Consider the following 72,089-nt stretch of genomic DNA (forward strand, 5'->3'; position numbering starts at 1 on the left):
TGCAGGGAGTGTTTAGAACAAGATCATGGTCGTCTCATGTTTTCTTTTGACCAATACAACTGGCTCTGCAGGGAAGCCCTAGACTCGCTGATGCATCTATGGGTTTCAAAACAGTTCGGTAACAGAAGAAACCAAGTGACATTTGATTGCTGGTCTTTTCACTCTGTTGCTAGACTTCCAACCAAGTATGCCCTTTTTGTCCCTCAATGATGTGAAAGAAGTGGACATAAACAGGAAGGTGAAGGAATTTGTGACCTCCTTCTGCCTATAAAATGGCTTCACCAGCAGTTAAGCCAGCTCAGTTGCTGGCCACCAGTAGCATAACTAAGGGTGGTGAACACAGATCTGATCTCTGAGAGGCACCAGCCCTCAATAACTGATTTTAGAGGGGATGCCCATGCAGTGGCAGCAACAGCCCATGTGTGGGGAACCCTGTGACAGCAGCAGCATTATTGCTTTGTGTGCAGGAAGGTGAGTCTTTGGAGTGCTGGGCGCCTCTTTTGCCTCCTGGGCAGGGAGACAAAAAATTTAGTTACACCTCTGCTGGATACTTTATTGAGGTGTGCTGGAACAGTGTGAGGCTGGTGTGAACAGCATTATTCTCAGCCATTTCATTTTATCAATGTAATTAAGGAAATGGTAAGATCTGGAACAGTCAGGGTGATCTTCCAGTATTCTGATGAGAGGTAAGAAAGGAATTAAAAGTATAAAGGAGTAAGCAACAACAAAAATAACCTAGTTACTGGAAAGAGAGAGACCTGTACCACAGTATAGTGCCAGTATGCTAGTTGGACTCGTGATCTAGCCAGTTCCAAAGGAATCATGCTCTGCTCTACAGAGTACCTCCATAATTCTGAATGCAAACCCATGCATCATGACTGCAATGTTAACGGCTTTTAGAAACTTGTATGCAGATGGGAAGAAGGGTTTATTCATGAGGAGTTTCATGTAGGAGAGGTTTTGAGAAGAGAGGGGAGGCAGACAGAAGGGTCCTCAGAAGAACGAATAAAACAAGGGGGTGGTTTAAGGAATTGAAAGGAAAACGCAGTTAACTTTTAATTCAACTGGAAGCATTTTTGCCTGGGTATTGAACCTACACTGAAAACTTACCTGTTACATTTCTTTTTAACAGTTAATGCAATCCTGAATTAACTGCTCTGGGAGATGATAGGGACCTACCTTCTCTTGCAGATTGCCTATATATCCCAGATACAGTCGGATGGCCTCAATTAGAGAGGCAAGGATGATTATTGTGACCAGGATGAACTTGTAGTAATCTGGCAAGACTGAGTACTAGAGAGAGGGAAAAAGAATAAGAACTTTGTGAGAACAGAACTATCCCTAGTTAACACGACTCCTACAGCAGCCAGTATATTGTGTATGAGACCTGTGCAACACTGGCAATGTTTCTGGCATCTGACAGGCAGTAGCCCCTGCTGTTCAGTCGGCTCTCTATCAAACTCGCCATTAACTCTGTCAAGACCTATTCCTCCTCATACCCCAATACTTATATACTCCTCCTTGACATCATTTAATCTATTAACTTTCCACATCTGGATTAGAATTATTGACTGGAAGAGTTATTTTTTAAGATGGGACACAGAAATAAGACTGACAAAAGAAAATTGCACCCTTCAACTTTCATTCTATCTAAGGACTCACCTTCAGCTGAAGCATGACAACACTGCTCACCCACCAGAATGGGAAAAAGTAGAGGTTGAAATAGAGGGACATCTGCAATGGCAAACTTGAAACTATTTCATTATCTGGAGAGAAAAGGGAGCTTTTATCATCCTGTTTGTCATACATTCTCTTTCCAAATACAGTTGAGAAAGACACAACTACCTCAAAAAGAGTAACTTTCAAATCAATATGTTAATGACTGAATTTCAAACTTGGACAAATGAGTATCAAGTGTTAAATTGCCCAAAGTTTGCCTAAAACTGTGGGGTCAAATAAATTTAACTCCCCTATGCTAAATCTTTGCCTGTAACAGGATATCAAAGATGCCTGCAGAGCCCTATCATCCAGGTTGCAGTGCTGCCCAGAACTTGGACTGGAGCCACACACCATATGAAGCATTCCCCACACACTGGATCCAGCTTGCCCTGTGCCACTAATCCAGCCTGTGGGATAAGTTTGATACTCCTGGCCTACAGCATTCTACAAAATCTATCATAAATTGCAGCTTTTCACTAGTCAGTAGATAGTACAATTTTGATGCCTAATGAAAGAGGACTGAGAAGCATCATCTAGTAACGCTTTAGTAGTCTCTGTAAACTGAGCTGATGGACTCAGCCCAAGTCTTACTGGATAGATATATTGCAAGAACCACAAGTGATTCCTTCTGTTGACAGTTCAGCAAAACAACTCACAATTAGCTAAGCACAAAATTAGATTATGCTTATATTCATTACGGATCCCTAGAGGCCAAGATCTCTAGCCCTGCATGTTGGTAGGGAAACTTGTACTGTTTGTTCACAATGCCATTAATGTTTCTTGAATCTGACAGGCAGTAGCCCCTACTTTTTAAAAGCAGCTACCCACCAAACCAGCTATTAACTCTGTTACGACCTCAATCCACCCTCATGATGGATCACTGGCCTTTAGCCATGTCAATCAAATGTAATTTGTGCATAGTTGGTTTAAACAAGCTACCTAACTGGAATGTCCATCAAACAAAATGGAATTGCAAACCAAACACTGTAGTGAGGAAGAAGTTAGTTGATAAAACCTGAAAAACCAGAACTCTTGAGCCCTGTGATAATATACAGATAGTAGAGTTCCACAACAGTTCAAATTCATCCATAGGTTCAAAAGATTAGACTCGGTATTAAAAAAAGTTCTATATTTAAAAAAGAACACAAGAGAACAGTTTTGCCTTTAATTAGACAAGCTTATTTGCATTACCTCATATTTAGTATGATATCAATAAATACCTGAATGAATTACTAATGATCTGTTTCTCCTACGTCCCAAAGAGCAGCTCAGAAGAATTGGCACTTGCTACCATTTGCGGGCAGGTGCCAAGTTCTTATGATCTCACTTCCATTTCCTGTTAAACATCTCTTTGTTTCCACAGGTGCAACCCAAAAGTTCTGTATCTTTTTTTTTTTCTTTTAAGGCTTGTGTCCTGATAGGTCACACTATATCACTGAACCCATCTTCAAGTATTGACTAGTTTCTCTTTGACTTCCAGTCTCCTACAAGTCCTTGCTCTACCTCAGAAAGCATCATCATTGTTTCCAGTTCAGCCTCATGCAGTCATGGTACCTTCAATTCCCAGACATATCCCAGAAATCTTTTTTTCAGATGCTGAAGTATTTGTGATAATTAATTAGCTAGGTGAAAGGGCAGGAGAATATAGTAAAGTAACTGGGACAAGGCTTTAAGGTAATAGTGTAAAGAGGCAACTGTCTACACTAAAAACAGAAGGTGCAAGATGACTGACACATGTTTAATAATCCAACATTTTTATCTATCAAAACTATTCTAACTAGTAGGAATGGGAGATGACCAACAGACACTCCAAAATATTTTCATTACTTAGCTATAACTTGCTTTCTTAGTTGCAACCTGTCCTGATGAATGCAGGACAGTTCATTTCCAGATATTAGGAAAGGAACTGCTTTTAGAGGGCCGTTCAGAACTGGACCAACATATCAGTTGATATCGGCAGACTACCCTTCAATGGATAAGTAACATCTAATTACAAGGAGGCACTTTAAACTGTTGCAAGTTATTTATGGATAATGGTAATGCTTTTGATTAATGATAGAGGCCAAGATTTTTAATTTTGTGTGTGACCATCTTGTGATGCTATGCTACACTGGGTTGTTCTAAGTATTATTCCAATGGGTACATTTCTGAAATACCTGTCCTAATATTTCAATATTAGGCCAAATCCTAATACTTGGATTAGGATTTAAGATTGAGTTTCAGGTAAATAGTTGACAAAAATAGCCAAAAATGTCACCTTCTTCCCCCCACTCTTGAACTAATTTAATTGCTGCTTACTGTAGGGTGTAGTAGGACACACCGGAGTAAGATACTGGGTGTGTTTGTTTATCTTATTCCTTGTATTACAAACAGCAAAGTATTTCTTCATTTGTCATTTTTTTATGTAAAAAAAATCCTATTTGATACTAAAGGTTGTGGAGAATCAGAAGGTATCGAACTAGGCTTTATAAAGTATGCTGCTTGCTATTATAAAGAAGGGACTCAAAGAATTTAAGCACTGAAATGGGTAAATCCCATGCCCATGACAGCCTCTGTTATTTTAGCACCTGAATACCCCCAAGTTGCAGGGACAGAAGAGGTTCAGGAGGTTCAGAAATGGAACAGTGCTGTTTACTGAAGGGGATGAGCCCATACTACTAGTTCAATTACCTCTGGTGCTTTTTCTACAGTCCTGGGAGCCCTGGAGCCAGGCTGTTTTGGTATTAAAAAAAAAAAAAAAAAAAAGGCAGAAGGCAGGGTAGGTATGTACCTTACAGACTAAATAACTAAGATTCTGTATGTGTGTGTCTATATCTATACAGAGAGAGAACAAGCTTTCTTGAAGTCTACCCCACTTTAGCAGATGCTGTGAAAAGAGGAGCCTAGACCAACAGTTCCCAAACTCTGACAAATTGTGTACCACCAATTTAAAACAACACAACCTTAAGCACCACCAGCACATTTTTCAGTTCAACCTTAAGTATCACCACAAATTTGTCATATAAAATAATAATAATAAATGCATACCACTGCCAGGGTGTCTGCATACCACTGGTGGTACGTGTATTACAGATTGGGAACTGCTGGCTTAGATCTTTCACTGCCAATGATGAAGAGAGCTTGAGTTCAGGAAAATTAGGGGTGTGAATATATGCCTGTGTGTGTGTGTGCCTGTTTGCATGTGTGTAAATACGCCCACATGCCCACCCATGTGTACCTCTATCCAATTCAGAATTTGTGGAAGGGGTGATATCTTTTATTAAACCAACTAGATTTTTGGGAAAAAAAAGGCTTCATAGATTTCATAGACATTAGGTCTGAAAGGGACCTCGGGAGATAACTGAGTCCAGCCCCCTGCCCCCATGGTAGGAAGTCAGCTGGGGTCAAAGGATCCCTCACTTGCAAGTTTTCTTTAATTGCAATTAAAGACTTTTTTCTTCTTTGCAAAAATCTAGTTGGTCTAATAACAGATATCACATTTACCACGAGTTCTGATTCCTTTTGCCTCATGTTGCTACAACCTGGATATCTAATTCAGTAGTCTCCAAAGTGGGATGTGCAAGACGATCCACTGGGGTGCAGGAAGAAAATATTAGAACTTCTATTTATATTTATATAAATATACATATATTGGGGGTGCATACTCAAAAATTTTTTACTGATTGGGTTGCACGATCAAAAAAGTTTGGAGACCACTGATCTAATTCATTAAGCCAAAAGCCAGCTTTGGGCCTTGGCGGGGCCTGCTGACAGGCAAATGCGGTGCAGTTCATCCGGGATCACTACGCATGCGCCAACAGTGCCTAGCGGGGCTCTTCTGTCGGGCTAGGTCGTTCCCGCCCCTCCCCCCTTATGTGGCGGCGCCGCTGTTGGCAGCCGCGGGGACTGCTCGCTCGCAAGTTGGGAGGGAGGCTCCCCTCCGCCTGCGAGTGAGTGAATTAGTGCAGGAGGAGCTGCGCCGTTGGTTCAATGAGCGAACGAAGGAGAGGAGGCATCTGGGCCGCCATCTTGGTTCCTGGCAGCGACCCGCGAGGGTGCCGCCACCGCCGCCATCTTTGCCGCTGGCACAGAAGCCAGGCCTTACCCGGGCGGCAGCCGGCGTCAGGGTACTCCGGGACGGTGCGGTTGCTGTCGCTGAATACAGTCCGGCTGAAGTTGCTAAGCCGCCTCCGGACTGGCTCCGGCAGGGCCATGTCCGATTGGGAGCGTCTAGGCCGCCAACGTCCCGGTTGCTATGGGAACCATGAAAGCGAGGCGGAACGGGCGCCCCGCCCCCATTGTATAGCCCAGTTAGCGCCTCAGATCCTCCTGAGTGTCTAGACGGCCTGCGCATGCGCGGTCGCTTTACCTAGGTTCAGAGCCACGTCTTCTCTGCTGGCTTTTATGGAGGTGCGGCTGCAGGCGGGTTGCGTGTCGACTTGGGATGGGGCTCCGTCCTGGCCTCCATTTAGGGCTGTGTTGTCAGGTTAGCATAGTTGTGCGATAATTGCAGCCCTTGTACGATGTACAATCATTGTAAAATTGTTCAAATTGTAGGACATACAAAAAACCAGAACGCTTGGTTCCAAAATGGTACCTTTTATCAGACCAACTGGAAAATGGCAAGAATATTGTCCTTTATTTTTTGCAAGCATTCGGGATCAAAGTCCCTTTGTCAGGCTCTGGGGAAAATGTAGATGGTACAAGATGGTAAAAAGTCTCCATAGGTAGGAAGTAAACTTCCCTTTTGCACATGTAGGATGATTTTGGATGATTTTTGAGTTTTTGCATGACTTTGAGGCAGCTCATTGATGTTGCATATGCAAAACCCAAGTCACTCTCAGGGACTCTTCGCTGACTTCTGTGTTCACTGTTAGCACTTTCTTATGATATCTTGCCTCAAAATGAAGAGAGGCTTCAAAATTGACAACCCAGTTCTCACTCACTGGTGAGTTATACTGAGCAATGTAAAGTCAATAAGAAGACGACTTACTTGCATATTTCCCAGTGTAGGATATTTTTTCAGCAAATGAGATAATTTTGAGCTTTCAATATGATCATTTACTATTTAAAGGCAGTGCGGCAGCTTTCCTCATTACCAGTGCTTTACACTAGTACTAGAGTCCTTCCCCCTCGAGTCTGGGGTCAGGACCATCCTTTTAAAACGATTCCTGAACCAGGCAAGAGCCCCGTTGTGGGCAGCACAAAGGCACAAGACTGACAGGCCTGCAAGCACAGAGCCTGGGGCTCCCTGGGGGCCAACTTCCCCTGGGCTGCGGCAGGGTATATCCTGCCCCAAGGGCTGCGGAAATAACAGGTCTGTTCTCAGTGTCCTGTTCCTGTTCCCCCAGTGTCCTGAACTTAAAAACTACAAAATACATATTCAGGAGGCATGGCTGCACTGAACAGGGTTTTTCCTTTGTCCATTGGGAATGGTCCAACGGAAAAGGGAGAGAAAGAAGCCAGGTCAATAAGTGTCCACACTTTCCCAGCTTTTCTTTTGCTCAGAGGGAAATTGACACTTGTTTCATGAATAACATTGTGTTGTGAATGACTGCATTAGAAAATACTCCCTCGGTTGAGAAACTCGCCTGTGTTGGGGCAAGTTAGTCTGGTGATACCATCCCATACTATTTTTGAGTGCCCTTTTTTCTTCTATCTGAGTATTTCCTGGGCCTAAAAATTGCCTTAAAGTCTCTCTTTCTTTTATTTTAAAAATTTGGTCACCTTACTAACTGTGCATGGAGCCCCAGGAGGGATGGATCAGTTTGCTAAGGCTTATTAAAATGTTATAGGGTCTGATGTTTTCAGAGAACCAGGGTGAAGTCCTTCAGTACAACTAATTAAGTATGGAAAAAATTGGTTTCCCCCTTAGACCACAGCTGAAGATCAGTTTGCAGCCTTCAATATGAATAGCGATAATACTTGGAATTTTAGCTTAGCTAATGTAACTACAGAATGTAGTCATATAAATGTCAAATCCATTTCCTTTCTGCACCCCTCCCCCTCCTACAAAAACAACAACAAAATCTTATGAAGCTATTTCCCTTGGTAATATTGGCTGGTAGTGAGTTTCACAGATTAATTATCTGTGACTGAGAAGAATGTTTTAATCCATTTTAAGTTTAATTCCCCCTATCCCAGTAGGTCAACCACACAGAAAAACCATAAACATAACTTTTCAAAAGTTTGTTTGATTTTGAGCTGGTGAAAGCAGTTGGATTGACACCAGATTTGCCTCAAAAGGCTTCCCGTGGAGGCAGGGGTCTTACTGCTTGAATTCTTCAGACAGCATGTAAGGGGGAGATGGTTTTTGGAGAGCCACAAGGAGGATTGGGGAAACTAGAGGGTCTAATAGGTTCTGGAGGGGTTAGGTTCCCAGTTCAGGAGTAAATACTTTATTGAGTGGATGGATTTGCTAAAATGATGATGCTGGCAAATATATTACAGCTTATAAGGTTGGTCAAGTGTTGTTATCCCTATTTTACAGACAAGGAAATGCAGCAAGGGTCTAATTCTGTAGAATGCTGAAATCTCTAAGATTCAGTATAAATCCTGGGAATGAGAAGAAAGGTAAGCCAATTAACCTTAAAGCTTAAGATGAAAGACAAATAATACGGATTTATTCTAAGAAAGGTAGGTCTATCCTGGTATCAAAGGTGCAGTTCACACCACATGTAGACTAGTGTTTCCTCGATTTTTGATACTTGGGATGCCTTTTTTAATGGATTAAAACTGGTGGCACACCAAATGGGTGTGTGTGTGTACATATATTTATATATCTCTTATTCAAAACAAAAAATTCAGGAAGAAATTATACCAGTGTTAAATGTACTGTTAACAAATGACACCAAATATATTTTTCTTTAAGCAAATATAAATTTCTATACCAGTGGTTCTCAGTCTTTTTAGTCTCCAGGTACCCCTCTGTAACTTTTCTGAATTTCATGACACCCCAGTTGAAAGTCACTGAGAGATCTGAACTCTGAAAGTGTGTGTGTGGGAGGGAAGCTTGTAGCTAAAAAAGTTGAGAATCACTAATTTAGTTTGTGCCACTTAAGCAGTGGGGGCAGATGTTCACCTGGCTGAGCGCTGCGCTTTCCACTGTCTGCTCCCTCCCAACCTCTGGTCTGTACCTCAGGGCAAGGGCAGACCATCCTGCTGAGGCTGCCCCTGTAGGGTCTCGCATGCCAGTGACCAGCCTTGCAGGCCCACTTGACCCTGGGAACATGGGAGGAGTGAAAGAGATGAGCCAGGTTGCAAACTGCAGCTCTGTGTGCACTTACTCGCCTACACCCAGCAGACTTTTTTGCTGGGAGCATGGGGGGTAGGGGGACATGGCTAGAGTGATCACCTTTTCACAAGGGGAAGACAGGACGCATGCCCACCTCTCACCTGTCCTGCTACTGCCATCACCATGGCTAGCTGAAAGGAGCAGAGCGGATGCAGGCTGCTTGCTGTGAGTTCATGGCACCCTGCTTTGCTGCCTTTCCCCTGGGATCCCCAGGCTGGCTGCTTGACCCCTGCCCACCCAGCAGGAGCAGAGGGCACAACTCCATGCTACCACCCCTGCCCTTGCTGCTGCCAGGTGGGCAGGGGGGGCCTCACCATGGTGGCACGGCCAGCGCAGGGCCCCCTGCAGCAGGGTAGGGACCCCTGAGACCGCAATAGGTAGCCCACATCTGCCTCTGCCCTGTGCACAGACCTGGTGGGGCATGTGCTCCACATTCCCCCTGCTCCCTGGAGGAGTCTCCCATGTTTTTGTCCCGCTCCTTGTCCTGGGCCCATGCACCACCCTGCTTGGGCAGCATGCCCAGCCCCTGCCCTGCTTGCTGACTTACCATGGGGGCATTGATCTGTACCCCCCCACCATTGACTTACCTGCAGGGAGCTGATGTCCATGCTGCCGAGCTGCATCTCCTAGCCACATGCATTTGTGTGGGCGCACACATAAACTTAGCACCCTGCTGCCAGCCTGCAAGGGGAAAACAGCTATTTCTCAATCCCTGCAGGTGCTGCAAATCCAGGACAAATGCTGCCCTGCAGTCATGATGCCCAGGACTGGGACTTGAAGTTCTCATTGCAGAACTGTCCCACCCAGTTAGGGATGTATGGTTACCCTAGGGCTGGTACAAGGCTGCCTGGGGGCAGAGAAGGGTGGGAGAAGGCAGCAGCAGTGATGGCACTCTTCAGAAGAGTAGTTGCAGGTGCTGCTGGAGTAACTGGGATAGGCGCAGGGTGCTAGGTTGGGGAGAACAGCATTTGCTTCTGCACACAGGGATCTTGAGGCACACCCTTTGGGAATCATGGGTGTTGAGATACTCACCCTAGCTTTAACCTACATGGCTCACATACTCTTGGCAGGGTAGCTACAACAACCTAAAACTTAGTACAGGTTAAGTGCCTGAGTGTGTAACCATGCTGTTTCAGACAGGTTTTTCAGCCTGTCCTGAGTTACGTGCTTCCATAACTATTCTGCTAGCAGTATCCAAATTGAGCTGATTTAAACTGAGGGCATATATGCCTATGCAAAGTGCAGTCTAGACATATTCTTATCAATGTTTTTAGTTAGATATAGAACCCAGGGCTGTTTGTAGACATGCTCACCATTTTATAAACTGTGTTAACTGATTCACATCACACAGGTCAAATCAAATTTCAATTTAAATTAAGGGTTAAGAAACATTAAGGGGGTTATCCCCCTTCTTTACAGACCAGATGTGCTTCAGTAGGGCTGGGGGCTTAGTAAGGATACTGATACTTAGTCAGGATAAGGTGTTGTTGACACATCTGACTTTGTAAAGGTGTTGTTTTGTGCCTGATAGGCTCTTTTGTGGTGCAAAATGCTTATCTATTAAGGAATGCTTATCTGAGCTTTTCCTAAAAGCAATATGGTATATACCTGTTAACTAATACAGTTTAAATTGCCTAATGCAGGCTGCCCTAGTCTGCATTAACTTTAATCCTCATTTCATGAGGATTAGTTGATTCGAACTGGAGCCAGTTTTAATGTCCAACTGTATGTAGTGATGGCTGTAGTCTGGATTAAACCTAGAAAAATGTAACGTCTATACTCCTAATTCTGAGTATACTCCTAATCCTTTTATCTAAAGGATAAAAAAAGTTATCTAAAAATATAAAGCAGTATGGGGTGTTTTAAAGATTTTTTTTCCATTTGAGGAATCACTATAAAAAAGGCATTGGGTATTAGGTGGATCTCATAACATTAATACTTCTTTTAAATTGAATTGCCTGAAACCTCATTTTATTGTTGCTATCTTAGTCTTGGTCAATTTAATGCATTTTAAATTATGGGTGCAATGTCCCTTCTGTTTTGAGTTAACTGAACACAGAGAGGGAGCAGGTTTATGTGAATTAAAACATGTGGATGTGAATTGATTAAGCCAGCTTTTCATGAAAGTTACAGTTCTTTTCTCAGCATGAGCTAATAGGTGAGGGTCCCTGTTAATATCTTTCAGTCTTTTAGGATTTTCTTATTGATTGCTTTTTCAGAATTGAAAGAGGCATTTTTCCTTAAGTTATGCGATGTTACTCTTTTCTTTAGCTAGTCATTCTGAATGGAGGCTCTGACCTCCCTCGTACTCTTGTTCTCATGTTTTATTGGCCCAGTTCTGCAAACCGATCAAGTGTGAAGTCAACAGACAGCAGGACATTGCAAAATTAGGCTCTTTGTTCTAAGAAATAGGTGATACAGTCATTCAGGTACACCTAAGTAGAGGAAAGCATGGTGGAATTCAGGCACACTTAGAAATGCATGGATTTGCTGGGTGAACTTGATTTCCAAACTCAAGGTGCGAATCTGCAATATTTGTCAGGCATGTGTGTTCAGCAGATGGCAAGCATCCTACATGCCCCCATAAAATTTTTGCACACTTTTGTTTTTTATTTAATTTTCTATGTAGATGCCTAAAATATTCCCCAAAGATAAAATATGCTTCTATTTAAGATAATCCTTTTTAATTTTGTTCTGGCTCTTACACTCATCTTTTGTGAATTTAAGGAACAGCAGATTTCCTTTGATTTTCTGTAGTGTGTTTTTAGGGAGCAGGTATTTCAACTTCAAGCAGAAGGAGATCTTAAAATGTTAAGAAATAGAGCCCCAGGGCTGTCTGAACTGGCAATTCAGAGCTTTATATAAAAGGCATATAAAGCTGGGCCTAAGGGCCAAGGGATAGAAAAATCTTAAAGTGCACATGACTGAACCAGTTACAATATTTATACAGATGGTCATCATCAGTGTCCACCTTTTATAGAAGCACCGAATATTAGTTTTTTTCTATTTTGATGGAAAGGAATTACATTGCTGCATCTCTGTGTATGTTCATAGATGAATGGATAAGACAGAATTGCTCAGAGCCTCCAATTCTTTGAGCTTTGAAATAAGCTACAGGAATGAGGAATTATGTGGAAAAAATGCACTCTTAATTGCACAGCATATTAAATGACTAGTTTATTTCAATCCACACATGCTAGTTATAAATAAAACAAAACTGAAAATCTGCCTGAGAGCTTTAAATCAGAGGAATATTGGATCTCTGTGTATCCACAGTGGTCCAACTAAGTTGGTAGACACTGGCTGTGCTCCCAGTCTGATGCTCCTGGGGCTCTCTGGCAACAACGCTAAGCCATAAACACCAAATGCAGTATAGCTAACAAAATGAAATATCAGCAGTTTTAACATTTGGATTTTCAGACACAGAGTTCATTTTAATGGTGCCGGTTGTTTATTTCTCCACCTGAATTGCCATTACTATCTCCCTAAATTTGTTGATTTGGGTCTTACTAGAGTGTTTTCCTGCATGCGAATGTTACAATACATCTCAGTCCTGAGTGTAAGAGCCCAGACACATCTGTGTATGTTTCTATAAATCATTCCCATTTCAGCTTTTCCGTTAATACATTCCTGCTTTTTGAAGATAAAGGCTGTAAAACTTATTCAAAGAGTTGGTCTGTATAGGTCTATATAGTTAAGACTGGAGTACAGGGTTTTTTTGTTTCTTACTGTTGGGAATAAGTGACAGATTAAGAGTTTTAACAAATTACAAATGCCACAAAGACTATAATGTGCATGTTTGAAAAGATTGTGTTGTTGGCTTGGACAGTCTCTGCCAGAGCAACCTCACAGCTGTGCTCCTGGCTTTGTGTACCCTCCAACAATCTTTTCTCTGTGTCAATAACATGCTTTTCCTTAGTCCTCATTTAACACCTACGGGAATTTTTATCTGGTAAACAATTATTACTACTGATGAGAGCTAGTGGAAGCCCCCCTGGTGTTGATATTGCTTATGTGTACCACACATGCACGCACTATTTCTCTGTATTACATATGCTATGTCTATATTACCTTAATCTGAAAAGCATCAGAAGCATGGTATGTAAGGCTTTATTTTGCTCCCATTGAAGCCCATATCATTGAGCAGTATCATTGATTTTGCTACCGTATTCAGGATTTAGTTAGAATGACTTCAGGGCTTACTTAACTATTCATGGATTTTAGCTTTGTTAAGTCTGTTGAGAAATTGTTAAAACAGACACTGCGAAAACGCTGAAGGGATCTCAGAAAGAGCTATTGGAATTGAACAGATCTGAGACCAGAACCTTGTTTACACAAAGAGATGTTCAAGGCATCTTTATACAAAGCCAGGAGGGTGCAAAAGGGCATCTTTAAGAAAGGGAGGAAGGAAGATCCAGAGAATTACTAATGGATCAGTCTGACCTCCATACCTGGAAGGATCATAGAGCTTCTGTTGTAAAGCACGTAAAGTAGAACAAGACAGGAATAGCCAGCATGGATTCAGCAAGAGGAAAACCTGATTAGACAGGAATAATGGTCCACAATTGATCAGAAAAAAATTGAGAAGGACAAGTGCAAAGCCCTGCACTTGGGATGAGATAATTGCATGCACATGTACAGACTGGGGAATGACTTGCTAAGCTGCAGTACTGCAGAGGTGGACCTGGGTGTTACAGTAGACCATAAGATGAATATGAGTCAACAGTGTGCTCTTGTTGTAAAAAGGCCAACGGTATATAGAGTTGTATTAACAGGAGTGTCACTTTGCAAATCAGGGGAAGGGGTTTTTTTGCTCTGTTCAGCATTGTGAAACCTCACTTAAAGCATGGGGCCCAAAACTGGACACAATACTCCAAGAAGGATATGGACAGATTGGAAAGAGTCCAGCACAGAGCAGCACAACTGATCACGGGCCTGGAAAGTATGACTTACAAGAAGAGACTGAAGGAACTAGGGTTATTGAGTCTGGAGAAGAGAAGTCGGACATGTGATTTGATTATATAGCCTTCAAATACCTGAAGGGTAATTATAAAGAGGTTGGAGATGGGCTTTTCTCTGTGGCTGTAGGGAATAAGAGTAGGAGCAATAGCCTTACGCTACAACAGAGGAAATTTAGTTTGGAGATTAGGAGGCACTTCCTGACTTTGAGAGTGTTCAAGCATTGGAACAAGCTACCTGGAAAAGTTGTAGAATCTTCAATCCCTGGACATTTTCAAGAGCATGTAAGACAGACCTTTGTCTGGGATGGTTTAGTTGGAGGTAATTCTGCCTTGAGCAGGGGTTTGGACAAGATGACCTTGTGAGGTCCCTTCCAGTCTTACTTTCCTATGATCTTGTGATCCTAATATAAATGGCTTTAAGGCCCTGTAACAGGACTGATGCTTCAGGGGTGGCCAGTGTGCCCCCTGGTGGCCATGCACCTCCTGGTTCTCTGGTTCTAGGTTACCCTCTCTTTTCTCCTGCCTACCATGGCTTGATGTTCCTTAATTCTGGAAGGGACCTGCTCTAACTTCCTGCCAGCCAATCCTTCTCAGGCCTTGTTAGTCCCCAAACTAGTCTTTCTACAAGATGGGCCCTCCTGGCCTATACGTGCTCTCAGAGCACCTGTTGCCTTGTGGGATATTCACAACCTCTGACCTCTCTTATAGCTACACGCATGTCTCATAGATAATGCCAATTAGTTATTTTAGTTGCCACTTAGCCCCAGTCCAATATCTGGACTTCCTCAGGCCTCTGTGCTTTTGTCAGTCTCTGCTCCTCTTAGGCTGCAGGCTTGCTGGCCCTGTCTCTCTGCCCCTCTTGGGCTGTGGGCTAATTAGCCTCCTATAGTTCTTGCCCCTCTGGCACTGTCCCCCCTCCCTCCCCAGTGCCTCAGTCTACATTAAGCTTTCACTTGACTCTCTCTGTGTTTCTCAATTTTAATCAAGTCCCTGCCCTCTGGCAGGGTTCAGGACACTCATATGTCTGTCAGGCATAGACGATGCATAAGTGTGGACAGTGGTGGGGCACAACTCTGTACCACTGGCCTTGCCTCCGCTGCTGCTGGGTGCTGGCTCTGGCTAGGCTGCAGCCCTGTGCCGTGTCATCATCACAAAAATTGTGTCACTGCGCCTGCTGCTGCTGGGCCCTGGTTCCAGCCAGGTGGCAGCGCCATGCTCTGCCATTGGTGCAGAAATGGGGAGGGGCATGTGTCCTCTGTGCCTCCCCCACATGTTGCCTATGCCCTAAGCACCACTGGGACCTTAACCTCTCCTGATAGTCCCTGACCTAAACCACTGGTCATAACTGTAGCAAAAGAATAAGCTTTCTTGGCTGTAACACAAATTCCACATGGTGCCTTAACCCAAATAACAGCTCCTTGGATGACTCTTATAACTTCCCCCTACCCTTTATCACAATTCCCTTTAAATTAGCAGCATTCATCTGCCTGGCCCAGGGTAGCCCAAGTGTCCATCAGGAGCTTCTCTGCTTTTTCCTGCTCTGGAGCTCCTTCCTCCGCAGCCTCTAGAGTCAAAATGACTGCCCTGGCTCAGGCTCTGGGTCTATAAGCTGCCCTTTCTGGTCAGGTGATCTTCCCAACTACCGGCAGACATTTCTATCTGGGCCTCCCTGTGGCTCTAGCAGTATCTTTGTTGCCTATAGCAGGTCTCTGCCCTATTACACTGTTGCAGAAGTAGCTCTGCAATAGGTGCTTATAGCCTTTTACTTCTGCCTGCCTTTTTGCTTGCAGCCAACTTATTCAGAGCAGTGTTTCTTCAACTGGCTGCAGGTGTTCACCTTTCCTGATTGTACGGCTCTCTGCCTGGGCTGCAGTGTTTCCTTGCCGGTTACCCTACTGCAACCAGCCCATGTTCAGCTGCCTGAGTTCTGTCTGCTGCATTTTCTCTCTATAAAGTGTCCAGTTTAAAGTGGAGCTCTAGGCTCCCTGTTACAGGCCCCTATTTTAAAAATGTGGCTTGGGTTGAATTCTGCCACTGTGGGTCTTCAAGCCTTGCTTTTGCAGCAGTAGTATCAACAAATGTTTGCTTTTGGGAAGTTGTTTTCAAAACACGTGGGAATAAATTGTGTCCTCAGTTATATCCACACCTCCTCAGTGTCACAGGGTTCCATTGTTTGTTGTAACTAAGGCCACATGCTAAGTCAGCACATCTCTTCCAGATTAATTCTTGCAGGTTCTATGGAGTGGCTATCAGCTGCACTCTTAGCAAGCTAACTACACAACACTGTGCAGTGCTGTGTAGAGATATCCAAGCCTTCTCTGAACAAGCTGGCTTGTATGCTGGAAGAGGTTTACTTGCATTATTGTAGGATGGTAATTAGCCATGCTGAGAAGCAGAGCATATTTTTTAGCCTGGGTGGAGCACTGGGCTGTATTAGTGCAACTGTACTGTTTTCAGTACCAGAGCTAGCTCAGGTGTCTCTGTCTTGCACTTCATTCTGGTGTGTAGACATACCCTAAGAGTAAAGTCACCTTATTTTCCAGTCAGGGGAGCTACGCTTGTCTCTTAGTAGGGTGCCATGCAATGAGAATCCTTCTACCTAAGCTATGAAGCAGCTTTGTGGCCCTGAGCTGCAGTAGGCTTGTTGGAAAGTGGGGGATGTATTTAGTAAGATAACTTCTAGCTATAGCTTTGGGCTGTCCCCTTGACATAGGTAGATAGGAAGCTCCACACCACACAGAAATTTGTGCATCAATGCATCTTGCCCCTAGTACAGCAGAACCACACAGGTCATGTGAGTGTGGGGACAAGTGAAGCATTAATCCCTTGGTGTAGGAAGACTCACAAAAGTTTACTTGGGTTCTGTATAGCTTACTCAGTAGGGCTGTGCAAACTTTTTCTGCCTGTTTTGTTTCAACTCGTTTCGAGTTCCAAACAGCGAAATCGAAACGAAGGGCTTCAAAATAGCGTTGAAACAAAACAAGGGCAGTCAAAACGTTTTGAAAGTTTCAAAACATTTTGAGTTTCAAAGTTCAAGCTGGGCTTGCCTGCAGGGAAACAGAAAGTAAGGAGGGGGAGGGGGAGAAGGACTGCTCTCATAATGACTGTATAGCTGGCCAGTGACTGTGATCCTTCCCTGAGATCCCTTCCAATCCCAGTACTCTGGGGGAGGGAAGGAAAAACATTATTAAAGGCAGCATTGTTTGAATTGGCCTGTTTTCTGCCTTGGGGTCTGACAGTTACTGAGCTATCTTCTAGCAGCTCAGTAGCATTAGACGATGAAGGCTACTAGTACCATTGATTTGACTGATTTCCTACTTGCTCGCCTGGCAAGTGGAATTTCACAATACCTTTTGCTTTCTTCTAGACCCTTTTATTTTATTATTACATTCATTGATTTATTTTTTTTTCAATTTTGTAATTATTTTGGATATTGCACTATAGAATTTATATAGGAAGGGAGGTACATTTATATCTTTTTCTATACCTTTATACCTTGCGGCCTGTTACATACTTTATGGAATTTATATAGGAAGGGAAATGCATTTATATTTTATTTTCAGGAAGAGCACACACCAAGTGCAGAAGCTTCCTCAGCCTGATGAAGGGTTTTTAAACATCTTCCCTGAACTATTTAAGTTCATTTAATAGAAGATATCAGATTCTTGTCTGCCTATTTTATTTCTATATCTTTATACCTTGCGGCACATTACATACCTTATAGAATTTATATAGGAAGGGAGATACATTTGTATTTTATTTCTATACATTTATTCCTTGCAGTATACCTTATCTTCAAGGACAAAATTATGTAGAATGTGGAGACTTGTCGGAACTTCACATACCTGATGCTCGGGAGGCTGGTGGAGCAACAGAATGCCATCCATGAGATGGCCTTGCTCAGGGAGATTGGGGTCAGTAGCCCCATTAACAGAGCTGAGTGGGATACCATTTCCCAGATCTTGGTGGTCCTCAAGCCCTTCCTTGAGGCCACCGAGACCCTCAGCACTGGCAATGCCCTCCTTAGCTAAGTGATCCCTGTAGTGAGGGAACGTCAGAGCCAAATGAAGAGCTTCCAGGGGATCATTGTTCCTGACTGACTGGGGAAAGGCACTGTCATCAGATGTGCAGGCACTGGTGAGGTAGCTGAAGGAGGGCATCAGGAAATGGCTTGATCCCTTGTGGTCCAGTACAGTCCATGTGCTGGCTGCCATGTGTGACCCAGGGGTGAAGGGCGGTGTATGCAGCAGCCAAATCCTAGATCAGTGGACAGAGGTCCTGGTGAAGAGAGTCAGGGAGGCAGGGGGACATGGGACAGTAGAGCCCCCTCTTCTATGACAGCATGCTATCCACAAGCCAGTCTCCTCCTCCACCACAGGCGCTGCCAATGTGGGCCAAGGGCATGGCTTCCATGGTGGGGTCCAGAGGCACCAGACCCCAGCATCAGGCAGGTAGCACTTAGGTCTTGGTGGTTGCCTATCTTTCTGCGGACATGGAGCCGCTGCTGTGTGACCCTTTGGCCTAATGAGCAAGCCGCAGCCAGATGTGGCTGGATCTGGCCACTGTTTCCTGGGATCACCTGTAGTGTCAACCAACCAGTGTTCTGAGTGAGAGGGTGTTCAGCATTGCTGGGGGTGTAGTGACATTCCACCACACCTGCTTGGATCCTGCTTTAGTGGAGCAGCTGGTGTTCCTCAAGGTGAGCCTCCTGCTGCTGAGGTTCCCTAAGGTCCAGGTACAGATGGAGTGAATGCCACCCTCCTCACTCTGTCCTCACTTATTTCCTTTTTTCATTTTTTAAAAAACATTTAATGCCTTGCTTTCAGAGCTGGAGGGGGCACTCACTGCATCACCAGCCAGCAAGAGAAGAACATGTCCCTGCTGAGCTTCCATTCTAGGACAAACTTGGAGGCATGGACTGAAGCTATGGGGAAGAAGAAGGCCCCAGCTCCTGGGCATGACCACTAAAACTGCACTCTGCCAGGGTCATGGAGGCCTGGTGGGACTGCTGGTGGTGTGGCAGTCCAAAGAAATGCCAGGACCGAGAATCCCCCTGGTGTAAGGCAGGTAGGAGGCGACATAACCTCCAGCTACCACATGCACACGCACAGTCCTGGCTGGGGCACAGGTAAAAGTGGAGAGGTACCTGGGGAGTTAGATGCCAGCTTTCAGGTTGAAAAACCCTTTGTCAGGCTGAGGAAGCACCTGCAGTTGGTGTGTGTGTATGCTGTTCCTGAATGGATGGAATAGTAAAGAAGCCAGAGGCTGGCATGCAATACAGGCAAGAAAGCCAGTCAGTGTAAATGGAAATAGGGGTGTCGGGGTGAGGGACAGGCTGGGCTGTGGGTGGGGTGAGGGGTGGAAGAAGGGGGATGTAGCAGCGCTGGTGAAAGTGGAGAGTTTCCTAGGGTACAAACCACTTTTCACAGACAGCCTATGAACTGCACTTCATCAACCTCCTAGGTACAGAAACTCATGGACTTAATATAGACATTGGAATTATGACACATTACAACCTGCCGGACATCTGACTCCCCAGTTACCTCTCCACTTTTACGTGCTACATCACCCTTCCTTGCTACCCCAGCCTGTCTCCCTCACCCCCTGATGCCTCCATATCCATTTTCGCTGACTGGCTTTCTTGCCTGCATTGCATGCCAGCCTCTGGCTTCTTTACTATTCCTTCCATCCAGGAAGAGCACGCACACACACTGACCATAGGTGCTTCCTCAGCCTGGTGAAGGGTTTTTCAACTTGAAAGCTTGCTAAGATATATTTCTGTAACTATTCAGTTGGTCTGCTAAAAGATGCCAGATTAGATTGACCCAAAGGACCTTGGTCGTCAGTGCCATGTCCTTAAACCAGCACCCCTAGCACCTAACTGGAAGGATGTAGGGCCCTGGGCACATATAAGCCCCAGGGCTGGGGACAGGGAGAGTTCTCTGCCAGCTGCTGGAGAAGAAGTTCCTGCAGGAGAAAAAACAAAGGCTCTGTCACAGTTTGGCTAGCTGAGATGCTGCTGGTGCTACTGTGCTACTTACTACATTGTTTTATTACCTGTTATCATTTAAAGTGGTGGACTGCGTTGAAGTTGTAGGGGAGGAGGAGGCCTCATTGGGACACACTACTGTTTGGTGTAGAGGCTGTTTGGTGTAGAGGCCCCAGCGCCGGTGAGGGCACACCTTAACACACACAGTCTCACCCATGTGAGGAGCCTGAGGTGCAGTTTCCCAGAAACCCCTGCACCTATCTCCTTGAAAGCTGGCAGGCTTCATGGCCCCAGCAGGGCCTAGGATGCCTGCAGTTTTCACTGTGCTGTGCCTTAACACACACGTGACACAAATTTTGTTTCAAGATTTTGAGGTGCAGTTTCTCAGAAACCCCTGCACCTATCTCCTTGAAATTGCCAGGCTTCATGCCCTCAGGGTTACCATCCCTGTAGGTTTCATCCAAATCAGGCAAGTAGTGAACAAGATTATAGGTAGTTTTGTGCTTTCCCCATTATAGCCTATGGTCGAAATGACTTAAGACCATTGCTCCTTGTTGTGTTATCTGCCACCACTGACAACAGTCTAGCTCTGTCCTCTTTGAAACCACTCTTCAGGTAGTTAAAGGCTGCTATCTTCTGCAGAACAAATAAACCCAGTTCCCTCAGCCTTTCCTTAGAAGTCATGTGCCCCAGTCCCGAACCACTTCTGTTTCCCTCCGCTGGACTATCTCCAACTTGTCCACAACCTTTCTACAGTGGGGGCCCCAAAACTGGACACAGTACTCCAGATGTAGCCTCACCAGAACAGAATAGAGCAAAATAATTACTTCCCTCAATCTGCTGGCAGTGCTTTTACTAATGCAGCCCAGTATGCTGTTAGCCTTTTTAGCAACAAGGACACACTGCTGACTCTTATCCAACTTATTGTCCATTGTAACCCCCAGGTCTTTTCTGCAGAGCTGCTGCCCAGCCAGTAAGCCCCCAGGCTGTACTGCTGCATGGGATTGTTCCGTCCTAAGTGCAGGACTTTGCACTTGTCCTTGTTCAACCTCATGAACTTTTTTTTGGCCCAATCCTCCAATTTGTCTAGATCACTTTGAATCCTGGCCCTACCCTCCAGTGCATCTACTATGCCCTCAAACTTGGTGTCATCTGTGAACTTGCTGAGGGTGCAATCCATCCCATCTTCCATATCATTAATGAAGATATTGAACAAAACCAGCCCCAGGACCTACCCCTAGGGCACTCCAATTTATATTGGCTGCCAGTTAGAATTTGAGCCAATGATTACTACCTGTTGACCCAACAATCCAGCCAGCTTTCCATCCATCTTATAGTCCATCCAACCCGTAATTCCTCAGCTTGCTTTCAAGAATGCTGTGGGAGACGGTATCAAAAGCTACGCTGAAGTCAAGATATATCATGTCCACTGCTTTCCCCTCATCCACAAAGCCAGTTATCTCATCCTAGAAGGCAATGAGGTTGGTGAAGCATGACTTGCTGTTGGTGGATCTATGCTGACTGTTCCTAATCACCTTTTTCTCCTCCAAGTGCTTAGAAATGGATTCCTTGAGGACTCTCTTAATTACTTTTCCAGTAACTGAGGTGAGGCTGACTGGTCTGTAGTTCCCTGGATCCTCCTTCTTCCCTTTCTTAAAGATGGGCACTAGATTTGCCCTTGTCGAATTGTCTGGGACTGCCTCCGATCACCACAAGTTTTCAAAGATAATGGCCAGTGGCTCTGCAGTCACATCAGCCAACTCCCTGTGCACTGCTGGATGCATGGCAGCTGGCCTCATGGACTTGTATACATCCAGCTTTTCTAAATAGTACCTAACCTGTTCTTTCACCACTGAGGGCTGCTCACCTTCTCCCCAAACTATGCTTCCCGGTGCAGTAATCTGGGAGCTGACCTTGCCTGTGAAGACCAAGATAAAAAAGGCAGTGAGTACTTCAGCCTTTTCCTCATCATCTTTCACTAGGTTGTGTCCCCCATTCAATAAGGGACCCACACTGTCCCTGACCTTCCTCTTGTTGCTAACATGCCTGTAGAAACTCTCCTTGATACTGTTCACATCCCTTGCTGACTCCAATTCCAATTGCACTTTGGGCTTCCTGACTTTATCCCTGTATGTCTGAGAAATATTCTTATACTCCTCCCAAATTGTTTGTCCAAGCTTCCATTTCTTGTAAGCTTCCTTCTTGTGTTTAAGTTCACTGAAGTGTTCCCTGCTTAGTCAAGCTGGATGCTTGCCACGTTTGCTGTTCTTCCTGCACATCAGGACAGTTTGTTCCTGTGCTCCCAGTAAGATTTATTTAAAATACAACCAGCCCTCCTGGACTTCTTCCCCCCTCAGACTGGCTTCCCAGGGGATCCTGCCCATCAGTTCCCTGAGGGAATCAGAGGTCAGAGTCTGCTTTTTTGAAGTCCAGGGTTGTTACTTTGCTGCTGTTGCTTCTTCCTTTTGTCAGGATCCTGAACTCAGTCTTTTCGTGGTCACTACTGCCTAACTTGTCATCCACGCAGTGGTGACGCGTTGGGGGTGCATGTGCACCCCGTGAGTGTGCTGGTGCACTACCTGACCAGCTGCACTCGCTGCTTAGGTGATGGGTGGAAGGGGGCGGGTGGAAGGGGGCAGGTGGAAGCACTGGTGTCCCCCCTGCAAATGCCAGCTGGGGAGTAGAGCACCCTTGCGCTCCCAGAAGCAGCTGCAGCCAATTCCAGAAGCGGTTGCAACAATTGATCGCAGCGATTGGCCTTGGGGGAACCTTCCCCCCGGTTGCTGACTGGTTGCTGTGGGGACATGTGCCCCCCCCGACTAAGGTGGCACCAATCGCCCATGCATCCACTTCTACATCCAGCACCAATTCTTATCCGTTTGTGAGCAATAGGTCATGAAGAACATGGCCCCTAGTTGCTCTCTCCAATACTTGCATCAGGAAGTTGCCTCCAAGGCTCTCTGAAAAATTCCTGGAGTAAAGCACAAGTGGCAACCTGTTTTGAGGTAAAGAGTCTTGCCCTCAAAGCAGAGAAAAATGAGAAGAGAAATCCTCTCTCCTCTTGGTACAAGAGGAGCCTGCAGCCTACTTTCCCATGTGGAAAGACCTATAACTTCTGCATATGAATCTGTGGCTCAAGCATCAGACAATTAAGTCACCCAAAGACCCATTAATGAGCTGTGGAAGAGATCATCCTTGAACTGAGGGATTGCTGATGACGATGATGGCAGTGCAGAGCAGTACACCAGCTACTGAGTGAGACAGTTCACAGCAAAACCTGATTTTGAAGCACACCCCCACCTTCCTGCCACTCTGAACAAAGTAATTCAGCAGAACAGTTGTAATTGGATTGCTAAAAAATCAGAAAAAAACTATTTGATTTAAGCAAGGCATTACACATAGGGTCAGGCCAACATTTTCAAACGTAGACCTCTACATTTTTAGACTCTTGCACCTGTGTTTAGTCAGATGCCTGAATGGCTTAATTTTGTAAAGTACAGAATCACAGTTTCTCTGACTGCAGGCAGGAGCTGCAGCAGTTTGGAAAATCATGCCAGTTATTTAGATTCTTATCTATGGATTTGGGTGCCTATCTCTAAGTTTCTGAAACAATAGCAACACACTGTGGAACTTTTCTATATGTGGAGTTAAGTGGTTTGTTTGCTGAATACTGTAGTATAAACCACATGGGTTTCCTTTACCAAACATCCACATTTCTTATGGTAAAGACTTCTGAGAATGACTGGAAATCCCACAAGCCACATTGTCTATGGCTGGGGCAAGCCAATAGAATAGTTCATAACCTTTTATTTTAAACATAACGGGCCAAATTCTTCACTTAGTTATGCTAGTGCCACAACACTGGAATAGTGAGAATTGCACACATGTAACCTGGATTTGGCTATATATATTTTTTGCTCTGTGATAGGTAAACGTTCAGCTTTTTACTCTTATTAACTTGTTTACAAACAGAGCAAATCTGATCATGATTCCCATCTAGTATGCAGGAGCACAGTCCTGCTAACTCGTTTAAAAGTATCAGCTTAAGAGTATTGGGCCTTGATCACAGATGTGAGATTTGTTGCCATTGTGGTATGAATAATAATTTTTAACTACTCAAACTGCTAATTTCCAAGTGTAAAAAAAAATCAGTTTGTCTCTGAAAATAAGGTTTTTCTTTGTTTATGTAATACAAATCTGTTAACCAACACAGAAGACTGTTTGGGAAGTCATAGAATCATATAGAATAGAAGTCATTAAGTGCTTTTGAATTGGGACTACAGAGCTTAAAAGAAAGGGATCATTTCCTGGACCAACTGAATTATTCCCATCTATGGATGTGGAGGCAGGCTAGGAAGATCTAATGCAGAGCAGTATGTTCTATTGCTGGTCTCTGAATCTATATACTACAGGACTCTGAAAATCCTCTCTTAATGAGGGCTTGTTTTCATTTATAAATTATTGAATTCACATTTGCAGGATTTATGTTATGTATATGGTTCATAAACATTAGGCATTAGTATAGGAACTCTGTTTAGAAACATACACTGAATTCTTGCACAGTGCATCTTATCCTAAAATGAAATGCTATTGTAGAGTGGTTTGTGAACCACAGTATTAGATCAAGAAGCAAATACTTGAACCATTTAAAAAAATGATACTGAGAGGGCACCACTGGGAAAGCTTAAGACTGGGGGTGACCAAGATATGAGCCATTCCAGGTCTGGTCCATGGATCTGTATTATCCAGTCTGCTTGGGCTCCCCTTTAATTTGGAAATTTGGCAGTGGGGGAGCCATGGCAATTAATGTTGTCACCTGGCAGCTAAATTTCTGGACACATGGGGAGTCCCACAGGCCAAGTGATATGGTTTCATGGGCCATATCTGGCCTGCAGACTGACCCCCACACATTGGATCTGGCCCAGGGACTGGCCCAACACTGCTAAAAATGTATGGATGTTACATTGATTGTTTCTACCTTAATCCTGGTTAATACATGTTTGGCTAGACTCTCCCCCATTATGCAAATGAAGCTCTGCTGAAGGTGGGAAGGGGAACATGTCTTCGTATGTTTAAATTTTGTTTTGTAGTCTGTCAAATACATGCCTCTCAGCAGAGTTCAGACAAAGGCAGTAAAAAGGCAAGTGGATGTCAACAATGGCAATTAGCAATTACCTTCTGTTTGGATGCAGTGATTTGATGGTACTCATTTGGATTAAAATATGTATGCAGTATATCACCTGGGCACTTGGGCAGCATCCTTATCTGGGGTAAATTGGTGCAAGTCTGTTGATTTTAATGAGGCCATGTCTACTTGCATGAAATTATGATCTGATACTACAGCACTAGTGCTTTCCTGGTTTCTTAAAGATACAGAAATCTTTAATGGTCAGAATGGGAAAAACAGGTGATTAATAAAATAGATGGCATAAATATATGCTGCAGATTTCCCATCCCAGTACCAGACTTCATTGATCACACCTAAAGGACTCCATTATTTATTCTTTCTTTGAGTATTAAACATGGCAACCTGCTGTACTAGAACTCATGACTGATGTACCTGTTCAGCAAGAATAATTAGAAACTTACCAGCCTCAGCTTAATAGAAGCTTTGAGAGATCTGAGTGTGATTAGCTTCATAAATACATAATATGGAATCATGGGAAGTGTTCTAGCTGTAAAATATTTTCTCTAAAGGACGATATGCACTAGAGCAAGAATAGAAGAGAACACATTGCCAAACAGACAGTCATGTAGAAAGAGTAAATGGAAATCCTTTAAGCCCAGGGTCTACTCTAAAAAAAAATTGAATAATAACTCCTCTTTAAGAATTAGACCATGAGGGTTTCTTTTCTCTTCATATTCTTTGAGTTCCAAGTTTCATCATGTTCCTAAAATGAATCAAATGTACCAGTTTCTTTCTTTACACTGTATACATTGGCGACACATAGGGGGTGCACACGGGTGCACGTGCACCCCCTGAGATTGGTAGTGCACCCCCTACGATTGGCTGCTGCTGCCACTGCCTGTGGGTGGTCACCACTTGCCACCCCTTTCCCGCTGGCTGACAACACTGCCAGCTGTGTCTGCAGCTGGTCGGCGCTTGCCAACAGCTCCACGGCCGCCTGTAGGAGCTCACCGCCACCCCACCCCTGCCACCACCACCACCACTTGTGGGCAGTCAATGTGGGCAGCCTGTGGGCACCACCCCCATCCCAGCCTGCAGGGACACATGTTGTTCATGATTGTATAGATGGATTCATTTATATCAAGGCATCAAACTGCTTGATAACATTCAGTGGCTCCTGCCTTAATGAAAATAGGAAGCAAATTAAGAACAATAGAGATAAGATATCTATACTAGGACATGATGAGACTGTGAAACCCAGGGGATACTGAACATTGTCATTATAAGGGTTTTTTCCAGGTATTCATGCAGATCTCAGTTTTCAAATGTGGTCAAAATGGAATCCAGGTGATATACTTGAATGAGCAAATCATTTCTAAAGTTTCTATGTCTTGCTAATTGAGGCTTGCCTGGACAAATAAGAATTCTACGTATTATAAAATTGACTGAATAGTTCCTTCGTTGTTCCCTCTCAGCATCTCAGTAATGTACAGTAACAGCTGTGCTATCTGGCATCTTACAAGCTGGCATGCTCCACTAACCAGCATGCTGGCTTGTAAGATAAAGTGAAACCAGAAGTGCCCACCATGGCATTTCTGGTTTCTCCGAGCCCCCACAGCCTTGGGGGCATAACAGGTTGCTCAGGGCCATGTGGGGCCTGCCTCCCTGTCCCTTGGGGCCCGCAGGGCCCATGGGACGGGTGGTGATGCCACGGGAGGGGCAGAGGGATGCCCCAGGCTCAGCAGGAGAAGTGGTGGCCAGGGCCGCTCAATTAACCAGCATATTTTGTTATCCGGCATCCCACATTCTGGAGTGATGCCGGATAACAGAGCTTTTGCTGTATGTGGATAATGTGACTTGATGTGCCTAGAATGGTCCTGCATCCTGCTGTTACTTGTTTGCTGGAATGGTTGTCAGCAGCTGACTAGTTACTTTTTTATTTTATTTTCATCTCGGGCCAAATTAACCAAATCAGTTTCAAATTCTGTCAGTGAGTACAGCTCAATTGTTCAAGTCTGTGTGGCACTATTACTGACAAGTGTCCTGTCTCCTGGACTCTTCAGCTTAAGATACTCCCAAATCTATGGCAGGCATCCAGCATCCAGGCCCCTAGGGTTCAGATATCCCCTGGTCTCACTTTCCCCTAGCCAAAAGGCCATAGCAGCAAGTTAGAGGGAGAGCCCCAGAGCAATCTTCTTGCAGGCTGCTCCAAGTTTCATAGAGGGCTAGGCCTATTGCCTGGCTACATTATAACCTTAGCTTGCTCACTTGCATAGGGTTGCATAGAGCACAGTTCAGTGAGTCTGGAAAATACTAGTCCCTGACTCTCTTACTGCTGTTTTACTGTAGATACAAAATCACGCTTGTCATTAGTTCACAATGATGGGTTGAATTAACCCAGGTTGTCAGCAGTTTGGACCAAATGGACTTGCACATATTTTCTCTTTTGGTGTGCTCATTGCTTTTACAGTACTCCTTCTTAATATTGCAGCAGTGAGCCTATATCAGAGAAATATTTTAGAGCAGCTCTTTGCTATTTACACAGCATGATTTTAAGAAGTTTAAAGAGGAGAGGAGGAGTTTAGTAACTCATGACGGATGTGGAGCATATCTTTCTTCAGCTTTGATTTTAAGGAGATAAGCATGAGATTAAGAGTTCTGCTGAGTCAGGGCTAAGAGTATAAGTATCTAATATTATAAAAGCCTGAGTCTGTCTGTCTGTTTGTCCATAACGCTTTATTTGCACTCCGATTAGCTGACAAACAGCCAATCAGAGTGCGAAGAAGCATTCCAACAATAGCTGGTGGTGTGATGGAGAGGCAGGAGGCTGGAGACAGCAGGGGAATGTCTCCAGCACATCTCCAGGGGCTGTCTCCAGCCTCCTGCTCGTTCCCCTGCTCATCTCCAGCCTTCTGAGCTTGGAGACAAATAGGAGAAGGAGCAGGGGGCTGGAGACGAGCAGGAGGCTGGAGACAAGCCCCTGGAGATGAGGAGACTTCTCCTGCTCTCTGCAGCCTCCTGCTCATTCTCTGCTACTACCGGTAAGTGTGTGTGTGGGGGGGGCGGGGGGCTGGGAGAGCAAGCAGGGAGCTGGGGGAATGAAGGGAAGATGGGGGCAATGAACAGGAGATGGGGGAATGAACGGGGAGCAGGGGGAATGAATGGGAGGCAGGGGAAAAGAACAGGGTTGGGGGAACAAGGCTTCTCATTCTCCTATTCTCTCCAGCCTCCTGTTTGTTCTGCTCTTCTCCAGCCTATGGAGGCTGGAGAGGAGCAGGGCAAGGGGAATGAGCAGCAGACTCAGTGGGGGGGAGTCTGGGGTGGAGCTGTAGCCCCTGGAGGGGGCTGGGACCTTGCAGACGGTAGTCCATGTGCTCTGTGGGGGGGGGCTCTGCCCTGTGGGGGGCAGGGGACCATTAGCAACACAGGGGTGCATGCAGGTGCACGTGCACCTCCTGAGCATGGCAGTGCACCCCCTCAGAAAATGCTGCTTGCCCCCGCCCCGCACTGGCAGGGGTATCTGCAGGCAGTCAGTGATTGCTGCTGGCTGTCGCTGACACTGCCAGTGGCATCTGCAGCTAGTTGCTGACTCCTGGTCAGCGCTTGTCAACCTCCCCCTCTGCTGCCGACAGCACCAGTGGCATCTGTGGGAGCTCCCTGCTTAGCACCACTGCCACGTTCCCATTGCTGCCAGCGCCACCATGCCCCCTCAGCCACCTGGGAAACATGGCATTCATGCAGGGGACCCACTCCTGCATGGCAGCAAGAAGGCACAGCAGCCCCCCTGGCTCTCCAGAGACCTAGCGGACCTACTGTGGCTAAAAAGGAAAGCCTACAAAGGATGGAGGACGGGATTCACCTCCAAGGAGGATTACTCCGCGCTGGTCCGGTCCTGCAGGGAGCAAACCAGGAAAGCCAAGGCTGCAACTGAACTCCAACTAGCTTCAGGCATCAAGGACAACAAAAAGTCCTTTTTCAGATATGTGGGGAGCCAGAGGAAAAGCAAGGGCAATGTTGGACCCCTGCTAAACCAGATGGGGCAACTGACAACTGACGCCCAGGAAAAAGCCAACCTATTAAATAGGTACTTTGTGTCAGTCTTTCATCAGTCACACAGGATGCCCATGCCTGCTATGGGACAGGGAAATCTGGGTGAGGGGGATCCCCTACCCTCCATCAATGCTGACCTCGTGAAGGAACACCTTGAGAAGCTGGATACCTTCAAGTCAGCTGGCCCTGACAACCTGCACCCCAGGGTACTCAAGGAGCTGGCGAGCGTCATAGCCCAGCCCCTGGCACGGGTCTTTGAAAACTCCTGGTGCTCTGGTGTAGTGCCCGAAGACTGGAAGAAGGCCAGTGTGGTGCCGATCTTCAAGAAAGGGAGGAGAGAGGATCCGGCTAACTACAGGCCCATTAGCCTGACTTCTATCCTGGGGAAGATCTTAAAAAAGTTTATTAAGCAGGCCATCCTTGAGGGACTGGCCCAGGCTAACATTCTAAGGGACAGCCAGCACGGGTTTGTTGCGGGTAGGTCTTGTTTGACCAATCTCATTTCCTTCTATGACCAGGTGACCTATCACCTGGACAAGGGAGAAGAGATTGATGTCATATATCTTGACTTCCAAAAAGCTTTTGATCTGGTATCCCATGATCACCTCTTGGCCAAACTGCCCAGTTGTGGCCTTGGCTCCACCACGATCCGCTGGCTGAGAAATTGGCTTCGTGGTCGGACCCAGAGGGTTGTGATTGATGGCAGTCAATCATCATGGTGCCCTGTAACCAGTGGGGTCCCTCAAGGCTCTGTCGTGGGACCCATACTGTTCAACATCTTCATTAATGATGTGGACATTGGAGTTAGGAGTGGACAGGCCAAGTTCGCCGATGACACCAAACTTTGGGGCAAAGCATCCACGCCAGAAGATAGGCGGGTGATCCAGGCTGACCTGGACAAGCTCAGCAAATGGGCAGACGAGAACCTCATGGTGTTTAACACCGAAAAATGCAAGGTTCTCCACCTTGGGAGGAAAAACCTGCAGCACCCTTATAGGCTCGGCAGTGCTACGTTGGTTAGCACTACAGAAGAAAAAGACTTGGGGGTCATCATTGACCACAAGATGAACATGAGCCGCCAATGCGATGCTGCGGCTAGTAAAGCGACCAAAATGCTGGCGTGCATCCATAGATGCTTCTCGAGCAAATCCCGGGACGTCATTCTCCCCTTGTACTCGGCCTTGGTGAGGCCGCAGCTGGAGTACTGCGTCCAGTTTTGGGCTCCACAATTCAAAAAGGATGTGGAGAAGCTTGAGAGAGTCCAGAGGAGAGCCACGCGCATGATCAGAGGTCAGGAAAACAGATCTTACGATGACAGGCTGAGAGCCACGGGACTCTTTAGCCTGGAAAAGCGCAGGCTCAGGGGTGATCTGATGGCCACCTATAAGTTTATCAGGGGTGAACACCAGGATCTGGGGGAACGTCTGTTCACCAGAGCGCCCCAAGGGATGACGAGGTCGAACAGTCACAAACTCCTGCAAGACCGTTTCAGGCTGGACATAAGGAAGAATTTCTTTACTGTCCGAGCCCCCAAGGTCTGGAACAGTCTGCCATTGGAGGTGGTTCAAGCACCTACATTGAACACCTTCCAGAGTAAATTGGATGCTTATCTTGCTGGGATCCTATGACCCCAGCTGACTTCCCGCCCTTTGGGCAGGGGGCTGGACTCGATGATCTCCCGAGGTCCCTTCCAGCCCTAATGTCTATGAAATCTATGAAATCCTCCTAAGCAGCCCCCACACCCACAGTCCCCCCATACCTACCCACACTCTGACTCACATCCCTCCACACGCATCCACCCAAATCCCCCCACCCCCTTTCCCACCTTCCTGGAAACCCCACATCCTCCCCATCACACACCTAACATGTGATAAGGAAAACAAAAGCAAACATTAAAACACATAGATTTTTAGAATTTATTTTATTATGATGCTAGAGACACTGGTAGGCTTCCAAATTTCTTTAACATTGTTAATATAGCAATAAAACATTGCCCATCTGATCAATCCCTCTCTTTCTTTCTCTCTCTCTCTCTATCTTTTGTTCTAATTGTGGAAGAATGTGGATTTGGGGGTATTTTAAAAAGTGAATTTGGGTTGCTGCTTCAGCAGTCTAGCTGACACAAGGGGCTAGTGTCCCCAGATACCAAGTGGCTGGGCCTCAGAAGCTCTTGAGGGCTGAGCTGCTGGCCAGGGCAGGTTTTTATACTGCTGGGGCCAGCACAGGTGCTGGCCCAAGGCTCTAGCTCCCCCTGGCTGCAGAGCCGGGAGGAGCCAGGCAGGGTTATTTTGCCCCAAGTAGCACAATTTGCCCCACACTAAAGTTCATATCCAGGGATGTGCGCTGAGGCAAAAAGCCCCAGTTCAAATTTGCACCACTTCTATTGGAGCTGCTCCAAGCGCACGTGTGTGCATGTGTGGACTCGCCCAAGGGGTCCCATTGTTTTCAAAACAATTACTCACCTGCTTCTGGTTTACCAGTATGGCTGTTTTCACAAGATCTTGCCCTCAGTTATCACTTACTACTAAAACTGTCAAGCAATGTTTAATTACTCTGTGCTGATGTGTTCTGAAGGTTGTACAGTAGAAAGTGAAAGATCCACAAACATATTTTCATGGCTTGACTTCCTGCAGAGAGTGTGTTCTTGCACCCCAAGGAACAAGCTCAGTAATTCCAAGTAGTCCCAAGAAACTCTTCTAGTAAATGTCAAGTTTGAATGGCATGAAACAGGAAAGCTAAAATATCTGGGCTTTAAAAGAAAAAGGGAAGAAAAATATTTGCTTAGAATTGCATCTTTTGAGAGAGCTGGATCGTTCTGCATTCTGAGCATGTAAATGATGCCAGGAAAGGGAAATAAAAATTGATTATTAAACATTTCAATGTCAAAGTTACTTAACGCACACAAATTACCCTCAGGTTTCACTGAGACTGGAACCAGAAAAGACAAGTCTGGTGAACTTTTCCTGTAAATGTACAAATAAGGCCAAAAGTCATCAGAGAAAAGCAGCAGACTTAGTAGGTCCTTATCCACTAAGTTACATGTTATCTGTCCATACTTGTGTTGAACAAACCCTTCTATACATTCCCATTTTCAGCACTTTTTGTTATAACAGTAATGTTCAATCGAAAGTTGCCCTCTACTGAGACATGTCCATGCATGCTTCATGGTGTTGTCCTGTTCGTTTTTCAAGATCAAGTTGGCAGCCTGTTAAAACAGACTGGATGGCAGCATTCCCAAGGTAATTAAAAGTTATTCTGAGCTAGCTTATCAGCTGATATAAAATGGCATAGTTCAGTTGATTGCAGTGGAACTATACCATTTTATACCCATGGACGATGGGGCCTTATACCTTCCAGTCTGGTCCTGTCACGTCCTTGTTGCAGAACAAACTGAGGCACTATTTAAGAGTAAAACCACTGCAAAATTGGAGTGGAATTTATAATGGATTTGTTAAAACAAATTTCATCTCTTCTGTGAATGTTTTTATTTAATGAGGCAACTGCAAATTCTTAAATAGCATTCAGTTCCAACAGTTTCTAGCATTTTACAGTCTGTCACTAAAGCCCAAATCTTTGATCTATATAACCTCACTTTAATAATATCTCGTTTCACTTCAAAGGTGACAGAGATTTGTTTTATAGTTCTTATACCCCAAACAAGAGAAGCTGGCAGAAAACACTTTATTAAGTGCTTACATGTGAGAGTAGACAGAATATCTTCATATTTTAAGATCAAATTCTGGTTGCACTGAAATCAGTGGGAGTTTGGGCATTTAGTTTTATGGGGATTGGAATTTGGTCCCAAGTATCTGAGTTTGATTTGCATGCGATTAGCTAGTGGCAAGCATTTCTGTCAGTGCAATATGAGTTAGAGCACTAGTAGGCAGAAAATTTACTGGTAGTTCCAGCAGCTAGCCTTTCTTAGATCATCCAGACCTGCGAGTCTGGGGCTGGGGCTCCACCCTCTTCTGCACACTCCTATGTGTTTAGCTTAGTGAGTAAACAGGGTCTCTCATGATAGAGAAAAAGTGAGACTAAACTGAAAGCATGGTTGAAATATATCGGTGCAGATTAAACTTTTAGGCTCAGTCCAAGGTTATCTCCCTTTCCCCTCTCCTACCAAATATTACTCTGATTTTAAGAATATGTGGATTTAGGCCAGTCTCTTGGTTACCTGGTTCCTTGTGGCTTCCATGTTTATGGAATTGGATCCTCAGCTGGTGTCAATGGAGCTGTGGTTATTTCTGGTCTTTGGATTCCCCATGTTTTGATAGTTTTGTAGATCACTGTGGCGGAGCACCACTGGGGTGCCTGCCACTTAGTGGGCTGTTGCAGGCTACAGAGGAGCCTGTCTGTTGAGCAGCAGGGAGAGCTCTCCCCCTCCCCCTCCCTGCTCTTGGCAGCCACTTAAGGGAGAAGGTGTGTGGCAGAGCACCTTCGGTACCCGCTACTTTAAGGGCAAGAGCAGACAGCAGGGCAACTGACCGGTGTGGACCAGCCTTGAAGAGAAGGTCACATGGCTGCAGGCTGGGCCATATGACTGTTAGTGAGAACTGAGCTGCTGTCATTTTAGCTCAGGCATCAGGGCTGAGCCAGTAGTCTGCTGCTGGCAGCTGGAGAAACATCACTCGGCTGAGCTACTGTTCACAACACCTTGGAGGTAAGGGAGGAACTGTGGGGATGGCAGGAGGTTCCAATGGGCCCAGTGGGGTCCAGAGCCCCAGGGAGAAGGCTGGGGCCTAGTGAGAACAAGGCCCATCTTAGCAAGGGGGGCTAACAGCTTGTGGGCCTGCAAAGGAGCTAGGCAAACCCCTGATTAGTGCAGGCAGCAGTGAGGCTGAGGTCTCAGGTGAGCCTGGTTGAGAGAAGAGGTGCTCCATTAAGATCTGCAGGGCTGTAAGCAAGCTTAAGGGGAGATGGCTGTATGGTGGGACCCAGAAAAGGACCCCTGTTGTCCATGGAGGGCAGTAGCTGCTAGACTAACTCTATGATCCCTCGACTGATGAATGTAATGGGGCCAGGGCTGGAAGGCCAAAGGGCAATTGTGCCCACCACGAGAGGCAGGACAAGGCTGTGAAGAGCCATCTGACACCCTAACTGGCCTGGGGGTGGGGCCAGGGCCTTAAACAGGCCAAAGGTCCTCGAGCGAGAGGACATCACAGCCAAAAGAGGTTAGTCAGCATGTATGCTGCTATGAAGGTGGCAGCCAGCAGAAGGAGGCTGCCATAAAAGGCCAAAGAGTTCAAGAGGCCTGGTGAGAGCAGGTGGTGTGAATGAGGCCCTTTCGGATGGAGAGAAAGGATGAATGTGCGAGTCCTAGCAAGGGGCTGAGTTTGGCCCAGCTTCAAGCCAGATCATAGAGCAACTTAAGGATGCCATCTGCAAGGCATGGGACACAATAGGGGAAGGTTGGAGTCATATGTAAAGACCCCTAGGCATCGGGGTCTTAAATGGACAGCCTCCCGCTTACTGTAACACTGTTTTACATTACATCAAAGGCGTGGCAGGAGAGAAAAGGCAGACTGCCCTAGACAGGTAGGTGGGTTGGGAGTTGCCCCTCTGTCAGTCACCAAGGATGACCAGCATCTAAACCAGCAGTTCCTAACCCCGGGTTGCAACTCAAATGAGAATTGTGGGGGCAATGCAGAAAAGATGAGCCGTGCCATGTGCTGGGAGTTCCCCCGCCACTGCCACCACTGCACTCCACTCCCAGCAGCGGGGCATGGGAAAAAAAGGTTGGGAACCACTGATCTAAATTGATTTACTCCAGTGCAAAACCAGGATGAATTCACTGGATTCAAGAGAGCTATTCCAGGTTCATTCTGCTATAATTGATGGTATTTTGTACCTTGATTGGCTGTAGTTTTACTCAGCTCTTTCTACCTTGATTTGATGCTTTATAGTTCTTGGACTCAACTGTGTATTCTCCTCTTTTAAAAGATGGATATAATTATCATCCCTCTGGCATAATAGCTGTTTAATGATATTTTTTTTGTTAGTAGCTCAGCTGTTTTTTGTTCAGTTTCTTTACAATCTGCTATCTGGTCCTGCTGATTCAATACAATTGGAAGCTTGGATTTTTCCACCACCTCTTCTTTTATCACTTTTTGTATTCTTGTAGCTCTGGCAATGTCTTAATATAAATAGTGACCTCCAGAATAGCTAGCTTTTCTTCCTGCCCCTAACCCCAATCATCCTCCATGGTGAAAACTGATTGCAAAGAAATAATTTAACTTGGCTGCAATCTTCTTATTTGATTGCTCCTTCTGCACTCTGGGACTGCAGCATACCTGCTGATTCTCCATAGGCAGCTGCTTTCTGATATGCTTAAAGTATTTTTTTATTATTTCACTTTGGCAATTTATTATTTCTGTTTCTTTTTTATCTCTATTTTTCACTTCATGTGTCAAATTTTATGTTCCATGTATTGGTAACACTTGGACTGGATTTACATTGTATGAAAGGATACTTTTTGGCCTGAATACTTCACTCCCTTGCCAGACAGCTGCAAATTATTATATAGCTTTCAAGGATGAGTTTTACTGTATGGATTCTATTGTACTTTGCCTGGGAGATGTGGCATTTCTCTAGCAGCAGAATGTTGATTTAGTTTTATTTAAAAGAGAGACAGGAGGGCAAATCCTTAGCTCATTATAATCAGTGGGTGTTTTTTCCATTGACTTCAGTGGAGCCAGGATTTCATACCAAACCTTTGCTTTACAGTCAGCATGCCCGACTGAATGAAATAAGAAACAGAAAAAAACTAATTCCCCTCTCTTATATTGGGGAGGCAGTGTGGCCTAATGGATAGGGCAGTGGATTTGGAGTGGAAGGACCTGAGTTCTCTTTCTGTTCTGCCCCTGACCAGCTGTGCACTGACAAGTGAAATGCATTTTAGTGCTTTAGTTGCCTATCTGCAAAATAAGATGGCTCACCACTGTGATACTCTTTGAGATTGGTGGTTTTGGTGATATCCTGCATTTAGGAATTCTGCACATGATTGTCAACAGTAATTCTTCAAAGCAATGGAACACTTCAGCATGAAAGGAGTCTCAGTGGGACTACTAACATGCTTAAAATTATGCTGTTAAACTGCCTTGTTGGATTCAGGCCTAATTACTGCCTTCACATAGGGTTGGTTTGTTATCTATATTGTGTACCAACAAAAATAATCTCATTCGGCAACAAGAACCAGGCTATTCTTGTAGCAGAGAAGTCTACTGTAATACAGGCTCCAGGTGGTTCGACTCACTATCCCAAGTTATCATTCCCAATTGGAGAGCAGTTTAACGTGTAAACTGTCAATGCTTATTCAGAAAAGCAGCATTGGGAAGCCTAAGATAAGACTGTTTATCTTTACTTCAAGGTTGCTTACTGTCTTTGATGGACTCAGAGCTCATTTCAGCAAGCTACTTAAGCAGCCAAAGCTGGGATGCAAGTAGTCTGTGGTGGTGTTTACCCTGCTAAAGCATGGCATGCATCAGCTCAATTACACAGTGAAAGCATTTTTAATCTCATCACCAGCAAGCAGGCTGAAACAGAACATGTTCTCCTGTTAGCGAGCACTGCCCCCTCATTAAGATGCTGATTTAATTTAATATATGGATTTTAAAAAAAAGTGAATCTCTTACATTTTGCAGCAGGGCTGCAAATCAATCTTGCCATTAAGGCAACCACAGCAGGACCTAAGGTTAAGTAGGACACTGTCTCTCTGTCATGAATTGGTAGCTCTGGATAAATAAATAAAAAGGTCCCATTTTACACCAGGGGCAGGCAGTCATTTTGGGTGGAGGGCCGCTTACTGAGTTCTGATAAGCCATCAAGGGCCGAGTGACAGGCAGCCAGGGACAGATAAAAATTAATTTTCTAAATTTTTAGAGGCCCTGCAGGCCAGATAGAATGGCCTGGTGGGCTGCATCTTGCCCATGGGCCACATTTTGCCTGCCCCTGCATTACAGTGTTAATAACAGTGTGAGAAGGGCCAAAGTCACACCATTCAGAGGAAGCCTATTTCAAAGCAGAAGGGTCTTCATTTCTAGAGCTCCAGATTAGATTCACCTTTCACAGAGAGGGAAATGAACTATGCTGTCACTTCACTGCTGCTTTATTAAATGGATGATGGGAAGAGACAGACATGTACAAATAGGAACAGAACACTAGGACAATGGAACAAGCTCCTTAAGTTGTGGAACTGCCTTCACTGGAGGTTTTCAAGGAGTCTGGGGTAGGTTAAGAACAGCAAATTCTGTATCTGTGGAAGGGTTCACCCTTGGACTAGGGACAGACATTGAAAATGCCTAAACCTGAATTGATTCAATCTTTGCAGGTTAGTCTAACCTGGCTAGGCTAAACTAGTTTGTAACCACACGGACTGAAGAAATGCAGGAACATACCTGCAGTGGCTCCTAGAAGCCGGGGGGTGCTAGAGCAGCCCTTCCTTCCCTTCAAAATGACCAGGCCCCAGCAGGATGCTCTGATTAGGAAGGGGTCCCCTGTCCCCACCCCGCTGCTCCTGACCATTGATAACAGTATTTAGCACTCAATCAAGAAAACAAAAGCCTCTATTATTAATTCAAGCTCTTCTTAAATAACTTTTTCCAAGGAAGGAACAGAGGACATTACCAGCTACCTGTTGATTAGCTCTAAAAAGCCCTAAACAGACACTGTCCTGTCTGCCTTACACAGACACCTCTCAGCATTAGCTAGCATACTACATACTGACTATGGTCCATGCTGTGGGAGAGGGGAGAGGGAAGCCTTGCTTGAGCAGCAAAGGAAGCCAAGCAGACCTTGCTGGGCCTGTAGTCTCTGCCGGAGCTCCAGCTAGATAACAGAGAGACCCGCCCAGGGCTGCAAGGCATCTGGGATGCTGAGGGATCCTGGTTTAAGTTAAACCAGAAAGGGATGTGGGACAGACATTGCATAAACCAGTTTGATCCAAATCAATTAAGTCTGATACTATATTCAACCAGGTTTATCTCAAACCAGTTTCAGCCATCTTCAAACTGGTTTATGTGCACTGAACATCTGTTCTTTTACAGATTTAAACCAGTTTCTGATCACTTAAACCAATTTACATGTAATATCTGTCCCTAGCCTTGAGGTTTCTTCCAACCCTGTGTTTCAGTAGCAAAACTGAAGGTACACAGGCAGCCACAAAAATAGCTGATGCTGGCAGCTGACTGCTGTCTTGGAGGTGCCTTGTTATGTCATTGCTGTAATTCTATAGTAAGTGATTTCACGCAGGTAAGCTCCCAAGACTGGCAGCATTTGGTGTCAGAAATAAACTACCATTTTAATGTGTTTTATTAAATACTGTTATTTTTTAATTATAATTTGTATTCCCATAGGAAATAGGCATTCTCTAAAAGGGAATGCCAGCTCTTCCTGCTTCTCTGTGGTTGTTGACACTTGCTCTGTGTTGTTGTCTGCCAGACCTGTCTCATCATTCTTGCCATCGAAATGCCACTTTCTGCAAGCTTTCTTCTTGCTGTTACTGACTGTGTGCTAGATCCTTGAAAGCAAAAATGTTTGCTGTACAAATTGTCCCAGATTTTTAATTCAATTGGTAACAGCCAGAGGAGAGCTAAGGAAAGCATGACCTAATTCTGAAGGGAATTGGCTAAGGCCTGATCTCTACTTTAAAGTTTTACTGGCATAGGAGGGTAAGAAGGATGAAAACCCACCGTATCCTTAACCAGCAGAGCTATGCCACCAAAAGCTGTAGATTCACTGACAAAAAGGTTCTTTGGCTGGTGTGTTCTTTTGTTCAAGAGACTGGTACAAACTTTGCAGTAGCCTAACTTGAGATGGGTGAGCTGGGCAACGCCCTCTTCCTTCCCTGTTCTTAGAACCCCTACCCAACATGTTCTCACAGGGTTGGCCCAGGATGCAAGCCCTGCTTACTGCATTACACCACCATCAAAAGTAGTTCTGCTAGATAGGTTTGCAAACCAGGGCCAAAAGAACTATCCTCCCTGCTGTACCACCTCTCTGTTCCTATAGAGTTGAAAGGAAACAAATGCTCCTGGATGAAAGGATATGGAAGACGGATGTGACAGGCTAGCTGGCAGTGACTTAGCCCAGGGGTTTTGAAAGGGCAAAAGATGATTGGAGGACTTGGGATTCCCTTTTCGCACCAATCAGGCCCCAGAGACTCACCCCCCCCCCCAGTCCCCTGATTGGTCCTTTGGGTCACCTGGAGGGGGATAAAAGGGGCAGCGTGGGCTGACTCAGGAGAGACCAGTAAAGGACAACAAGGAAGGAGCTTCACAGAGCTGAGCCAGTGGGGCAGGAGCAGTGCCCCAAAAGAGCCTGAAAGAGCAGGACTTGCAGGCAGTAGTGGGACCCTCAGCAGTGCAGCATGCAGCCGGCAGGAGAGGCTCCCCGCTGGGCTCCAGGATCCCCTAGGAGAGGCTGCAGCCAGAAGGAGAGGCTCCCCTGCTCCAGCAAGGATCTGAGCAGTGACCTGAGAGGTTCCCAGCTCTGCTTCCAGCTCGTCCAATCAGAGGCCAGGCAGCTCAATGTGAGGCTGGGGCTCTGGGAAGGTCAAGACCCCTAGCAGGCTGGTATAGTGCCACCAGTGGTGGCTGTGTGGCAGTCTTCTTGCCTACCACATGAGAGTTCTGTGTTCAAATCCCAGCTGAGGTAACTTGGGGTAGGTGAGCAACAAGAAGCAAATCTAGTAGTGGAAAGGGGCCATTGTGCTTTCTCCCCCTCCAGGTACCAAGGCCCTATATTTCCTTGTCATTTGACATTTTGCATTTTGTGCCTTTTTCTATTTTACCAACCCGTATTGTTTGTTCTGCTGTTTGTCTTTTATAGTTTGTTAACCCTGTCTTTTGTCAATGATTGTAAGTGTCTAACCTTTGTTGAATCCTGCCCCCTTGGGGCATTGTAGTGTCTGCTATACCCTCTGATCTATTCCTGTTATGTTCCGAGTATTAAAAGGTATATGGCTAAGTCCCTATTGGTGGCCTGGCTCTGCTCTACAGGGGGGGAGAATCCCTACACCTCCCACAGTGCTTGTGCACTTGCTTTGATCCCTTCAATTGGAAAGGGGGTACCTCTTGAAGTACCGCCTGCGTTACACAAACTAAACACAGTAACTACCCTGTTCTTTCAGATGTATAGGGGCAGTGTTTTGGGTGTACTTTGCAGGTTTGTTACTATCCAGTCTTGGCTGCTGGAGAAGGGGGTCATATTCAAGAAGTTTGGACTAATGCTTTTTCTTGGTTCTTTGATAGGTTCACTTCCGTATGTCATTCAAAAAAGATTGTACCTGTTCCAACTTGTAGGAACTTACTCCTCTAGCTAACTGGACAGGCTGTTAGAGATATACAGGGAACAGACCTCTTTTGGAAGGGTGGGAGGTGGGGAGAGAGGTCTCTTTGATCTGAAGGTTTTAAAAAGATGGGTTTGTGCAAACTAACATTACTGCCTTCTGATTAAACCTTCTGCAGTGTCATCATTACCAGTATCACAAGTTACCCTCACTCTGCTAAATCATTACAAGCTAGATTGGTAAGTAGTCCTCCATCCCTTCCCCTAATGAACTGATAATAGCTGATTAACACAGTGTATATCTTAGAAGAGAGACAAGGGTGGTGTGAACACCCAGCTTGTTTCCATAATATTCTCATGTATTCTACTAAAGAGAACATTTAATTCTTTCATTGTTTTAATATTTAAGCAGTGTTTAATTTTTCATTTTTTTTATGACTGAATCATTATTAAACAGGGTAGAAATGGATGTATGTTCTCTTCTCATGTGAAAGTGCTACAAGCTCTGTGCTACTCTCCAGTCCATCCCCTCCAAGGGCAGAGTTCAAACCGTGCTGATTCCTGCTGTGCTGGGGATGCAGAGGAAAGGAATGCCAGTGGTACTGCTGGCTTTGCCATTCCCCTCAGCCCTGCTGACGCTTTTCTTTGGATATGAAGTGTTGGGCTGGACTGTGCTGTGACATCATCCCCGAGGCTGGTTGTAACTGTTATGCCGAGACATTTTCTGGCTAAACGAGAGTTTCATCAACATTTTCCTGGGTAGTAGTTTGTTCACATCTTCAGTGAAACATTCCAATTTTTCAATGCAAAGGAACAAAACAATATGTTTTCTTTTCTTTTTGCAAATTTTTTTTTTTTTTTTTTTGCAGCATTCAGCTTCCATCTCCCCACCACCTTTATTTTCTTGCCTCAAAGTGCAGTAAACTGGATGGTGTGTAGGGTAAATGCATCCCACCCTGCTGCCAAACACCTTTGTCTTTTGCCCGTTTTCTATTTTGTAACTTATTTTCCTTTGGCGAAGCAAAAGAAAAAAAATGAAAACGTAAAGAGACAACCTAAAACCTGGACATTGTTAATCAGTCTGTATTGCAATCAGTCACAAACATGAAATAAGGGGAGGAAATGGAAGAATGAAAAGTTGAATGTACAGAATTCTAGTCACTTGAAACAACTGTGAAACTTCAAAAAAATCACTTTTCCATCTTTTTGCTTTACTGATTCCTCCCACCCAGCTGCAGGTGGGAGTGTGAGAAAAGCTGAAGGGAAACCAGGAGAAGGTGGCTCTGTACGAGCATTCCCAAGGGGACGAAGTGAAGGCACAAAACCAGCTGAGCAGGCACTGAGTTATCTAGGGCTTGAGAGACTGTCACTTCTTTAGGGACAATTTCTTCCTGCATAGGGAAACATACATTTGCATTTGGAATTTATCTTACAAGTGATCCATGTAAGAATTATAATTTATGATAATGTGATAAGGTCATAATTTACCAACAAGATGGCTGCCTCTGGCTCATTAAGCTGTAGCAATAACTTTACAGGAAGCATCTGTTGAGATCTTATCTTTCTTCTTCTTTTTTTTTTTTTCCTGACAATGTCTCATTGTCCCATGAAAGTAAATCTTTTGAGCTTGGAAAAAGCCTATACAAGAGAGTCCTGAAATGAAGAAAAATAGTAATTCGAGTTAGAAAATGGAACAAACCTTAAACAAAAAAAGTAAGTATTCAGGCTGTCCCCCAGGGTGATATGGGTAGTCATTCATAAGAATCAGTTTAGATGGTTCACTTCTTATTCTGCAGTGCTGGTGGTGGGACTTTTAACTGAAGTCTGAACTGCCTGGCTAGTAGATATTATCTTTCCTAATACTGCAAATATTTTGTAACAAACATGACAATTCTAAGCACCACCAAAATCTTCACTTCACTAGTGTCCAGATTCAGTGGTGGGCAGTCAATTCTAACTTGTTATAGTTTTGGAGTTTCACTTACATACGCAGTTAGCACAGATTTGAAAAGTAAACTGCTGCATTAAAATTAAGAGTTCTCCACCATAGCTGCGATTGGCAGATAGGACCGTATGTAGTGGCAGAGGGGTTTTTGCATTCACATGAGTAAGGAACATAATATTAATCACAGTGTAGTAGGATCTATATTACCCTAGAGTTTAGGAAAATTTACACCTCAGGCAAACATAATAGTGTGTAGCAGTGCTAAGTATGAGGAATACAGAGAAGAGTGGAAGACCATATGCTCCCCATAAACAGAAGCAAAGTTTATGAAGATGGTTCAAAGCTTTACATATTGTAGGAGACAGAATAAATGGATTTTTAAATTAGAGCACATCTGGTACCAAGATCCTCTAGGAATTTCAAATGGTACTGCTTATTAGTGCATTAAGTGATGATTTTATAGGTCCTGGTTAATTATTTGCTTTTTATTACATGTAAAGTTATGGTTTTATCTAGCTCTTTACAAACATGGTTTGCTCTGAAAGTCAGCTATTTCTTGGAGTACCTTGAATGCTTTGTTATTTTATGAATGGTAACTTTTAAACTAGATCTTACTCTTGGTCATCTCAGTCTTGAAAGAAATGGATGGTAGATGGGACAAGAGAGACCGTAATATCCCAGTGATTGTATCCTGATAAAAATCCCAAGTTGTAAAAAGTAACATAGATTATTTAACCATTTATCTTTTTACCTGCTTAGAGAACTGGAAAAATAGTGGATTTGATGGGCATGACTAATATGCCATCTTTCTTTAATCTTTAATCATTGTTTTCAGTGGCAAGAACTTATTCTCAATGAGATAGGTACCATTCTTTTCAGTCTTTTCTTGTTTTGTATCTTTTGCAAGATGAAAATAAAGTCAGCTACAGTGAAGTTAATTGGCTTTTCCCCCTTACTTCAGGATTGCTCATGGAAAAAAGAAATATCAGTGATTATCTAGTGCACATGTATTTCATAGTTCTTGGCACAAGGCACCGTGTAAGATGAAAGCGTGTCCTCTCACAGTAAGCCAGGCTTCCATTGGCAGGTTTTCCTCCAGCCAGCAAGTTAATCTACTTACCTCTGTTCTGCTAGTTGCTGGAACAATGTTAAGTTGGTACCAGACATTTCTCTAAGTTGGTGTAAGACTTTATCTTCCCTCTTTTCTGACTTTGACACCTGCTGTGAGATGTGCAGATATGTTATAGCTATAGTGGGACTCTTTAGTACTCAAGGTTATAACGTGTCCATCATGTTAATGTCTGGGTATAATGCATAAAACAGCCATTTGCCCCCAGATCAGAAGTAACCTGATCATACTGTAACCCCTGGCACAAATTTACTTTTCCCATAAGAGTTTTGGGCAAGAAATGCAATTTATGGTCAGGGAAGGTATCAGAGTTCTAATTAGGGTGTAGTCCCTGACTCACCGCAGTCAGTGGCCACTTGTACATGTGATGGGAGTTTAGTCCCCTAAATTGAAATGGTAGGTTTTTAATTATGACGCTTAAAAATGCACTGTTTCATTGTAGGGGCTTCTGTCACTGTTAAAGTGACTGTTACTGTGAAAGGCCTGATCATTTTTCTTTTTATGCCCTGTGTACCCTGCCCATCTATCCTGCAGCCAGGGGGCGAGTTGCTGGTGGGCCAAGCGGCCCCTGAGCCGCAGGGGGCCCCAGGCCTTCCCTGAGCGATGGTGCTGCCTGGGGCCATCTGGGCACTGATGCCATGGAGGGAAGTTTTGGGGGCCCCCTACAGCTCAAGGTCCGCTGACAGCTTGCCCCTTGGGGCCACCCAGGCAGGGTGCTAGCTGTGCATGTGCTGCCCCAGCTCACAGGCAGCACCTTCTGGATCCAACTCTGCAGCACCCCGCGCAGCTAGCACCCTGCCCAGGGGGGACCTGGGGGATAGCACCTCTGGAGGGAAGGACTGGGCCCCATCACAGCTCAGGGGATGCACAGCCTGGCAGAGCTTGCACAAGCAGGCTTTGCTGAAGGGGAAAAAAAAGAGGTGAGGGGCTTGATCCTTTTTTTTATCTTGCGGAGCCTGCCTACCTCTCTTGCAGTCAGGGGGTGAGCTGCCAACTGAGCTGTGGGGGGCCCTGAATCTTCTTTCCGTGGTGGTGGCACCCCCAGGGCCACCTGGGCAGCACCCACCCAGCCTGATCCAAGTAGTCCCTAAGCCTGACCTGGGGCAGCACCCACCCACTAGCCCCCAACCAGGGAGGTCCCAGGGGGTGCTGCTGCTAAAGAAGGAAGGACTTGGGCCCTCTTCAGGTCAGGGGCTGCTCAGCCCACCAGCAGCTCAACCCCTGGCTGTGGGAGATGTGGGCAGCCTTCATGAAAAAAACACAACAAAACAAAAGGATCTGGCCCCTCACTGCTTCTGCCTTCAACCCGTCTCTCCCACAGGAGGGGGAACAAGCTGACAAAGGCTGTAATGTACAAATAGCTATGTTGCAAACTAAACTACATGCAGATGTGGTTTAGTTTACAATGTAGCAAACTCACTTAAATCGTAAAAAAACCCCTGCATGTGTACAGTGCGATGCAATTAAACCACAAAAAAAGCCAGTTATCATCATGTGTACAGGCACCCAGTGAGACTGTTCCATTAATTTAAAAAACTTTGGATTGGATGTATTATGAAAAACTGAACAGATATGTCTTCCAACGTGCTTTTAATGGCGGCCCAGCTCAGACCTAGTTCCAAGTGAAATAAATTCCAGAGGCCAGAACTCATTCTTCAGCTCCTACGTACCCCACTGCTGGAGCTAGCAGTTAACCCAGGGGTGGGCAATTATTTTGGGCAGAGGGCCGCTTACTGAGTTTCAGCAAGCCATCAAGGGCTGCATAATAGGCAGCCCAGGGCAGATTAATATTAATTTTCTAAATTTTTTAGGAGCCCTGCAGGCCAGATAGAATGGCCTGGTGGGCTGCATCCAACCCCCAGGCTTCATTTTGCCCATCCCTGAGTTAACCCCATCCTTCCAAGCATGGGGCCCACCCTCCAAGGAAAAGCATTTTCCAGGATGTTTGGCTGCAGAATAGAGCTAGTCATGATTTGTGCTTTGAACTTCATCCACAAGTAAGCTGGCAACTGTTGCAAAGCCTAGAGCACTGGAACAATATGCTCTCAGCCTGACTGCCCCATATACTGTGGTACTGGAGTCTTTCTTGTGACTGTCAAAAGTAGTAGGGATGTACAAAGTGGGCCCTATTTGATTCGGATTTGGAGTCAGCCCAAATCAGGGACAGTTATTCGATTCGTTGATTTGGATCATGGTCCCTGATTTGATTCAGCCAGATCCAAATCTGAAGATTTCGACATAGACATAGCTTTAGAAATCTTTTCTACATAACTTGAGGTAGCAGGCGTGGCTTGTGATTTCTGTGATGCTGGGACACATAGAGCGACCCACAGGAGTGCGGGGGGGACCCTCTACGTGCTTGGCAGCGAACCTGGAAGTGGACCGGAAGTACTTACAGTACAGCCCCTCCCCCCCAGTTCAGTGATTGGCCGCAGGAGGACCCTGGGTGCCCCCCCAGACCCAGGAGGCACCAGTCACTGAGCCGTGGGGGGGCGCAGGCAAGATGGGTGGAGGAAAGGGGGCGCAGGCAAGAGGCATGTGTGGCCTTGACTCTGGCTGCCTCAAGGCACAGGCTTGGGTCCTCCAGAGACACTCTGGTAGCTGGCCAGAGTGTCTCTATGCCTGCTGATGCTGCAGCATGCTGCCTGCCTGTGCAGGGCAAAATGCAGTGCAAGCTGCAGCAACCTGGGCTCCATTCCAGGTATGTATTGGCTTCAGCAATATAAAAACCTGCCCTGGCAAGCAGCTCAGAGCTACTTGTCCTCAGTATCAGAGACCTCTTGGACGATGATAGACAGGAGTGGGTGGACTCTGCTGTGCTGGCCTGGCACATGGGTCTACCCACGACACATGGAACCTGCCATCTGGTGCAGGAGGTGAAAACTGTCCTACCTCCCCATGGCCTTGCCTTTGTTGACCAGGTCCTGCACGGTGGTGGTCCCTGCCCCTCACGTCATCCAGTCCACCAGAGTTTGTTGTGAGGCCAGCGCCTCACAGCGCTCCCCACTCCACCACCTGAGCCAGCTGGAGGACACCAGAACGGTCTGCTTTTCCACTGTTCATCACCGCCATCTCTACACACTTGTGTGCTGCACAATCCATCATGCCACCATTGAGTCCCACCCAGACACCAAGTGGCAGGACCTGAGAGCATGGCTGGGGCACCCCAGTGGCTGAGTCTGTACTCTACCCTCATCCCACAAGCCACTGGGACCTCAGCTGGCAGCTCCTCCATGGAGCTGTTGCCACAGGCATGTATGTGACAAGCTTCACAGGCACCTTTCTGCAGGCAGAGGGAGACCCTGGTGCACATGACCGTCAAGTGCACCAGGCTGCAACCCCTTTACCTCCACCTCCACCTCCAGAACCTCCTCCTGAGGCTCTGGCTGAATTTCACCTCCCCACTGTTTTGTTTTTGGTCACCCCATCTGCAGCCCCACCAAGTCCTGGGACCTCCTAGTCAGCCTCCTCCTGGTCCTGGCCAAGTGGGCCCTGTACTTGGCCAGGAAGGAGTCTCTGGCTGGGAAAGAGCCTGGAGACTGCTGGTCTGCTCTCCTCTCACTTTTCCAAGCACGTTTCCAGGCAGAGCACCAGTGGGCAGCATCCACTGACTCCTTGAGGACTGATGCATATGGCCCAGGGGGCTTTACTCGCTATCCCCCTCTGGAGAACTTATTTTCATATTTTGAACCTTTGACCCCCCCACATCATTCCTTTCTGTTTTTGCTTTTGTTGTCCCAAGAAATTAATTGCATCTTTCACCATTTGGCCCCACAAAGGGGCTATTAGTTAGCTGGGTGGGCTTTAAGGTCCACATTAATATGAAAGATACAAATAGACAGGAGCTTCTGAAGCTCAGCTACTTGGTATCTATCCACTTGGGGACACTATCCCTTGTGCCCGCTGCACTGCTGAAGTAGACCTAACCTACACCCTCTACCCACTGCAGCAGTCTGGCAGTGGGGGCTGCTGCCTGGCTTTGACCTCCTGCTACCTGCAGCAGCATCTGCCCCCTTGGACCTGCTGCAGCCCCAAGGCTGTGCCCCTGCCAGACCCGGATGGGATGCCTCCACTCTGGCATCTACACCAGTGGTTGACGGGAGCCAATCATCTTGGTGCGCTGTGACCAGTGGGGTCCCACAAGGCTCTGTCCTAGGGCCTATACCGTTTAACATTTACATTGATAATGTGGACACTGGTGTCAGAAGTGGACTGGCCAAGTTCGCCAAAGACAAAACTCTGGGGTGAAGGATCCACACCTGAGGACAGGAGGTGATCCAGGTGGATCTGGACAGACTCATGAAAAGGGGGGATGAGAACCTGATAGTGTTCAACACTGAAAAATGCAAGGTTCTCCACCTTGGGAGGAAAAACCTGCACCATGCTCATAGGCTCAGTAGTGCTATGCTGGTTAGGACTACAGATGAAAGGGACTTGGGGGTCACAGTTGACCACAAGATGAACATGAGCCTTCAGTGTGATGCTGTGACTAGTAAAGCGAGCAAAACGCTGGCTTGCATCCATAGATGCTTTTCAAGCAGATCCCGGGACGTCATTCTCCTGGTGTACTCAGCCTTGGTGAGGCCACAGCTGGAGTACTGCATCCAGTTTTGGGCTCCACAATTCAAAAAGGATGTGGAGAAGCTTAAGAGGGTGCAGAGGAGAGCCACTTGCATGATCAGAGTTCAGGAAAACAGACCTTATGATGAGAGGCTGAGAGCAATGGGTCTACTCAGCCTGGAAAAGCACAGGCTCAGGGGTGATCTGGTGGCCACCTATAAGCTTATCAGGGGTGCTCCCCAGGATCTGGGGGAACGACTGTTCACCAGAGCCCCCCAAGGGAAGACAAGATCGAACGGTCACAAACTCCACTGTGACCGGTTCAGGCTGGACATAAGAAAGAACTTCTTCACTGTCCGAGCCCCCAAGGTTTGGAACAGTCTGCCACCTAAAGTGGTTCAAGCACCCACTTTGAACGCCTTCAAAACACATTTGGATGCTTATCTTGCTGGGATCCTATGATCCCTGCTAACTTCCTGACCCTGGGGCGGGGGCGCTGGACTCGATGATCCTCTGGGGTCCCTTCCAGCCCAAATATCTATGAAATAAATCTATGAAATCTGGGCAGCTATCACCCAGAAGACTATCAAAGCATGGCCTCTTGGGTCCAAATAGCCAAGAGGTCAGTCACCTTATGGCTGGGTCTCCAGTGCTGGCCCTGGACAAGCTCCTCTGCATGGGTCTCATCACTTGTTTCACCAGCAGAGATCCTGGTGTTCCCTGTTTACTAATTGCAAATACTCTGATAAGAAACCCTAATTCTCTCATTAAAATACCCAAAATAGTGTTCTTCCGCTACTAAAATAAAATGCCACTATATAGAGAGAGATCAGCTGGGCAATGGTTTATTGATATATTTACAAGTGTAAAGCAATTTGGAGGGTTGGGGGAGTTTGTGGGTGGGTGTAGTTTTGTGGGGGGTGAGGTTTGGGCGGGTATGGGGCTTGTGCAGAGTTTTGGGTTTGTGGCTGGGTATGTGGGTGAGCGATATGTGGGGGTGGCTTGGGGATGTGGGTGTTGTGAGTGGATTGTGGAGGGGCTTTGTGGGGGTTGTTCAGGAGGGGTGTGTCCCCTGCCCCCCCACAGGGTGCAGTCCGCCTGGTCAGACAGCACACAGACTGCCCCCGCAGGCCCTCATGCCCCCCCCCCACAGGGCCCCAGCTCACCCCCGGAGCAGCAGTGGCTGTAGGGCACCCAAGGCCCACGGTGGCCAGAGCCCTCAGCAGTGCAGGGTGTCCCTCATTGCCTCAGAGCTAGCGCCACCTGTGCTGCTTGTTGCAGGGCTGGCCTCGCTTGGCATGGCGTGGCTTCAGGCAGCACCAGGGCCAGTTGGGCCTGGGGTCCAGCTCTGCTTGCGGGGCCTGCATGTCACACCGGGCCAGGCCCTGCCTCCATGGAACCAGCTCAGCCCAATGGCACGCAGGGCCCATGGAGTCAGGACCCAGCCTGGCACGACACGTGGTCCCCACAAGCAGGGCTGGGCCCTGGGTGACAGCCCAGGTGGCCCCCGTACTGCCTGAAGCTGCATGGCCCTGCACCGTATCGGGCTGGCCCCATGACAGATGGCACAGGCGGTGCCAGCTCTCAACTAGTTTGAGATGCCGCAAGAGGCATGTGCACGTTCAGCTGGGTGCACCAAGGGGTTCAGATAACGGTATGTCTTTACTGGTCACTTTATCCAGGTGGTCTGTAGCTATACAACCTGTGCTGGTAAGGTTTGTTGTCCCTCACTCATTGAGGAGTCCTGTATCAGACCACTTCAGTGCAGATAATTAATCAGTTGTGTTGCACATCAAGAATGGGTTTCTTATTACAGATGAGCCATGTAAAGAGTTAATGGTTTGTTCAGGAGCTTTGCCAGGTTCCTCTCTGCTAAATCAAAATGGTTATTGCATAGTGGACCCATGCTACAGATTCCTGGAATGTTGTGGATAGAAGAACTGTGATGTTGTTTTACTATGCTCCTTCCTCCCTCCCCTTTTGCTTGACACACTCCCTTTATTGCATTTTGTTTTATTTGGATCCTGAGCTCTTCAATAGGAAGCTCCTTGATGCTTATGTATTTGTACAGGACTGGGCACAGTGGGACATCAATCCTGATTTGGGCATATTTTACCAAATGGTAAGTATCAGTATTGTTACAATGATGTTATGCCACTTTTTCCCTGACAGTTGAAGAACAAATAAGAAGTATAGCTAACTACAGGTTGTTTCCATTTATACTAGTGCTGTGCAGTGGGGAGAAAGCAAGGCGTTTTTTTCCCCTCCTTGTGTAAGCAGTATGGCTGTAGATAATCATTGTCCTCATACTTCAAAGACAGTCAGGAGCTATGGCCCAGATGGCAGGCTAATTAGCCATGATGTGAACATCCTATCTCAGTGGGTGTGTCTACACATACAGTTAATTCAAATCAATACACTCTGCCACATATCAACTTTATTGCTCCCAGGTTCACATTTAAATGGTGTTTGAACATGCACCCAGGACTGCAGTGCATTGAGCCAGAGTGGAGTAGCTCTGGATGACAGGGGGCCCCGGTCAGCCTTCCAGCCCAGAGGCTGCTCTGACCCAGCTCAATGTGCTGTGGAGGAGCTAGTTAGGGTATAAGGGTGCTTCAGTGTGGGGCTAGCCAGCAGACACCCCCTACACTTAAATGCCCTCATGCCCCAGCCAGCCTTGTTAGCATCTACATATGCATTGCTGCACATGAAAAAACTCTGCAGCAGGATAGTACTTGTATTTAGAAGTTAACCTGCTGTGGAGTTCCTGTGCCCTAGTAGAGCTTCATGTGTAGAAACCAAGATGTTTACTGTGGAGCTAGTTAGGCAATTTCACAGTAAACGTCTTGTGTAGATGTGCCCAGTAAGTACTATTCAGCCATATGCACTAAATAACATAGGGGTCTTACGGCACACAGTAGCTTGTGGTTAGGTAATGAAAGATAAGTGTCATGATGTTTATGTAAACCTGGTATAAATTAAGGTTGCCCAGATAACTTTTATTTTGACATAGCTTAAGTTTTCATAGGATGATAGAACACATGTATCCCCTCTCATCCACCAGAAAGATCTTCATTGCTTCCCACTTACTCAGGGCTGTGACTAAAAGCCCTTTAAATGTCACCTCTAATTCCATTTGCTTGTTGCCAGCTGCCACACTAGCAGCAGATTCAGTTGCAGGATTAGACAGCTCCAGGACTGATCAAACTGAGAATCCCAGAGCATTGGCTATAGGGGCCAGATAAATATATTTAAGGGAAGAAATTCTGTAATATTGTAACATCTAAGGCATAGAAAAAATAATTTTTTATAGATCTTTTCAGGCTCCTTCTGAACACTCTACAGGAGTGATTCTCAGTTAAGATGCTGCAGCACTGTGAGGTGCCTTGAGATCATGAATGACAGGTGCCTTCTGTGACTTGTGGTGCACCATGGTGGTGAGCAATGAGCAGAGACTGCTTGCAGCCGCTGCTGGTGGTGTCGGTGATGGCGAGTGGTGAGCAGGGAAACTAAGAGTTGGTATTTTCTGAGGGGCGCCTCAAATCTAACAAGGGTCTTGGGTCTATAATGGTTGGGAACCACTGTTCTACACCTTGTTTTGTAGATAGAAGGAAAAAGAAAGGGTTCTGTTTGAACTTTAGTATAATGTTCTGACACCTTTCTCAATGGTTTCTGTCAGAGTGGTACATAACAAATACTTTGTGATTGTTGGGGAATTGGTATTTTCTCAGGATTCAACATGGACTTTTGAGTGCATTGCACATTCATGTTATATATATATTTGGTTCTCATGGGGGACTTCAGTCACTCTGACATCTGCTGGAAGGGAAATATAGCAGTGCAAAGGAATCCAGGAAATTTTTGGAGAGTACTGGGAACAACTTTCTGGTGCAAGTGTTGGAGCAGTCAACTAGGGGCCAGGCTTTTCTTTACCTGGTGCTCACAAACGCAGAAGAATTGGTGGGGAATGTAGTAATGGATGGCAATTTGGACAGCAGTGACTACGAGATGATTGAGTTCAGGATCCTGAGGAAAGGAAGGATGGAGAGCAGTGGAGTAAGGACTCTGGACTTCAGAAAAGCAGACTTCGACTCACTCAGGGAACTCATAGGCAGGGTCCACTGGGAAGCCAGTCTGAGGCGGAGAGGAGTCCAGGAGAGCTGGGTGTACTTCAAAGAAGCCTTACTCAGAGCGCAAGAACAAACCATCCCAATGTACAGGAAGACTAGCAAGTATGGCAGAAGATGAGCTTGGCTTAGCAGTAAACTAAACCCTTCAGTAAACTAAATCACAAAAAGGAAACTTATAAGAAGTAGAAACTTGGACAGATAACTAGGGATGAATATAAGAGCACTGTGTGGGCATGCAGAGATGAAGTCAGGAAGACCAAAGTGCAACTGCAGCTAGCAAGGTATGTGAAGGGTAACAAGAAGGGTTTCTACAAGTACGTCGGTTGCAAGAAGAGGATCAGGGAAAGTGTGGATGAGAAGGTGAGTAGCCCTCAGTGGTGAAAGAACAGGTTAGGGGCTACTTAGAAAAGGTGGACGTGTACAAGTTCATGGGGCCAGATGAGGTGCACCTGAGGATACTGAGGGAGTTGGCTGATGTGATTGCAGAGCCATTAGCCATCATCTTTGACAACTCATGGTGACCAGGAGAAGTTCCAGATGATTGGAAAAGGGCAAACCTATTGCCTATATTTAAGAAAGGGAAAAAGGAGAATCCTGGGAACTACAGACTAGTCAGCTTCACCTCAGTCCTGATTGGGACGTTTTTTACCACATTGTGGATCCTCTAGGAATCCATTTCTAAGCACTTGGAGAAGAAAAAGGTGATTAGAAACAGTCAGCTTTTGATACAGTCTCCCACAACATTTTCACAGGCAAGCTAAGGAAGTATGGTCTGAATGAATAGTAGATAGAAAACTGGCTAGGGCACAGGCTGGGGGCTGACTGGCAGTGGCGGCGGCAGCCAGCGGGGATCACAGATCGCTCGCTGACACCACCAGTGGTGTTGGTGGCGAGCAGCGACTGCCCACAGTTCAGCGGCCCCTTTTTCTAGGGGGGGCACGTACTCGTGTGCCCCCCCTACGCGTCGCCCCTGGCCAGCAGGTCAAGGAAAGTGACTATTCCCCTCTATTCAGCACTGGTAAAGCCACATCTGGAGTCCCGTGTTCAGTTTTGGGCCCCCACTACAGAAAGGATGTGGACACTGACATTATGATTGTTTTACTTTTTTATAATGCTTTACAACTGAAGGACCCAAAATGCCATATCTGTTTAACAGATGTATGATGCTATGCAGAAGAATTGCTCCATTTGCTGTTTAACAGCAGCCATAGTTTCAGACAGGAAGTATGTAATGTGCTCCAGTAGAAACCTCACTGGCGTTAAATACAGGGGAATGCAGCTATGTGAATGGGAATTTGGCAAGACATTTGACATTCTGACAATTGTATAGACACTGTTGCACACTGGTCGCATGTGGAGCCGATTAATATTTTCTGATTGGATTTTTTTCATTAAAAATGGCGTTTGTGAAAATGAAATTCTTCATATAAAATCATCAGTGCTTTTCATGAAAAATGGATTGCTTGAATCTTTTAACCTGGTTATAAAAATTGTTGAAATTGGGATCTAAATGAGAGAAGAACATTTTCTGTAACCATTTCTATGATCTCAGTGTAATTTTTCATAATTCTGTGGAAGATGAAAGATCACAAAAAATCTTGGAAAAAGAAGATCAAAGTAAATATAACTGAAATGAAAACAACTTCGAATTTTTTGCAAAAATAGTTTTTTGGATTTTGACCAGCTCTACTTAACAAGTCATCACAGCTTCAGTTTTACATGTCACTGGAAGATGTCACTTTCAAAAAGCACAGTAGCCCCTACCTGTCTATTTGGGCAGTAGTCAAAACCAGCTGGGGAAGAAGATCACTTTCTGCAGACTGTAGACACGAAATCCTGACTCTATTGAAGTCAATGGCAAAGCTTTCATCGTACTTGGTTCACCAAGATTCTTCATGCTAAAAGTTCACTTCCACAGAAAAAAATAGGTCTCATATTTGAGTTAACCTAGCCCTATCCTGCTTAGTTTGGGAGCTGGAGGCCAGGATGGCTCGGAGCCACATACTAAATATGTTTCACATGTCTATGTATACCAAAGGGGAAATACACACAGAAGCAAGTACTGTTCAAGTAAAACTATAAATTAAGTAATAAATAGCAGGAGGAAGAGAATGAGTCGGTGCTAAAGCTCAATGAAAATAATTACAGTCACTGTAACACTGGTGAATTCATTCAAGAATGGATAACAGGTAGTGAGCACTACCACAGGTGTGTAGGAAGGTTTAAGTTTTCTTGAGTGTATGTACCACACATACACTCAAGAAACCTAAACCCTCCCACATCTCCAAGGGTTCTCCAGACCAGCCTGTCTGGTCCTGAGAGTGCTCAATTACTGTCTGCATGTGCTTCCACATCTGAGTCCCACAGCTACAGCCTGCAGTCCCAGGTCCGCCACTCCTCCAGCCACATTTCCTCCTGCCACTGCATCCTGCTTCCTCTCCCTTTGTCTCCCCACATCCAGTGTGCCTGGGGGTTTATATGCAGTCAGCACAGTTCTGCAGGACTGTTCCCCCTCACAGGACTCCTGAGGGTTGTAGTCCAAATCCAGTCAGCAGGGCTGCTCCGCCTGCTGTCACACATTCCCATTACAGTGCGTTAGATTCAGTTCATACAGTATATACAGCTTGGAATGGTTTATAGAGGAATAATCCTGTCTTTAGCAGTGAGTTGAATCAGATAATCTCTTTAGATCCTGTCCAGGTATATTTTTCTATGATTCTATGAAAGGGAAAGAACACAAGCCTTTATTATGCATAGCACAGTTATTGACAGTAACAAAGAAGGAGGGGGCAGATGGAGGGGAAAGGGATGGAGGGATATAAGACAAAGATTGTAATAGCAGCCTATCCTAGTATATTCTTAAAGAAACATGGGGCCAAATTCATCCTTAGTATAACATCAGTGAAGCCAGCGCAGTTATATTAGTGATGGAACTAAACCATGGAGTTTCTAACCCTATGGAGTGAAGGTAAATGCATGCCTTGATTAGAAAATGATATTTGATGGTCTAGTAACTCTTATTATCTCTGCATAAAAATTACGAGATATGAAAAAATATAAGAGGGAGAGAGAGAACCTTAGCATTAGCTTAAAACTTTCTGTAACCTGTATGGGAAGAAACAGCCTCAACTGTTTCAAAGTTTAGATAATAAAACAATTCACATTTTTAGAGAAACTTTTATAAGGTACCTGAATGACTTATTCCATCAGGTTTAAACTTAAACTTGCTAATTGTTGAACACATGAAGAGGTTGTAATCAGATAATGAAAATAATGAGGGGCTTGGTTTTGCTGGGCCTTACGTAAGGTTTACTTTCTGAGCAATCCCATCAGGACTGAGTCTAGGCTCCTTTGTGTGCAGTTTCACACCAGTGTAACTACACTGACATCAGCAGAGTTAAATTCTGGTTTATACTGATGTTGGAGAAATCTGTAGAAATGAAAGGATTATTCTTGTGAAACAGGCTTTGCATGGCTGGAGCATAATTACTGAAAAGAAAAAAATGTAAACTAATTAAATGGTCAGTTGTTAAGAGCTGAAAGGTGCCGCGAGAGGTGCAGAGGGGAAAACATCATTTAGGCTGCCATTGACTTTGTTGACTGATGGTGGTGCTGGATGGCTGCTCAGAGTCTGACTGCCGGAGCGTGTTTTTGGGACAGAAGTGGTTTTCTGTTGTCAGGTAGTGGAATAGCCATGGGCTGAGATTCACCAGGAGCATCTACATTAAGCATATGCTTTTGGAGTTTCTTTAGATTCCTGTGAGCTCCAGGAATGGATGGGGATAGCTTTGACAATCTCGTTTGGATTCATTTGTTGAATTTTTACGTGAAAACATTTCTGGTGTCCTCCTGTCGTGAAAAATCAGAGCCTGCATCTTTTCTGTGCATGAGCCTTTGACTACATGCAGTAGAAGTTCTGCATGTAGACAGCAGCAGAACTGAGTGCCTATGTCAGTGAGAGACAGTTATTTCGTGTGGCACTGCTCAGCAATTTTAAATCCTTCTCTAGATAAAACAAGCAACTGCCAGTGTTGTCTTGGGCGTTCAACTGAGGCTGGGAAGACAATCAGAAAAGCTGACTTTTAAAACTAAAACCAATGTATTTTTCTCTGGATCCTGTTAAGCATAATAATTGTGAGCATAATGTGGCAGACTTCACACTTTACTGGACATTTTATTATTCAGTGCTGGTGCAAACCACCCTACAGCCATTACTGATGATCACACAAGGAGTCTCTAGTACTAAAGATCTTCCTTAGTAGATCCCATACCAACCCCGTGAGCCTGCAGCTAATGTAAGGGATCTGCCCATGATGGCCCTTTACCCCAATAGTCTATCTCAGCCCCCTGGAGATATTAGCAACTGGAGTAGATAAAGCAAACAGTGCCATGCAGAATGATACTGGAGCAAGCTCTATATGCACTAGCTCCTGAACAGGAAGCAGTACTGAGTTAGCTCTGCTGGGAAGCACAGCTTGTTACCCTGGGCACAGTGCTGTACTAACACAGCTGATACTGCTTCTGGGTCTGGAGCTAGGGCAGGCAGAGGTAGATTGAAAATATTTGCATAACACTGCCCTGTGCTGTATAGGTTGTTATGTGAGGTAGTGTAGTCAAGTACAGGCTAAGGAAGTATGAGCTGGATGAATTCACTGTAAGGTGGATAGAAAACTGGCTGGAACATCAGGTTCAGAAAGTAGCAATCAATGGCTCGATGTCTAGTTGGCAGCTGGTATCAAGTGGAGTGCTCCAGGGGTTGGTCCTGGAAGCCGGATTCATTCAATGTCTTCATCAACAACCTAGAAGATGGAATAGAGCACACCCTCAGCAAGTTTGCAGATGACACCAAGCTGGGGGATTAGTAGATACACTGGAGGGTAGGGCTAGGATTCAGAATGACCTGGACAACTTGGGTGATTGGGCCAAAAGGAATCTCATGAGGTTCAACAAGGACAAATGCAAAGTCCTGCACATAGGATGAAACAATGCTATGCACCAGTACAGGCTGGGGGTTGACTGGCTGGGCAGCAGCTCTGCAGAAAAGGACCTGGGACTTACAGTGGACAATAAGCTGATTATGAGCCAACAGCGTGCCCTTGTTGCCAGGAAGGCTAACAGCATACTGGGCTGCATCAGTAGGAGTGTTGTCAGTAAGTCAAGGGAAGTGATTATTCTCCTCTATTCAGCATTGGTGAGACCACATCTGGAGTAATGTGTTCAGTTTTGGGCCCCCACTATAGAAAGAATGTGGACAAATTGGAGACAGTCCAGTGGACGGTGACAAAAATAGTGAGGGGGCTGGGGAGCATGACTTATGAGGAAAGACTGAGGGAACTGGGCTTATTTAGTCTAGAGAAGAGGAGACTGAGAGGGGACTTAATAGCAGGTTTCAAGGAGGGTTCAAAAGAGGATGGAGCTAGACTGTTCTCAGTGGTGGCAGATGACAGAACAAAGAGTAATGGTCTCAAGTTGCAGCAAAGGAAGTTTAGGTTAAATATTAGGAAGAGTTTTCTCACTTGGAGGGTAGTAAAACATTGGAACAGATTACCCAGAGAGGTGGTGGAACCTCCATCCTTGGAGGTTTTCAAAACCTGGATAGACAAAGCTTTGGCTGGGATGATCTATTTGGGGCTGGTCCTGCTTTGAGCAGAGGGTAGGACTAGATGACCTCTTGAGGTTCCTTTCAACCCTGATTTTCTATGATTTTGTGATGGTCAGAGTGTTTGTGCAGAACTGCTTGAAACTATCCTTAAATAGTAAAAAATAAATAAAATTAAAAAATTCACCTAAATATATTAAAGGTGTTTAATCAAATAAAATATTATGTTATCCCTTCTCTCTCCTGCCCCCCCCATCTTTTTTTTTGAGGAGGTTTCATTTTGGCAGTTGGTTTGGCCTGAAAAAAATATTTTTCAGGTTTTTTGGTTGAGCTGTTGAACAGCAACAAAATCCGGTTATTCACACATCTATTTGCATGTCCAGTGACATGACTAGAATAATGAGAAACGTGCTGAGGATCCCTCCTTAGGCTTGTGCCTTGTAGGGTCCTCTCCATGAGAAGTCACGCTCCTTTTATGAGCATGACTAGTTTTTATGTCTTTGAGTTCAAAATCATCTGTCCTTACAAGCTATGCCAGTGATGCCGCTATGGATGAATGGGTCACAGGGTTAAGGAGGATGTTCCTCAATGAGAAAAAGCATATGGGATCTTTTATTGAAATTAGAGCCCAGGGGAGTAATACAGCAAGGTGAATTGGCAATTGTATAACATGAATACACAGCAAGCATATGGAGGCATTCATACTCAGGGAAATGTAGAACATATTTTGATGGGTATATTAGATTGTACTGGAGATGAGATACCAGCAGAATTATGTGGTACTGGGAATGACTTAAAGATGGAGATTTAAGGCCGTATTTTCAAGAGTATTTAGATGCCTAAGGAGACAAGTATGTGGGATTTTCCAATGCCTGGGAGCAGATTAGCTATCTAAATACCTTTAGAAACCTGACCTTATTCTGTATAAGGACTGAGTGAAGCTGTTATGCTGTTGCTGCTGCTGTTTGCTGTGTGTGCTGGGAATTCATATTTGTTTGTTGTCATGCTATTTTAGTGCCATTTCTTAGCATCTACTCAGTGACTCTGGTGTTACAATGCAGAGGATTCCATTCCTGTGCTAAAGAAAACCTTTAACTTTCTGTTTTTCATTATATGTGGTTTTCTGTGGGTGGGTAACATTCTTTTCTGTTTAACCAACCCTGCTCACAGACTTGTCACAAGTGAGCCCATAGAAATATTTACATTTTTTGTGGCATTTGGTTTGTATGCAGCCAACATTATGTTTTTTTTTCTTTTTTTTTCTTTTTGTTACTAGTTAAATATGGAGAGAATTTCAATTAAATGATAATGTGTTTTTTTAAGCTGTAAAAGGTTTGTTTGGTTTTGTTATCCCCAATGAGCTGAAATAAAGCCTCGTAGAAATGTCCTTCAGTTGCAGCGAAGTTCCTTATCCAGGGCTCGTAAGTGAAAACTAGTGTACTGAAACTGTAAATATGTGCATAATATAAGACAAGTGATACTGAAGCTAACACAGGCAACAGACTGTTTAGCATTGCTTTGTTTGAATGAAAAGCTATCCTTTTAGACAAGCATAGTGATTATTTAATAGGTTTGCTTTGTTTTAGACGTAGCACTAAAGTCACTTGCATAGAATTGGCTCTTGTATGTGTCATGCTGTTTATAAATGGTGCTGTAAGAACATTCTCCCTGCTGTGGGGAACAATTCTTTTCCATCCAGTGGATAATCCCATTGACAGAGCAGAATTGAACCCTTCATGAATATTCCTGGATGTGCTGATTTTTGGAGCACCGCCACCATAATCATGGCCCACACTCCCTTGCTGTGGCACAAGGGTTATTCTTGTGACCCTGAGTCTGGGATTCAGAGCAGCCAAATCCAGAGGTGGATCTACAAAGGGTGCAATTGCATCCACCCTCTTTTATTCCTGCTCTACCCACACTTTAAAAGCAGCTGCCTTGGAGGTGCAGTGGCATTTCTATTTAGGCAGCACCGAAAAAGTCAATTGACTTCTTGGTTCGATACCCTCTATCTGATCCCTGCTAATCTAGCTTTATTCCACAGTGTTAATGGCCCACTCTCCCTTTTAATGGCCTTGATGTTTCACAATTCAAACTATCCTTTCTTCAGCCCTGTTTTTAGCTTCAGCTAGAAACCTTAACTCAGGTGTACTAATATTAAGTCAAGTGTAGAAATGACTGACAGTAAAGTATTGGAGGGACCATCAACGACACTCAAGAGGACTAGATTTTGTTTCACAAACCCAAATAAGAGATGTACATTTAACTATAATGACCACAGGACTTACTAAATTATATCTTTTGACCATTTTTTGCCTAGTATGTTGTGTTTATTAAATTTTAATATAATCTAGCAACATAGTGCACATTCCTATAAAGTTGTATTTGTTTTTGCTTTGATCTTAAATAGAATTTATGTATACATGCACATGTTTCTGGCTGCAGCTGAATTCCACTGGACGTTACATTGCAATTGACATTTGTGTTAAATGACTTAATGGTGATCCTGTTATTGCAGTAAATACTAAATTAATCAAAGAATGAACACCTAGAGGCATCTGGAAAGGTAAGACTATATTTTAATGTTACATTAATTATTAGTGAATTACAATGTAGCTGAATGCTGATAAAGGTTGAATTGCTTCTTGAAATGCTGCTCCTGACAGGCAACTAAAATATGATTTCTGAGTCTTAGGAGAAAAAGGAATAAATTATTACTTGTGATTACAGAACTTCAGAAGAACTTATTCTAGTCACATCTCCTAGAACATTTGCCTTGAATCCCTTTTCTTTCAATGTTAGCTGCCTTCGCATGATACATAAAAAGAATGTACTCTATTTCTGAGTGGGGGAGAGGGGAAGTGGGTGTTAAATGTTATTGGCATTGTCAGTGTAATCTGTAGTATGAACAGTCACCCAAAACAAAGGCAGCATGTGCACAGGACTCTGATTAAAGTAAAACAGTAAATGGGAATGACATTCTTACTATGCAAAGCGATTGAGGTAACTCTTATGGAAACATCTTGCCTATGAGCCTGGATCTGATCTGACTCCTAAGTCCATCATGGCCTATTAAACACATTTGCCTTTTAGCTCAGTTACTTTAAGCATGGCACTTGGAATTTTCACAGCCCCAAGCAGAAAGTAAATTGCAATGATAAAATACCAGAGACACTGGAGTGTTATATTTTAGTCTTGTAAATATATACTCTCTCCTGTAGAATTAAGGTAACCATAGTACATCATTATCATTATTTTTCAGTTAGTTAAAGAAGGGTAAAATATTAGTTGCAAAAGGATTTGAGATGAAATTTTAAAAAACAACACTTACATGATTTAGGAGCCTAAGTTCCAGTTTCAAATCTCACTTAGGTCTGTAGGAATCTAAGTTTCACTGAAAATCAGTAGGATTTAGGATCCTAAGGCCCCAGTTTTTAAAGTTATTTGGGTACCTTAAAGATGTAGATATATGCCTAATGGAATTTTCAAAAGTATGTAGGCACTTAACTTCCATTGCCTTTTGAAAATCCTACTAAATGTTTTTCTCCATTTTTAGGTACCTATCTTTACAAATCTGTCCCTTATCGACCAAGAGATTTACACACGATCACATCCCAGGTCAGCATGAAAACCATTGCTAGATTGCCTGCATCAGAGGCGGTGGTCATTCAGTTTCTCCCAGGGAAAACACTCCCGTTCCAATAGAAGATTTTCAAGGTTTGTTCCTTGTGAGAGAGTTTCTTTCAGAAGAATGAACATTTCTGCACTCCTCTCCTGGTCTGGATGGGAGTTTTGCCTGGGAGGGTGGTGCTGTAGGTACCAGCTTTAAAGTGTCAGGGAAGAGGTTGAGCAGGGGGCACAGGCAGAGGGGACAGAACTTCAGATGTTGCCTTTAACATGTGGAGCAGGAGGTAGCTTCTCCCCTGTGTGGCCCATTCTGAGTCTAGGGCCTGCAGTCCTATGAATAGGCTGTAGGTGATGGCTTTGATGTGCTCTGTGGGACAGAAGCCTTGCAGGGCACTTTAAGCCCTGCTATATCAGTCAACCCAGGACTCAGAGGAGTGAAGCAGTCTCTGCTCCCCATTAGGGCTGTGTGAGGCTTTGGATCATGCTTCAGATTTGGCGAAGCTTTGGATGCTTCAGCGTCCGAAGCAGCATGTCTAGATCAAAGTTCTGGCTTTGTTAGACTTTCCAAAGCGGTTCAGAGCTTCTAAACTGCTTCGGAAAAGCTTCCAAGCCGCCTTGGAGATCTGGCCATAGGGTATAATGGGGAATCAAAGAAATATCTATAACTTTATTATTTTGTGTCTGATTTGGATGCACCTTGCAGGGGTGGTAGCCTCTGTTGAGAGAATGATGCCTACCAAATTTCATGAAGATTGGTGCAGGGGTTCAGGGGGAACTGCACCCCAAATTTGTGAAAGCAAAATTCTTGTCACGTCTGGGTGTTACAGCACAGGGGTGTGAAAACTGTGGGGATGGTGGGCCCTGCTGAGGCCACAAAGCCTGTCAAGTTTCAAGAAGATTGATGCAGGGGCTTTCGGGGGAACTGTTCCCCCCTAAACCCCTGCTCCTATCACCTTGAAACTTGGCAGGCTTTGTGGCCTCAGCAGGGGCCACCACCCCTGCAGTTTTGACCCCGCTGTGGCTTAACACATACACGTGACGTGAGTTTTGCTTTCAAGAATTTGAGGTGCAGTTCCCCCTGAACCCTGGCACCGATCTTCTTGAAACTTGGCAGTCTTTGTGGCCTCAACAGAGGGTACACCCTCTCCCCCACCCCCACAAGTTTCATGCAAATCCGACAAAAAACAACAAAGTTATAGATATTTCATTGATTCCCCATTATACCCTACAGCCAGATCTCTGAGGCAGCTCCAAAGCTTCGGAGCCGCTTAAGCTGGATCGAAGCAGGAACCCTGTCCGGAGCTCTGGATCGGATTGAATCGCTGGCATCTGAAGCAGCCGGATCCAAAGCTGGATCGAATAGCTGCCTACTCACACAGGTCCACTCCCCTCACCTTCCCCAAACTGATACCTGGTTTGAAGGCAGGGAGAGCAGGGGAGAGGGGTCAGCTGCAGGTTGAATACCTATATCATTCCCTCTCCTGGAACAATGTCTAGCAATGGAAGTTTCTCAGAAACATAGGCCCAACTTTGTTTTTTGCTGGTGTATACTTGCAAACAAAAAAAACACAGAAAAAAAATCACACTTAAACTTAGTATGTTCCCACACCATGCCCCGCTCATGCCCAGAAGAGACAATGCATTACTTCAACCAATGTCTCTAAAGATCTGGTGCTTTAGTGGGGCTTTTTTGGGCACTTTTATCTAACAGCTGATTGAATCAGCTTTAGCTAACAGCTCCAAAAAGCCCTGCTGAAATGCCCAGTCTTTACAGAGGCTGCGGAGCCAGGTTGAAGTAATGCACTGCTTCTTCTGGTAAAGCGTGTTCTTTTCTGTTTTTTACACCTCAGCTGTGGCTTATGGGTGCTGAGCACCTGCTTATTTTTTTCATTGGGTGCTTGAGCCCCAGAGCACCCATGGAGTTGGCAGCTTTGCTCAGAAATGTCCTGTGTATAGCCAAAGAGTGTGCCAGAAGTGACCACCTACCATACTAATTAGGTGCTGAATAAATTACCAAGTTAGAAAGTATGCAGAATGATTTAAATGAGGATACTTGTTAAAAGACTTTGACCCTTCAGGCACAACTTTTAGAACAGAACAGTACAGGCATGGGCAGAACTACAGTTTTGAAAACTGGGGCGCAGATGGTGTGGCACAACATTACATATAACACAACACATTTTTTTTCCAGTAAAAGAGAAACCAGAATCCAATTTAAGAGAAATCAGAGCTTCCAATTTTTCACTGTCAATTATTTCTACAGCTGACTTAATATTACTACACCTGAGTTAAGGTTTCTAGCTGGAGCTAGAAACAGGGCTGTGAAAAAGAAGAGAGATGTTAGCAAGAATGGCTAAGCGACAGCAAAATTGCAGGAAAAAATAGTTTGAACAGTGAAACATCAAGACCATCAAAAGGGAGAGAGAGGCATTAGCAATATGGAATAAAGCCAGATTAGCAGGGATCAGGTAGGTGGTAATGAGTCATGAAGTCAATTGACTTTTTCAGTACTACTTGAATAGAAATGCCACTGCACCTCCCAGGCAGCTGCTTTTAAAGTGTAGATAGAACAGGATAAAAAGCAGGAGCAGGGTGTAACTGCAGCACTGCACCCCATCTAGATCTGCCTCTCAGTATAGTGAGGGATATGTAATTCAATTCCCTTCCTGCTCCCTGAATGCTCTAGGGAGTGGTAACTTACCACTTTTCTCCTCCAGCAGTAGTTTTGTATCCCAGTATGCCAGCTCTCAGTTCTGTTGGGCTGACAATAGTGGTGGTGAGCTGGTGAAGTAAACTCAAGTTTTTATTTTTCCCAGACCTTTCAGCTTACAACTCAAAGAATGCTGCAGGGGGAGCTGTATTTGTGGCTGACCTCTCTGCACCCAGATTCAAGGCCTGAGTAACCCACACAGGGGAATGCAGGTTGGTGAGTGTTATTCTCTTACACCCCTATGCAGGTATCCAGTCTGAAAAAGAAACTGGATCTCACTATGCAAAATATCCTCCATCTCTCACGGGGGATTTGATATTTTTAAACAATTGGAGAAAGTCCCTTCTGCATATTTTTGTTCAGGATTGCAGTGATGAGGCTTTCCCAGAGTAGGAATCTGGGATGTTTAGTGATCAGATAAGGATAATGCAAGATCAGAGAACCTGGAGAAGGACTTGCTCTTCTAGTTTTCCTGTCTATAGGACAGAATTGATTGTTATTTTTTCCTATACAAGGAATTTCTAGTCTTCTAAAAACCCACAGGGAGAATTTTCAAACTTGGGCTCATGTTAATGCATTCCATTTGAGTCTGATTGTTGCCTCTATCACAGGGTGTCTGGAACTTGCCAGTACATCCTTTTAAACCAAAACAATTACTTTTACAACATTATACAGGCACATGAATAGAACTGCTCTGCTTTGTTGAGAAATGAAGGTATGTTTCTGGTTTGGATACCTACTTTTGATCACTGCATAGTTTTGTATGACAGTAAGAGGTGGTCAAATTTGATGGAAAGTTTTAATTGTGTGTAGAGAGAGTCTGGCTGCAGGCTCAATCAATAGCTCCTTCTGAGACATGAAAAAAGTTCAATTTGGGCAGCTTTCATTAGGGCTGTGCCAGAGTGCAAGCTTTTTTTGCTACTGTCTTCTAGTTTTGTGGTGCAACAGTTAAACTAAGTATAAGATTCAGATTTTAGGACTTGTCTGCTTGAGAAAGTTTTATTGGCCCAGCTGTAGCAGTATAATTATATAACTGGCATTAGTCCCCGTGTGGGTCCTTTTATTCTAAAATAAGCATGCCTTTGTCTACTTTTCACTTACGTTGCTTGGAAGGCCATATGAGCTATGCCAAAAAAACCTATTCGTGTTTCTAGAATGAGACTTCCGACAGGAGGATTTATACCAGAATAACCGTGGCAGTTTAATTATACCAGTACAGCTATGCCAGTAAATTTCCCCAGGTAGAAAAGTGCTTACTCTTAAAGATTAATGTTAAAACAAAAGCATAACTATCCTGCAATATAAATAAATAGTTCTGAAAACTGGGCCAGCCCCTAACTGTGAAAATGGTAGCAGGGCCTAGAGTAAGGTCAGCCCCTGTAGCTACATACACACATATAGATAATCTGGAAGAATTTTCCCAGGTTTGTTCACCTGTGAGAAAAATTTACCCAGTCACATGTCCAGACACTTGAATGCTGAGGCCCTGAAGAGTGGAAAGCTTGCAGTACTGACACTGTGCAGCTGGAAGGTGGGAGGCCTGTGCACACATCTCAGTTTGTTCTTTGGGCTTCTGTAATCTGCCTGGGAACAGATGACATTGGTGCATAGGGCAGCCCTGATTGGCTATGGTCAACCTCTGCTTCCCTGCAGCACAATGTGGGGATTGTGAAGAGGGTGTGTTCTGATCTCTGTTGGAGAGTGACAGAGTCCAGTGAGCTACACACTGTCTCCCAGGAGGCAGGGTCTTGGGGATGCTGGAGGACCATGTTTTCTTCTGAGAGAAGCCACAGCATGCACAGACATTCACTCTCCCATACTCTCCTGGGGAGTGATTTAACCGTGGTTGTTTCTAGGTTATTTTTCTCCTCGAGTGGCCATTTTTACTCTGGGAGAAAATGCCTGAACATCTGTACACTCCTGGGTTCTCCTGGGAGAGCAGCAACTCTTCCAGAAGAAACTGATGGCATTTGTACACATGCTGTGGGACATGGTGCCTGTGTGTCATGTGTATCAGCATTACCGTGCATCCCTGTGCTGAAAAAATGGTGGTGAGGTGCTTTGAACTAAAGCTCATCTAACATGTTTTATTTCAAAATGCCCCGCTGCCATTTTTTCACTGTGGAGATGTGCAACAATGCTGATACATATGATTCAGAAGGCTGCTGGACCACATCAGTTTTTGTGCTCCAACAACCTCAGTTAGTCAACTCTGCTCCAACGTGCTGGATTTTCAGCGCATAAGAGCAGGCTCCAGGCACATTCGTAGGAGCCCTGAATGTCTGTATGAGGCCTATGACTGGGGAAGCAATTATAACATCTTCCACTGTGTGGCACTGTTACAAATATTGCAGAGTCAAGAGTTCAAATTTGAGTCAGCCCTCCTTCCCAAAATGATAAGACTAGCTCCAAAATTCTGAGATTTTACATAGGATAAATTATGTTCTTTGCCTTTTAATGTTTAAGCCTGTAGAGCTCATATCTTTAAGATTATTTCTCCAACAATTAGGGCTAGAAATTTAGGGACAGATCCTGTTCCTCTTAGGCGCTCATTAGGACCTAGGTACCTACATACAATTCTGCCTGAGTCCCGCAAAATCTGTTAATGCCAAATGTGGATGGGTGGTCCTCCACCTCTTTACTTTTTGTGACAGCTTTATGGCTCAGAAAACAGTGGGTTACTAAAATTGGGTGTGTTACTGATTTTTCAGAGACCCAAATGTAACAGGTGGACTAAAATGTGGTCCTTAATGTATTTTTAGAATGGAAGCTGTGATTTTTCACACATTAACAGGAGTCCAGAAACTGGGACTTCAAAAATATGAACTAAGTATCTCAAGACCAATGCTAAAATCATGGTAGATGTTAACACTGACATGAGGGTAAAGCCAAATACAATCTGGAACAGATGAAGGACTTCAATTCTGTTCCATTAAAAATATGCACCTGAACAGAAGTTAAGATGAAAAAAATCAGTCAATAACATTTTAATGATTATGTGCATAATGCAGGACTTGTGTCAAAACCTATCTGTTAAGGCTCTAGATAACTTAAAAACACTTGTCTCACTCAAAGCCTCTCTCATTTAAATAATGTCAGGAGTTTCATCAAAAATGTCTCTTCTTTTTATGTGTTACAACTTTTATAATAAAAGCTACTTAATAATAAATGGTTATATTCTTGGATTGAGTATTCTTTTACCCCTGCAGCAATTTAAGTCATGCATTTGATAGGAGGCAAAATGATGGCCATTGTATAGCAATCCACCATCCTCCCCCTCATCCCCCAGAGGTGTCACATGCTTCCTTCCAAATGTAATATAATGAAAATCCAGATGAGAGCACTCTCATTTCACTTTTATGACAAGGGGAAAGGTACAATGACTGCTTTTCCAGCCTCTAGAAAATCTAACTAGTATTAAAATGATATATTTTTAGTCTCTGAAAGAAAATAGTGTTATAAGAATACAACTCAGGGAATATTATGGTTTTAACTGATTGAAAACTGTTTTTAAGAAAGCCCATAAACCTGGTAATCTTGCTCTACTCTGATTCTGTAGGAGACCTTTTCTGAGTTCCTCTGATTGTCTATGTGGATCACTCAGGGGGGGCAGTAAGTAAATAGAAGCAGCAGTCAGTGTTGTACAGCAGTTATCAATCAGGAGAAGCGAGGGCACTTCTGGTTTGGCAGCGCCGGTTCCGGTTTCACTGCTGACGCTTCTGGTTTTGCCGCCAGTGCTCCTGGTTTTGCTGCAGGGGACACCCCTCCCCCCCCCCACACACACCTGCTCATCGACCGGCGGGGGGACTCCCAGCTTCTTGACTGGCTGCTGGGGGTACACCAACCAAAAAAGGTTGAAATCCCTGTTGTAGTATACTTAGTTCTGAATAGGTGCCACCCACCATTCTTAAGTTACCAGCTTGTCAGGTGATTAGCAGGGGGCAGAGGGTACAAAATTCTCCCCCCACCATTTTACATTCTGGTAAAAACACAGTCCCTTCTTGCTCTGAGGTGTCCGAGTGCCCCTTCTGGGACAGGACAGGCTGTCAACATGCTTTTCAGGCATGATGAAGCCCTAACTAGAGTCCAGATCCACCACAATGTCAAGCCAAGAGCAAAAAAGACTACTCTAGAGTCATTCCTCTCTTTCCCTAGCCTTCTGTAGAAATGTGCCCTTCCCTTTGTCTCCTCTTCTGATGGCCTCACTGATTTTTCCCATTGCACTCTTGGGCCTGCTATACCCACCACTTCTATTGGTTTGTGATTTTTAATTTTTTTCTTTAACACATGGTTATATTAGTACTGCCTCTGGTGTTGGCACATTGGTACCAGTGTACAGGTTCTTTAGAGCCTTACAGCTTATTTCTTTATCCTATACAGTTAAAGCTCTTTCCATAGGGAAAATGCAGACAGTCAAAAAGCCTGAGGCTGAATTGATTCAATCTTTGCAGGTTAGTTTAAGCTGCATAGATTGAACTGATAGGCAAGTGAACAGACATTCACTTTTGGTTCCAGAAATGCAGCCACATGCCTGCAATGGTCCAGCTGGGGAGTGCTGGAGCAGGCCTCCCTGCTTGGCTGGAGTAGACACCCTGGGCCAGGGCTAGCCTGCTCACCCTGTGAAGGGAGGGTTACAGGGGAGGTGCAAAGCCTCCTGCAATGCTGGGAGACTGTGAGTTAACTTGAATCCAAATGGGGATCTGGGACAGAAGGTCAATAAACTGTTTTAATTTAAATCAGTTAAGTTTGATACTACATCAGGGATGGGCAAAATACAGCCTTCATGCCAAATCCAGGCCACTAACAGATTTGATCCAGGCTGGGGGGTGGATGGCTGCCAACTCATTGGATCTGGCTTTTGGGCATCTGGCAGCTCTGGGTGCTGCATAATGCCACATGGGCAGCCAAGACTGCTTCCACCCAGCAGCATTATCCCTTGACACAGCAGCATCAGCTGTGGACCCAGGCAGGGCTTCTACTGCAGTGGGTGAGTGATGCCAGCAGGTTCAGGAGCCCCAACTCAGAAACTGCTGGTGGCCTCCACAGCTGACGCCAGGACAGTAGAAGTTCCAACCCTAAGCCCTGATGCAGAACCTGTTGGCAGTATCAACTGTGGAGCCAGGCAGGAGCTTCTGCTGCATTGGGCAGGTGGCAGCATCAGCTGTGGACACTGCCAGCAGATTCTGTGTAGGGGCTCCGGAACCTGCTGGCTGCACCCACAGCTGACACTGCCACCCACCTGCCACAGTAGAAGTCCCCATATGAGTCTCCATGTGGGTCCACAGCTGAGCTTTGGAGCTTTTGGTGAACTATATCTCTGGCTGGGTTCTGGAAGGAGAGGGAGAGGAAGGAAGGAAGGAGAGGGAGTGTGACAGAGAAAGAAGAGGAGAGGCAAAGAAGTGAAAGAGGGAGAGAGAGAAAGAGAGAGATGGATGTGGCCCTCGACTGGTCCCCAAAACTCATTAAGTGGCCCTCCAGCTCTTCTCCATTGCTTACCCCTGTACTATATCCATCCAGGTTTATGTTAAACCAGTTTTGGCCATTTTGAAAATGGCTTATATGCACTGAAATTCTATTGTCTTACAGATTTGAACTGCTTTCTGATTACTTAGACCAGTTTATGTGTAATTTCTATCCCTAGCCATAAAGTGCCTTTGTACTGGTGTAACTTCAGCTACACTGGGGAGTCCTACCATTTTATTAGTATCATAAAAGCAATTATAACTATTGTGCATAGAGAAACACTTGATGTTTCCTTGTTTCATTGTTGTGTCAGTCTCTCCCGGACAATTGGGCACAGAGTCCAAGATCCAAGGATAAATATACTTCAGTTTTTCCTTGCTTCTTTTAAGCAGTGAAATAATAATAAGAAACATAGCTGTTTCCTTTGTGGTGGGAAAGCTCCCAAGGCTTAATGCTAATTTGGTTCATCATCCCATGAGCTTGAATAGAACAGAGCTTTATTTGATTCAGAATCTTTTATACATGCTCCAGAGTGTAATATGGCTTGAAAGCAAATGAGTGGTAGGCAAATAAGTTCACACAAGGGAGAAAGGGTGTCCTCTCAAAACAGAAATGGACACTTCTTTAGTCTTCTTTAGATGACAGGTGCTGCAGAGGAGAAGGTTCTTATGCCAACAGTGATAATACTCTGAAAAGACAGGTGAAGGGAGACATGGTCCATGAAACAGAGAGATTTGAAACACAGTGGGTGGGTCTACATGAGATGTTTACTGTGCAGCAGGGTAATCAGCATGCCCCTATTAGGCTAGAGTAAACGAATTTACTCTGCAGCAGGATAGCACTTGTAAATAAAAGTACTTTCCTTCTTCAGAGTAAAAAACTCCACAGCAGCACACATGTAGATGCTGGAGTGCTGGCTGGGGCACAAGGGTGCTTCAGTGCAGGGGCTGCCTGCTAGCTAGCCCTGCACTGAAGCATCCTCATGGCCCAGCCAGCTCTTCCACAGCACACTGAGCTGGGGAGAGCAGCCCTGGGCTGGCACGATGACCCCCAAGGTCTCCTGCCAGCTGGGGCTGCTCTACTCCAGCACAATGAGTTGCAATCCTGGGTGCATGTATAGATGGACATGCAGCAGCAATAAGCTCCAAAGCTTATTGATGCACATTAATAGGCACAAGTAGACAGCCAGTGAGAACAATTTTGCACTGGATGCTGGAATGAATGTAGGGAGTCAGTGGATTTGCTTAAGGCATGCAATAGTCTGTGAATGAACTGATAAGATGCAGGATGGAGAATGAGTCTACAGAGAGAATCCACATTTCTGATTCTAAGCTGGTAGGATAATTAATCTTTTGTGATTCTGACAGATGCCTACACAGTAGTAGAAACAAAAAATCAGGCTTTGAATGTGATTAATGCATTGTTAGTCATCAGCCCAAGAATTTTGGAAGGGGGTAAACAAGCTGTAGGTCAGACTGTTGACTGCTTTTGAGAAAACTGCAGCACAATTAGAATGAGGAAGATGGGACTCAGCATTTATTTTCCAAGGTGAATTGCAATGTTTTATTGCTTGTCTGAAATCACTCTGCTCCCACAGTAAGAACAAAAAACCTGAAGAAATTGATATATACATTTTACAGCAAAGTTCAGTGACTCATAACTTGCTCATTGTTTGGAAATCACATGAGGCACAGTTGACCACAGTCTCACACATGGACTGTACTTTCAGAGGTTTTGTAAAAACCTGAAGAATTGACTGAGCTCCAGTTCAGTGGGTCCACTACTGATGCTCAAAGTGCTGTAAAGCTGTATACAGAGCTAAGTTTTTCTACTTAGGAGAAAAAGTAGGTCTTGATGCTGTAGTGACTCAGGGCTTCAGAGCCATTATTGCTACAGATGTGTTTAAGGCAGTTGAAAATTAGTATCACATCTCTAACATGCTGCGCAGGGTTAGATCCAGGGGTGGATCCAGCAGGAATGCAGTGGTGAAGTTGCATGCACCCCACTCCCCCCAGCTCCACCCAAACTTTAAAACCACCTCGTGGAAAGGACATTTCTATCCAGTCAGTGTTGACACAGTCAATTGCCTTCATGGGTCATTAGTCTTGCTAATCTCTCTTCACTCCATGGGTATTAACAACCCTCTATCCTTTTTATGGTCTTGATGTACTGCTGCTCAGACCATCTTTCCATTTCCAATTTTTCTGTCTGTTTGCCATTCCTGGTAATGTCTCTCTTTTATTTCATAGTCCTGTAGACTGTTTTTAGCTCTGTCTAAAAACCTTAACTCAGATGTGGTAATATTAACTCAGGTGTGGACATGACTGATAGTTAAATATTGGAGGCACTATCAAGATGCTCAAGAGGGATACATTTTGTTTTATGAATCTGAATAAGACACATTTTACTGTAATGACTATAGGACTAATGACTCAATATCTACTGACTATTTTGACTATTTTTTGTTTAGTTTGTTGTGTTTTCTTAAACTTTACAGATAATCTAGCAAATTAGTGCACAGTC

At 44.9% G+C, this 72,089-nt stretch overlaps 1 protein-coding gene and 1 long non-coding RNA gene across 2 annotated transcripts in view; both read right to left on the reverse strand.

The window, feature by feature from the left end:
- The window catches only part of TMEM17 (transmembrane protein 17), a 7,404-nt gene extending 1,353 nt beyond the window's left edge, over window positions 1–6,051 (reverse strand). The window contains exons 1-3 of the mRNA XM_090050410.1: window positions 5,804–6,051; window positions 1,663–1,766; window positions 1,180–1,293 (exon numbers count right to left, since the gene is read on the reverse strand). Coding sequence (XP_089906536.1) covers window positions 1,180–1,293; window positions 1,663–1,766; window positions 5,804–5,912 — 327 coding nt within the window. The 5' untranslated portion in view covers window positions 5,913–6,051. The remainder of the gene's footprint in view (window positions 1–1,179; window positions 1,294–1,662; window positions 1,767–5,803) is intronic.
- A 35,419-nt stretch (window positions 6,052–41,470) lies between these two features.
- LOC149873731 (uncharacterized) lies at window positions 41,471–42,545 on the reverse strand. The gene is made up of 2 exons (XR_016442775.1): window positions 41,892–42,545; window positions 41,471–41,794 (listed from the first exon to the last, which is right to left on the reverse strand). It is a non-coding gene; the product is annotated as an uncharacterized LOC149873731 (long non-coding RNA).
- Window positions 42,546–72,089: the final 29,544 nt, after the last annotated feature.

The sequence above is a fragment of the Crocodylus siamensis genome, chromosome 1 (assembly GCF_052110815.1).
Source record: "Crocodylus siamensis isolate JL-2025a chromosome 1, ASM5211081v1, whole genome shotgun sequence".
In the NCBI taxonomy this organism is placed as follows: Eukaryota; Metazoa; Chordata; order Crocodylia; family Crocodylidae; genus Crocodylus; species Crocodylus siamensis.